Here is a 71,272-nt window from a genome sequence, read left to right on the forward strand (position 1 = left end):
AACACCAGGAAGCCTGCCGCTGCTTAATCAGACACTGCACAGACATCCCTGCAGACACTGCGCAGCTCTGAGGTTAAGTAGAGACAGGCAGCACCTGTATAGAAATCCTTAAAGACTTGATATTGTGCAGCTCTGAAGCTAAGATGAAACCTGAAGCATCTGCGCAGAAATACCTGCAGACACTGCGTGTTTCTGGGGCTAAGCTTAAACCTGAAGCATCTGCCCAGAAATACCTGAAGACACTGAGCATTTCTGGGGCTAAGCTTAAACCTGAAGCATCTGCGCAGAAATACCTGCAGACACTGCGTTTTTCTGGGGCTAAGCTTAAACCTGAAGCATCTGCCCAGAAATACCTGAAGACACTGCGCATTTCTGGGGCTAAGCTTAAACCTGAAGCATCTGCGCAGAAATACATGCAGACACTGCGCATTTCTGGGGCTAAGCTTAAACCTGAAGCATCTGCACTGAAATCCCTTATTCCCAATTAATCTACCATCAAGTTAACTGACAAGACAGTGTGGCCCGTTCATCATTAATCTTCTGTCCAGCTAACTGACTTTAATCTTTCAAAATTAAAGAATATAGAAATAAGAATAACACCCTAATTTAGAGCACGGCATTAACCTTATGATACGCCAGGATCATGGAGCAGAGCTGTTAGCACACGGCAGCCTGTGACCAGCACCTTTCCTCAGACAAATGCACCCTTTTCCTGCCATGAGTCGCTCAGGGCTGAAGCTGGTACCGCCTCACTGACGATGCACCCAGAATGTCCCTGACCTGCAGCGCCTTGTATCTGAAAGCTCTGGAGGACTTTTGACAGAAGACTAGATCAGGGCTGCGCAGTGTCTCCCCGCTGACTGTGAACGCTGACCTCTTCCCCGAGATTAGAGGCTCCCTCAGCATTAATCCTTCACCAGAGCAGAGCAGGCCTGGGTTTTAATTGGACCCTCATGTTCCACCCACGGGACGCCCCTGTAACGGTTCCTGTCTAGTCACCTTCATCTTCACTGCTCCAATTATGTTGCTTTCCAGATTTTCAGAAACAAAACCCTGTGCTGTCCAGCTTGTCAGGTTTTCAGATGTCAGTGCCGTGAAGGTCTTTGGTCTATGACTTTCGAACACATCTGAACAGGAGTGCCCTGGGTCACCGGTGTTGATCAAACTGATATAAACGAATTGCTTCCTTTGGGCCTTGGAAAATCACTGCAGATAAATCTGTGTTTCCAGATGGAGGCCAGAGATGATGACACCGCATTTCTGTACATTACAATATGTTATTATCATCAAAGTAACAGCATAGCAGTATCACTATGGTAAAACCATTGTAATATCGCCACCTATATACCATGGTAAACTACACTGTATTACAATGTATCTTCAATTAATATACAGTGGTAATCCGTTAAGCTTTGTTTTATTTTTCCGTTGTTATTTTATTAGTTTTCAGTTATTTTTCTGTTATTATTTTTCCGTATTGTACCATAGTAATAACATCTTTTTAAATATGCTATCCTATGGTAATATAAGCTTATTTTTAATAGTATCTTACGTAACGTTTAGCGTAGTATTGTAATGATACAGCACGGAAATTAGACACCGTAATTATATTAAATGTACCATGAATGAAATGTATCTGTTTTGGCTTAGTGAAGAAAACAGTTTAACAGTTTAATAGCCGCATCCATCAAACCAAAACTGAAGGAAACATTTTTACCAAAGAACTGTTCACATTTTAAATTGTGTCATTTGAAATGGCAAAAACAAAATGCAATATAATAATTATTTATTTCTGCGAGCTGCTTTGGTGAAATTCTCAGATTCCATCACGAAAACCAGTACAACTGAAATGATCGCAGTCCAGTGTTTACGGTGCAGTTACTTTTAAGTCAGGGATCGGTATTATATGTCCTTCTTGTCAATGCCATGAGTACTAAATACTGTAGTACCAATACAGGTTGGAAATAAGTTCCATGGGATGCAACAAAATACTATAGTATCAGAACAAGGTACAGTACCATAGTATAAAATTAAAAAAGTTCAAAAACTAGGAAAATAGGCTCTATCATCATACCATAAATGTACTATGCAGAAAATGGACGAACACAAAGTACAATCTGGTACAACCATGCCAACATGACAGTAACTATCGTTACGTGCTGGCAGCAAAGTTCTCCTGATCACTGACTGCTCTAGCATGTCACTTTGAGAAATCTGCCGTTTTTCATGAATGTCAACCACTGTTAAAATCCTGTATATCCTGCTATCCATTTGCAATGTATTTAAAAACAGCGTGAACTGCATCTATTCATCTTGAATAAAGTTTGAATTTATATTGCTGATACATTCCAAAGAACTTGACTTTGATGTATAAAAGTGCAGATCCTGTCAGAAAAGCCATCAACATCGACAGGGATCAAATCAGCCTCTGAATCAAAGGAACAGGATGCACTTTGGTGGAGAGCTCTGGAATCGGCTCTTCGAGCATAGACACAATGTGGGTGCTGTTCGGTGCGGTCTTCTGTGGTCTCCTGCGGTCTCCTGCGGTCTTCTGCGGTCTCCTGCGGTCTCCTGCGGTCTTCTGTGGTCTCCTGCGGTCTTCTGCGGTCTCCTGCAGTCTCCTGTGGTCCCGTGGTGCTCAGGTGTTACCTGCTGTGGTCACATTCATCATTTATCAAAAAATTCATGAAGCACCTTTTGAAGGTGTCTCACAGAAAAGCATATTGTGGATGTAAACAAAGCCTGTTATTCAGCCCAAAGTGTTTTATTTCACCACGCAGGACTTTACTGCGCTTACTGCACTGGCTTGTGTGGGCGCCCGCATTCATGCACTCGTCTTGAGCATCACCACCGTGCATTTACTGTGGCAGAAGCCTTGATGGACACACTTCCCCTGTACCAAATTATCATGTGTTCAGTCTCAGAGTGTTTCACCTGCTCTCTCCTTTTCAGAAGCAGCAAACACTTGACCCAGCTGTCGCTATAGAAACAACCCAGGCTGCTAGGCCCACGGACTCATGGACTTTTAAATAATGGTCACAATGAGCCCTGTTATGACCGGCAGTATAAGGGGCAGGGATGTCCTCTGCGTCATTAAATACGAAAATAAAAATGGTGAACTGTGATTTCAGAAGACTGCAAAGTTTTTAACATGTGATTTTGTTACCCTTTTACCAGAATAAACAATGCATTTATATGAGCCCTTTTTCTTGGTATGCATGCATCAGGGATCTCTCAAAATGACGTCTTAATTGCTAAAACATGTCTGGGGCCTGATTCCTGACCCTGACTGCAGCCAAGCCCCAGCTGTTTGCTTGTGCATCAGCTCCTTCACTGCGGATGGTGTCTGCGTTTCCTGCTAGCAGTAGCGTTGCTGTCATGCTCTTATACCTTCTGTTCACAAGCACAATGTGCAAAAAGGCACATTACATTTTACCCAGATAGTAATGTGCTACATCTTCCAGGGAATGTTGTAGCACTAACTGATCCATCTTATTTATAAAGCACTGGCACTTCAAAGCATATTTTTTGTTGAAAAAAATTACCATTGAGTATCATTAAAATGTTTTAAACCTTATGAAACTACATCAAAAGAAAGACTTATTTTTATATTGCATACAATTCAATTAATTAGTTCCTCATCTTACTTTCTATCAGGGAAATATCTTATCTGACCTCAGACATTCACATTGTTTGGTGGTAATTCACAGGTGTAGCTAGTCATTCTCAGGGGTAGGTGATCATTCACAGGGGTAGGGAGTCATTCACAGGGGTAGGTGGTCATTCACAGGGGTAGGGAGTCATTCACAGGGGTAGGTGATCATTCACAGGGGTAGGGAGTCATTCACAGGGGTAGGTGGTCATTCACAGGGGTAGGGGGCCATTCACAGGGATAGTTGGTCATTCACAGGAGTAGGTGCTCATTCACAGGGGTAGGTGATCATTCACAGGGGTAGGTGACCACTCACAGGGATGGTTGGTCATTCACAGGGGTAGGTGGCCATTCACAGATGTAAATGCTGGACAATGTGTGATCATCCACAGCCCCCAAATGGTTCAGCTGTAATGTGTGTCGCTGTAGAAGCTGGAGTTTTTCCTGAGCTTCATGGACCACGAATAGACAAGGAGCTCTGCTCTCCCTCACTAACCATAACCAATGACAGCTTCTTTTTTGAAGGCCACCATTCTCACGTTTCATTCTCATGCCGTTTAAATGGAAATGAGAGGGTGAATGAACTGTGTCCACGAATGATGACTCCTGATAATCAGATCTACATACCCAGGCAGGACACATTCGATGACTGCATTCTGAAACTGTGCTGAACATTGGAGATGAATCTCCTTCAGTGAGGCATACAGCTGGTCCTTTGTCTCCACAGAGATTAATCTTTATGTGTCATTTTCTAAAAACAAATGAAAGCTGGCACCAATTACCATGCAAAATATTAATGTAATGAAACATTTCACATGAGGTCTTGTGCTTCAATGTGTTCCTGGAAGAATGTAGTGTACGATTGTCATGAACTTCTGCAGAAGTTGCAAAGGATTCCATATTTGGTTGTATGCCGCTTCTTTCATTAAAAGTTACTGAAATGGTCTTTTAAGAAAAGCACTCAGGATCTGACCTTTGCATCCTGTATTAGTTATACGGATGTGTTCTTGTTTCCAGCACAATATATATGTCAGAAAGAGAGATCACTTAAAGATTTATTGTAATTATTCCCATTCACAGACCGTCTTTGGTTATCTTTTTTCTTAACAGGAACCAGAACACAAAGCTGTACATTGTCTGTTAATATCTCTCAGCAATATCAAGCAAACAATCCCCGAAGGACACGCCGGCCCTCCATACGTTTGGGCACCGTTCCCGGCTCCTCCCTTTCCTGGGAGGAGAACCCTTCTGCTCTAAATCTCTTCTTTCCTGTTTTATTTTTCAGCCTCATCAATATGTGCTGCTCAGGGAGGTCAATGGAGTCAGAACTATTGTGTATTTATAGGCAGAGAGTGTATAGTTTGCACATGCAAACAAAGGCGGCACAATGGGATTATCTCTCTGATGAATCCATAGGCTCATCTTTCCCCCAGCAAACGAAACAGCAGGTAAAGTGGAGTCCAAGACTGCAATGATCCACACACTCAATGCAACCCCATTCTTTGTTCTCCTATAATCTATTTTTTGACAGGAAAGTTGAAAAGAGACTTCAAGAGCCTTATTAATGAAACATTAATGAATTATTTCTGCGGTAGCAGAAAGGCCCTTTAATACATTTTAGCAGAAGTTCATAATATTTTAGGCAGTTTTTGTGCAGTGATGAATCACCATGGGTCAACGCTGCAGGATGAAGGGGTAGGAAGTGTATGGGAAAGAGAGCATGAGGAGCCCCGATACCCCCAGAGCGTGAGTAGCTGCCCCCTGTCGGTACTGATGGAGCCCTGATATCCCCAGAGCGTGAGTAGCTACCCCCTGTTGATACTGATGGAGCCCTGATACCCCCAGAGAGTGAGTAGCTGCCCCCTGTCGGTACTGATGGAGCCCTGATACCCCCAGAGCGTGAGTAGCTGCCCCCTGTCGGTACTGATGGAGCCCTGATACCCCCAGAGTGTGAGTAGCTGCCCCCTGTCGGTGTTTATAGAGGCTGTGTCTTTCTATGAAAGCTGACCTACCGTTTTACTCTCCAAGCTATTAAGTGTTTGGAAGCCAAAGGACATGAAGTTTTCTGGCATATCTGCCTCAAATGTACCTTAAATTGAATCCTCAGCATTTTATCCCAATTGGAAATATGTTGAAAAATAAGTTTTTTTTTTGTTTTTGAAAGGAATAAACACTGCACTCACAATCAAATCAATTATGAAGTTTCTGCCTTCCCGGCAGGATGACAGGTGAACATGGACATTTTCAGAAATCGTGCTCTGTAGAAATTCTACAGCAATTAATGTCAGATGTATTTAAACGTCACGTTAGGAAACAACCAGCTTATCATGCGATGGGATCAAAGGGAAGCATTTACGTCCATCCTTAATAATTGACAGCAGATAATATTTTCCTGCTGCTCATATTTGTTGACGTTATTCATTATAATTTGAAGTGTTTGCAGCTTGGAAAGGCATCTCCGCAGGCTGGTCCAGGCAGACACATGCGTGACCCATGGTTATAGGGATATGAAGCATTACTTAATGTGAATCTAGGTGATCAGCTCTGTAGGGGAAAGGCTCATAACTCCGTCCCTGAATGAGTCACTGCCTGGCTCTGTCCCCTGGCCCTTGGCTCTGAACACCTTCCTGCGTTCAGTTTCCTTCTGCTAGGTAGAGGAAAGGCTCATAACCCCGTCCCTGAATGAGTCACTGCCTGGCTCTGTCCCCTGGCCCTTGGCCCTGAACACCTTCCTCTGTTCAGTTTCCTTCTGCTAGGTAGAGGAAAGGCTCATAACCCCGTCCCTGAATGAGTCACTGCCTGGCTCTGCCCCCTGGCCCTTGGCTCTGAACACCTTCCTGCGTTCAGTTTCCTTCTGCTAGGTAGAGGAAAGGCTCATAACCCCGTCCCTGAATGAGTCACTGCCTGGCTCTGCCCCCTGGCCCTTGGCTCTGAACACCTTCCTCTGTTCAGTTTCCTTCTGCTAGGTAGAGGAAAGGCTCATAACTCCGTCCCTGAATGAGTCACTGCCTGGCTCTGCCCCCTGGCCCTTGGCTCTGAACACCTTCCTGCGTTCAGTTTCCTTCTGCTAGGTAGAGGAAAGGCTCATAACCCCGTCCCTGAATGAGTCACTGCCTGGCTCTGCCCCCTGGCCCTTGGCTCTGAACACCTTCCTGCGTTCAGTTTCCTTCTGCTAGGTAGAGGAAAGGCTCATAACCCCGTCCCTGAATGAGTCACTGCCTGGCTCTGCCCCCTGGCCCTTGGCTCTGAACACCTTCCTCTGTTCAGTTTCCTTCTGCTAGGTAGAGGAAAGGCTCATAACTCCGTCCCTGAATGAGTCACTGCCTGGCTCTGCCCCCTGGCCCTTGGCTCTGAACACCTTCCTGCGTTCAGTTTCCTTCTGCTAGGTAGAGGAAAGGCTCATAACCCCATCCCTGAATGAGTCACTGCCTGGCTCTGCCCCCTGGCCCTTGACCCCCAACACTTCCCACTGCTCATTTTCCATCTGCTTTACAGTAAAGGCTGCCTGTCCCTGCCGTTATTCTCGCCCTCATGTACTGCTGGTGACCCCGGGCCCATTGAGAGGCCCCCACATGGAGCCACAGTGTGACATCATGTCCTGCCATTGTTGCCGCCGGCAGGTTGGGACCATTTTTATTTTTCCTTCATTTTGTTTTCAAAAACAATAAAGGGCTCCAGAGTTTTGTCAATCTATTGACACCCATTCTCTGAAAGAGAAAAGGCCACTCGGCCCCCCAGGAGGCTGTTCTTTCACAGGCAGGCCTCACGTGTCATGCTCCCCCCGCTGCTGCCTGGGACACCCCCACAGTACGCCTCACCGCACCCTCTCCTGTGGCCACCTTTCGGCTTTTATGAAAGAGCAGCGAACTGTGGCAAGGCCAGCTAGACGTACAGCCCAGAGTGAGAGTGGCTGCAGGGGCCCAGGGACTCGAACCAGCAACCTACCACAGATATATCCATTAATATGTACAGTGTGTGTGTGAGAGACATGTAAAATACAGAACCAAACAATAACATTGAAGGTTAAGTTAATTAAACTAATGCATTATTTGCATCTGTGAAATGAGATGCATCATGGGAAAAAAATTTGGCTAAAAGATACAGACGGTGTGAAATATATCCATCCATCCATCCATCCATCCATCCACTGCCCACCCTGGAGGGGTCACACCCAGAGCAGCAGGTGTGCAGGATGGATTAAATTTTGCTGGCAGGATATCACACATACTCCATAGCCCTTTGCGGAAATGATGACCTTCAGTTCACAGGCAAGTTCGTTTCTTATCTCCATTTTCGTCACAGCAGAGTGTGATTTATGGAGGTGTCGGTATTTCACTGGACCCTGCAAACAGCTAGCAGATTTCGTCTTACTGACTGTAATATATTAGCAGACAACCTTTGCAAAAACGGAGGCCAGCGCACATGCGAGCTTGACCCCTGTGTGACATGCGCTTCTGTAATGCATCGTCTGCAAGGCTCTTATTATTACAGCACATCTGTACCAGTACCAGGGCATCCAATGACATCCATCCAATGACATCCATCCAATGACATCCATCCAATGAGCTTAAAGTGAAACGAACATGCGTGTAAGGTGCTGCTAAGGTATATTTTACAGCACCTTCACATGGGGGCGCTGTGGAGATGGAGCCTTCACCTGTGGATGTGAGTGACTGGACACAGATGGCAAAAAACCCTGACTGCTGATGTTGGTTATTAGTGAGCATGCTGGTTGCTGTGGCCATTTAGCATATAAGAGACATCATTTCCTGAAGAGGCTTCAACCTCTTCCACAGCTCATCTTCAGCTACCCTTCACCACCTCCATCAACTATGGCATGGTGGTCTGGATGAGGTCATTCAGAAGGCCGGGGCGGTGATGGGCTGTTCCTGGACACACTGGTGGTGGTAGCAGGCAAGACGCTGAGGGCTAAACACACCACTGACATAAACGAGGATTAACCAGGGACTGAGCGCAGCACAGAAACTCAGCGGCCGTCTGCGGAAGAAAGGCAAACAAAACTGAAATGGCTCACATGGAAGAACAGACTAGAAGAGACCATTTCATGCCTCTATTCAAGTGGGGAAGCAAAATTACACATAGTAAAATAGTAAAAACAGTAAATAAGTAAAAGTGCATCCAAAACCAGCAACTGATCTTTCAGACTAACCCCTTATAGAGGCTTCATGAAAGTGGCCTTTTGAAAGGGTCACAAAGTGAGTCTCATCTGAGGGACATGGACAGAAAGATGCGTGGGATGACTTCCATTGTGCGGATCCATGTTAAGATGGATTACATCTGTGATTGCAGCAAGCACCTAAATATATTGGCCATTCACCTCCATCTCTTGGCCGCAAAGTGGGAGTTTGTCTACAGACACGCCCCTAAAATACATCAAAATTGGCAGAGAAGCTGACGATGGACCACGGAAATCTCACTCTGGGATTTAGACCACGAAAGAAAACCAAACGGGAAGGTTTGGCAGGACTAGAAAGGATTATGTCACTCTGTCTCACTCTGTGAGATGCCCGGAAAGTGTGCTGCTGAAAAGGGAGGAACCCAACATGAAGAATAATAATTTATGATATCTTTTATTAAAGGGAAATGGTATTAGGATTTCTGCATTTTACAAAGACCTTGTTTGGAATATTTACATTATATCTTTTTAATCATTTTTGAAAGATCAGCTTTGAAATGAAGAGCAGTGATTTAAAAAATGACCAGAATTTCAGTGTTCAGTGCAGGATGTGGCTGGACAGAATATTTAAAGCTTTGAAAATGACTGAAAACTCTCAAGGCCTAGCAGAGGCAGGATGCCCTCAGGCCTCGTGCAAACCTGATGCTTGCAGTGCCAGCAGCAGCACAATATCTGGTGCCTAAGTGGGTTAGAATAGGATGAATGACGGGGCTGTGGGCCAGCAGAGCAGCCCAGACGTACATGGCACGAACACGCAGGACTAATCTTTAGTACAGGATATGTCTGAATAGATAAATACTGGGTGAATCCATCACAAGAGACACAACCTGCCAAATGCCCCCCTCACAAACATCCAAACAAAAACCAGACATCCTTTAAATAAAACCAACCAATGGCATTTAAGCACATCCCCACAAAACTGAACTGTCTCGTTCAAACACATCACCCTTCCCACACACCTGACTGTCCACATGACAAGGACGCCATCTTGACTTCAGAAGTTGAACTGATACTCACTAAACGTGTCTGTCATGAATAATGCTGTAAAGCAATGATTGAATGAACAGCATTCTCCGTCAACATAACAATTCCACAGCACCTCAAGGTTTCGTCCTTTTTCTTTACTGAGGACAGATTTTCTGCTGTGATTTCCACAGAAGATTAGGCTTAGCAGAAACTCTTTAGGATACCTTAGTTTAAGTGGATTTCTCTTTGTTTACCTGTATTTAACCAGACTTCCTCAAATCTGACAAGTAATCCAGTTAAGCAAGGTATCCTTGTTCGTGATTCTGGCCCCGGTTGATTTTCTGAGGTCTGATTGACAGATCTCTAAACCAATAGGAAGCTGAGAACCTCCTTCCTAGTTCCGGTTAAATGCTGCCATACTTGTAGAACCCAAGAGGCTTCACTGAGGGCTAAATGTCAGGATGGGCCAGTTGAGAAATAGGGCTTCTGCAAAGAAATGCTTATTCTCATAAACTTCAGTGAGCCAGTACTTTGAGACGTCTGCTTAAAGGTGTGTTTGAGGGCAGCCTCAGCATCACCAAAACCACATGGAAGGAAGTTATACATTTCACTGCTTTTACTGCAGCTAGGGGAGTAAATGGGAGCGACCTCATCACTTACTGGAAATGGGGGCTGTGGTCTGTTCCGGGAAACGTATAGAAAGCAAGAACCACAGCCTCACAAAACCTTGGGCAAAACAACCTTTCACCACTTTGTAAAATATTAAATACTTTTAATGAATATCAAGCGTGAAGTGCTTTATATTTATGCACAATGGGAAAATGTTAACAGAGTAAAATATGAATAACATAAAACATAATAAATGTTCTGCTCAGTGCAATCAATCAGCTTTTTATGAGAATGAAGAGTACAATGTCCACTTGCATGTGCTCACATGGTTAATGTTTATCAGTTTTACAGCTTCCTGCTGATAATGCAAGAACGCAGCTGGTGAACAGCAAGCTGACTGAGATTATTAAACCTGTAACTACCATAAAGAGACGGCCACCATCGTGAGCGGGCACTGCGCTCTTGGACGCAGCAGGACGGTACCGGGGAAGGGGGTAAGCAGCGCCGTCGCAAATGGCTTCGTGCTCTGATATTAGCTGTGAGGCATCTCCAGATAGTCCAGGTAGGAGGAGGACAGCCTCACCTGGCCCTTAATGCGAGACAGAATAGATGCAGTGAGGAGGAGGACAGCCTCACCTGGCCCTTAATGCGGGACAGAATAGACGCAGTGAGGAGGGGGCAGCCTCACCTGGCCCTTAATGCGGGACAGAATAGACGCAGTGAGGAGGGGGGCAGCCTCACCTGGCCCTTAACGCGGGACAGAATAGACGCAGTGAGGAGGGGGGCAGCCTCACCTGGCCCTTAATGCGGGACAGAATAGATGCAGTGAGGAGGGGGGCAGCCTCACCTGGCCCTTAATGCGGGACAGAATAGACGCAGTGAGGAGGGGGGCAGCCTCACCTGGCCCTTAATGCGGGACAGAATAGACGCAGTGAGGAGGGGGCAGCCTCACCTGGCCCTTAGTGTGGGACAGAATAGATGCAGTGAGGAGGAGGACAGTCTCACCTGGCCCTTAATGCGGGACAGAATAGACGCAGTGAGGAGGAGGACAGTCTCAGCTGGCCCTTAACGCGGGACAGAATAGATGCAGTGAGGAGGAGGACAGTCTCACCTGGCCCTTAATGCGGGACAGAATAGACACAGTGAGGAGGGGGGCAGCCTCACCTGGCCCTTAATGCGGGACAGAATAGACGCAGTGAGGAGGGGGGGCAGCTTCACCTGGCCCTTAACGCGGGACAGAATAGATGCAGTGAGGAGGAGGACAGTCTCACCTGGCCCTTAATGCGGGACAGAATAGACACAGTGAGGAGGGGGGCAGCCTCACCTGGCCCTTAATGCGAGACAGAATAGACGCAGTGAGGAGGAGGACAGTCTCACCTGGCCCTTAACGCGGGACAGAATAGACGCAGTGAGGAGGGGGGGCAGCCTCACCTGGCCCTTAACGCGGGACAGAATAGACACAGTGAGGAGGGGGGCAGCCTCACCTGGCCCTTAATGCGGGACAGAATAGACACAGTGAGGAGGGGGGCAGCCTCACCTGGCCCTTAATGCGGGACAGAATAGACGCAGTGAGGAGGGGGGCAGCCTCACCTGGCCCTTAATGCGGGACAGAATAGACGCAGTGAGGAGGGGGCAGCCTCACCTGGCCCTTAATGCGGGACAGAATAGACGCAGCGAGGAGGGGGGCAGCCTCACCTGGCCCTTAATGCGGGACAGAATAGATGCAGTGAGGAGGAGGACAGTCTCACCTGGCCCTTAATGCGAGACAGAATAGACGCAGTGAGGAGGGGGGCAGCCTCACCTGGCCCTTAATGCGAGACAGAATAGATGCAGTGAGGAGGAGGACAGTCTCACCTGGCCCTTAATGCGGGACAGAATAGACGCAGTGAGGAGGGGGGCAGCCTCACCTGGCCCTTAATGCGAGACAGAATAGATGCAGTGAGGAGGAGGACAGTCTCACCTGGCCCTTAATGCGGGACAGAATAGATGCAGTGAGGAGGAGGACAGCCTCACCTGGCCCTTAATGCGAGACAGAATAGACGCAGTGAGGAGGAGGACAGTCTCACCTGGCCCTTAATGCGAGACAGAATAGATGCAGTGAGGAGGAGGGCAGCCTCACCTGGCCCTTAATGCGGGACAGAATAGACGCAGTGAGGAGGGGGGCAGCCTCACCTGGCCCTTAATGCGGGACAGAATAGACGCAGCGAGGAGGGGGGCAGCCTCACCTGGCCCTTAATGCGGGACAGAATAGACGCAGTGAGGAGGGGGCAGCCTCACCTGGCCCTTAATGCGGGACAGAATAGACGCAGTGAGGAGGGGGGCAGCCTCACCTGGCCCTTAATGCGGGACAGAATAGACGCAGCAAGGAGGGGGGCAGCCTCACCTGGCCCTTAATGCGGGACAGAATAGACGCAGTGAGGAGGGGGCAGCCTCACCTGGCCCTTAATGCGGGACAGAATAGACGCAGTGAGGAGGGGGGCAGCCTCACCTGGCCCTTAGTGCGGGACAGAATAGACTCAGGGAGACCCTGGGAAGAGACTTTAACCTAGGACTCTCAAGGTTGAATAGCCAGGGGGGCACTGGGTGGGGGGGCTTTTCCCATTGCGACCACTGAAACTATTTTAAGGCTGAGATAGAATAAAATATAATGTAATGTCAACAAACCACTAAGCAGCAGGTGGGGTCAGTGGTGAAACATGGTTTCTTTTTCTTTGCGGAAGATGAATGATTGATGTGGGAGTCGGATTTAATTGTGGGCTGTATAAAACCATATCAGGAGCCAGTACTTTGAGACCTCTGCTTAATAGTGTGTTTCCAGCATGGAGACAAATTTAAGGCAAGATAATATTGATAAAGGAGGGAGACAAAGCCAGAACCTGCCAGAAGAATAATGAAGAAGCCTTAGGCAGTTATAAAAACACAGAGTAAGACAGGGGAAGACAGAGGAGGAACCAAGAGGAAGCTGGAGGCAGTGAGAGGAAACAGGAAGATAGGTGAAGACAAGGCAAGCCAGGGGCAGCTGGAGGAAGACAGGGGAAGACAGAGGAGGAACCAAGAGGAAGCTGGAGGCAGTGAGAGGGAAACAGGAAGATAGGTGAAGACAAGGCAAGCCAGGGGCAGCTGGAGGAAGACAGGGGAAGACAGAGGAGGAACCAAGAGGAAGCTGGAGGCAGTGAGAGGGAAACAGGAAGATAGGTGAAGACAAGGCAAGCCAGGGGCAGCTGGAGGAAGACAGGGGAAGACAGAGGAGGAACCAAGAGGAAGCTGGAGGCAGTGAGAGGGAAACAGGAAGATAGGTGAAGACAAGGCAAGCCAGGGGCAGCTGGAGGAAGACAGGGGAAGACAGAGGAGGAACCAAGAGGAAGCTGGAGGCAGTGAGAGGGAAACAGGAAGATAGGTGAAGACAAGGCAAGCCAGGGGCAGCTGGAGGAAGACAGGGGAAGACAGAGGAGGAACCAAGAGGAAGCTGGAGGCAGTGAGAGGGAAACAGGAAGATAGGTGAAGACAAGGCATGCCAGGGGCAGCTAGAGGAAGACAGGGGAGGAACCAAGAGGAAGCTGGAGGCAGTGAGAGGGAAACAGGAAGATAGGTGAAGACAAGGCAAGCCAGGGGCAGCTGGAGGAAGACAGGGGAAGACAGAGGAGGAACCAAGAGGAAGCTGGAGGCAGTGAGAGGGAAACAGGAAGATAGGTGAAGACAAGGCAAGCCAGGGGCAGCTGGAGGAAGACAGGGGAAGACAGAGGAGGAACCAAGAGGAAGCTGGAGGCAGTGAGAGGGAAACAGGAAGATAGGTGAAGACAAGGCAAGCCAGGGGCAGCTGGAGGAAGACAGGGGAAGACAGAGGAGGAACCAAGAGGAAGCTGGAGGCAGTGAGAGGGAAACAGGAAGATAGGTGAAGACAAGGCAAGCCAGGGGCAGCTGGAGGAAGACAGGGGAAGACAGAGGAGGAACCAAGAGGAAGCTGGAGGCAGTGAGAGGGAAACAGGAAGATAGGTGAAGACAAGGCATGCCAGGGGCAGCTAGAGGAAGACAGGGGAGGAACCAAGAGGAAGCTGGAGGCAGTGAGAGGGAAACAGGAAGATAGGTGAAGACAAGGCAAGCCAGGGGCAGCTGGAGGAAGACAGAGGAAGTGCACCTGTCATAGGTGACATTTTCTGGTCTCTAAGTGTGTCTGTGTGCCTGGCTTCTCAGGGGAAGCAGACGCAGATACAGTCTGCACTGCCTCTTCATAACTGAGATGATTTGCTTTGAAAAACAAATGCAGTCAAATCTTAATGGCCTGTGTAACACTCACATCCATGTAAGGATGTATACTGTGAGCTCACCACACACGGGAAGCTCTCACCGATCGTGACACTTTGTCTGCGTACAGATTTTAAGACCTCTGTTACCCGCGACTCGAGGCACTATGAGTCCCGGAGTGACATTTTGGTGTTTTGTGCAGAACTGTGCCAGACGTAAGAATGAGCTGCCCATCACCTTCCTCTGGGGCTGGTGGTACAGACCTGCGGCTCAACGTCCTGCTGCTGGGCGGCCCCCAGAGCGGGAAGAGTGCCACGGGGAACACGCTGCTGGGCAGCCACGACTTCTCCAGCCGGCTGTCCCCCGCCGCGGTCACCACTGATTGTAGGCTCCTGCGCCGGGTCATGCCCGCCTTCCTGCGCCGGCAGGGGGGTCAGGCGGCACTGCACCTCTCTGTGCTGGACACCCCCGCCTACCCCAACCTTTTGCTGAGCCCGGAGGAGGTGAAGCACACTGTGGCCCAAGCTGTGGAGCAGGGCTTCAACGGCAGCCCCCATGTCCTGCTGCTGGTCCTGCGGGCCGACACGCCCCCCTGTGACGCGACGGGCCAGCTGACACGCTTCGCTGAGGTGGGGGGATTTCCGACTCAGCAGAAATAAAATAGAAAGCAACTCCATGGCAGCTGTCTGGGGGGGCAGATTTCCATCAGCCTGCCCCATATGGGGGTGTAAAGTTCACAGACGCCTCAGGAGACACTTCCAGAAAGTCATTTGTCAGTTGGCTGCTGTGAGCATGAGGGGGTGGGTGCTCAGATCTGATTAGAGGTCAAGGAGAAGACACCAGGCAAGGGGGGGTACACAGCCAGTACCAAAGATCACAGGCAGAGGGGGGTGTGATTACACAGCCAGTACCAAAGATCACAGACAGAGGGGGGTGTGATTACACAGCCAGTGCCAAAGATCACAGACAGAGGAGGGTTTGAGTACATAGCCAGTACCAAAGATCACAGGCAGAGGGGGGTGTGATTACACAGCCAGTACCAAAGATCTCAGACAGTGGGGGGTGTGATTACACAGCCAGTACCAAAGATCACAGACAGTGGGGGGTGTGATTACACAGCCAGTACCAAAGATCACAGGCAGTGGGGGGTGTGATTACACAGCCAGTACCAAAGATCATAGGCAGAGGAGGGTTTGGGTACATAGCCAGTACCAAAGATCACAGGCAGTGGGGGGTGTGATTACACAGCCAGTACCTAAGATCACAGGCAGAGGGGGTGTGAGTAAAGTAGGGTCAGTCTGTCAGGTGCACGACCCTTTAACAAGAACCATTTTATATACCATAGTTCACACAAATAACCAGTATGGAAAATAGTACTTGTAACAAAAATGTGTAATGATGTAATTTTATTACATCTATTATTACATATTCCATCTTTTATAATTTCGGAGAGCTACAGCTACATTCATGCAGAGCTCTGTTGTGTATCATCGTACTGTGGCGCTTGAGCGATGTTTACGGACGCGACCAATGAAAGCCGTACCGAAGAGATGATCTCTCAGCACGGACGTGACTGACGCCTTCTCTGCCGTCAGTTCCTTCATAAACACCGCTGTCTCCTGGGCTCTTGCCTCACACTCTGACACTCAAGCCGTGTTTATTTTTGGCGGGCAGGACCTGTCCCCCGTCTCAGAGCGTGGCAGCGCCAGCTTCGCGGCTTGGCAGCTGGACCTGCGGACTTCCTGCAGCGAGTGAGAAAACTCTGGAAAGTCACCAGAAAGCTGGTCCTGAGTGTTAGAATCGGCTCTGATTTACTGCGTCTGACACTCTTGGAACAGAAATGCATTTTCCGTATTTTATTCATGGCTGATAATCCTTTGTGTACACGGCTGCCCCTCCCCCCTTCCACTCACGATGATCTGGGGTATATTCCATTACAGTATTATAGCTGACGTCAAGTCCGCTGAAAGCGGAGTCTCTCTCACACCTGGGGCACGGAGCAGCTGACGGCTGCTTGACAGACCCCCGCAGCCTCATCTCCCCACCTCTTTGTCCTTCAGGATCTCTTTGGCCCCGAGTGGAGAGGCCACACCCTGCTGGCGCTCAGCCACGGCGACCGTGTGGACCAGGCCCATCTCGGGTCCACCGAGTACCTCACGCAGGCTTCTGGCACCTTCCAGGCCCTGCTGGAAACTGTCGAACACCGACACCACTTTGTGGACAACGCAGCACTCTGGCTCAGTACAGAGGGACGCCCCCTGCTGGAAAAACTAGTGCTGCTCACCAGGAAAAACAAATACAGAGGACTTCAGCTAAAGAGCGTCTGAGTGCTGTGACTAAAAGACACTTCACTTAGGGAGCGATGTTACTGCCTTTAGTCAGGGAACATGGACACTGTACTAAGAGAACCCCAGAGTTGAGCAGAACTGCCTGTGTGTGAACAGGTGAATACTGCAAGGTCCTTTGACAGACAAGGTAAACTGATAATGCCCTCAGTGTCTCACATTCAAATTTAAAAATGTCCTCTTGATTTTAATTTTATTTAATTTACTTCACATGGTGATAACAGGGTGTGTCTAAGATGATGTATTTCTATGTTAATGCTGTTGTCCAAATTAAAGTTTCTGCTCACCAGTCACATTTTCATGGATGTATGTGTCTTAACCAGTTAACCACACATTTAACCAGCAGAAAGTGAATTCACAGTCAGACCAGCAGGGGGCAGCAGGTTTATTATGCAATTAAACAGTTCTGGTTGGTTGGGATTTTCTGATGTAATGAATGTAAAAAAAATGGCAAACTTCACATGACACATTAATACTATAATGTGTAAACGATACACCACGTACTGCACACTGCGTACTGCACACTGCATACTACACATGGCGCTGCTCTTCTACTTGATGGCACAGCTGCTCATGGTCTGTGCCCTGCACACGCCTCGGCCCCGGACCTCGAGGGCCCGCCCCCTATAGGTGGCCACACCCCTGTCATCCACGCGCAGCTCCGTCTGTGTCCGCTCCCACAGCCTCTTCTTGGGGTTTAGTTCCCGGTCCGGTTCACCTGCATGGGACAATCAGGAGGTGAAGGCTTAGAGATCAGGGCTGACAGGCTTTGGAGAGACAGCTGATGGTGGCTGCCTCAGTGCGACGAGTTTTGCAAATGCTCCCGATTCCAATTCAGGGTGAGCGAATGTCACTTATCAGAGGACGATTACCAGAGAAGCCAGGGATGGTCACCCTATCCCCCGGGACGGCTCCGGCGGGCGGCCCCAGAATCTCCAGCTTCTCCGGGGAAGCGGCGCACAGCAGCATTGCCTGAGACAGCACCCCCCGCATCCGAGAAGGTCGCAGGTTACACAGGAGGACTGCCATGCGGCCCTGCATCTGCACGGGAGACACAGCATGGAACATTCTGTCACAGAGCAGCACTGATCTTGTGAGACAGTGCTCAGTGTGGGACAGGGAGGTGTAAGATCCTCTGGGCAGACCAGAGGAAGAAGGAAGCCCCACACGCACCATACAGAAAGCAGCGTTTGGTAACACACGATCCCACTCAGAAACAGCTTGTGCTCCACATCTTTTATGTATATTATATAATTTCCAGGATAACCACACAATAACTAACGCAGCATGCCAAATACCGAATATCATGAAGAGCAAGAGCCAATTGGGCATGTGAGCCGGGTGTGAGCTGATTGGTGGTGTGAGCCGGGTGCGAGCCGATTGGTGGTGTGAGCCGGGTGCAAGCTGACTGGTGGTGTGAGATGGGTGTGAGCTGATTTGTGGTGTGAGCCGGGTGTGAGCCGATTGGTGGTGTGAGCCGGGTGTGAGCCGATTGGTGGTGTGAGCCGGGTGCAAGCTGACTGGTGGTGTGAGATGGGTGTGAGCTGATTGGTGGTGTGAGCCGATTGGTGGTGTGAGCCGAGTGTGAGCCGATTGGTGGTGTGAGCCAGGTGTGAGCTGATTGGTGGTGTGAGCCAGGTGTGAGCCGATTGGTGGTGTGAGCCAGGTGTGAGCTAATTGGTGGTGTGAGCCAGGTGCGAGCCGATTGGTGGTGTGAGCCGGGTGCGAGCCGATTGGTGGTGTGAGCCGAGTGCGAGCCGATTGGTGGTATGCGGGCTGAGTGCGGTGTGTGTCTGGGCTGCGTGCAGAGCCTAGCTGTAATAACGCCCGGCCACCGGACCCCGCACCTCCTCCAGGGGCACGTGCTTTGCCAGGCCGCTGACCAGAGTGCGAGGTGTCTCCTCGCCCACGTCCACCTCCCCCACATACAGGCTGTCAGCGCCCGGGTGCCGGGCAGCCATCAGGATACGGCCCACACGGACATCCAGCCGAGACACGTCCACCTCGATGTCCCCTGCCAAGCCCAGGGGCTCCGCCAGGCCTGTGGCCCCTGCCCTGCGCTCCTCTTTCACTCCTGTATCCAAAGGAATAGGGGCTTCATCCAGAGAAAGTACTGGAAGCCGTCCATCGCCCAGTCGCATATCTCGGGGCCTCACCTCGCCTGGCAGCTCGCCTCCTCCTGCCTTCGCCATCTTTCCGGGGTGGGGTGGCAGCGACACTGTGGGGTCCCTGGCTGGGGGTTCTCTCCACAGGAGCAGGTGCCTGTACAGCTGCAGAGTCAAACAAGGGGGCGTGACAGTGATCGCAGTGTTTCCCACTGCTCAGGCCGTGCATTTGTGCATGGGCCCTTGGGGTTTGGGCCCCCTGTTGTTCACTAACAGTTACTGCAGTGGGGGGGGGGCTTTTTTAGTGGCCCCCCCAGAAAGAACGAAGTTGCCCCTGGACATTGTCTGCCAGACAGCCTGATGACACTGTGATTGTACACAGAGGGGCTGACCTGCCAAACGGCTGCAGCAGCACATAGATCAATAACAAAGTAAAACAGAACCATAAACTATATTTATATTTATATACAAATACAGCTTACATCCCACCATCTGGAGATTAAAGCAGTAACCAGACCTGCTGTTTTATTTTCCTTCCTCTGAAAATGACATTTATTCTTTTAATACGAGTCATAAAAATGCAGAAACCTCTTTGTAGAAGCTCCAGTGTTGAAATAAAACAAACCATATAACGAACTTAAGCCTGACAGTGTCAAAGATCAGGCATCTGCAAACATCTTGGTTTAGCTTCAATCAGTGAAATGTGTACAGTATAAGCGTAACATGCTCCAATCACTCACCCCTGTACGATGTTAGGTCAGTCTTAGTCCCAGGACTGCCTCTGACTTACAGTATGAACATTATTTTTAACAAATACAGCACGTGTTTGTGTGTCTTGCACGGGATCTGGTGGCCTGGGGTGTGAGTGTCTCTGGCATTCTTCAGCAAACTGCTGCCGCTCACACTGAGCTGATAATGCCAGCATCATCTCTTCCATGTTCTCTAGATACAAGCATCTGGTCCAAACGGACAAATCAGAACTGATTTCCTTCATCACCACAGGGGAAGCTAATGCCTTCATGGGTTTGCCTTTGAAGCCTGCAGAAGGTGGGACTGGCAGGACACCGTCACTGCTGTACTGACCCAGCCGAGCTCTGCTAACAGCCCTCAGTCAGCCTGTGAACGCTGAACATCCAGACATCCCTCCAGCGTCAGCAGACCCCGCAAGGCCACGTCACAGGCGGGGCAGGTGGACATCGTCGAGCTTCGCAGTGACACATGCCTCCTCCCTACCTGCTCTGTTCTTCTGCTTCTCCAGCAGGAGCTTCTTCAGGTCCTCGATGTCGTTCTTCAGCTTGGCGTTTTCCACCAGGAGCCTCTTCTCCTCACGCACAGATGCCTGTAACACTTCAGGCACATATCCAGGGGATACAATAAGCAGACAGGCTGTGATCTGCTGCCAATAATCAATAAGACTAAACGAAGCCAACAGACACTAAGCATGCAGTCATATGCAAGTGCAAATAGAAACTATGGATGTGTGGGTGGATAGATGGATGCTCTTTCAGAAACATGAAATGTAAGCAAATGCACATGCTTCAAAATAGGCTTATAGACTCAGCATGTAATGTTAGTGTTTGCATGCATGTATGCTGAATTCTCATCATCAGAAATGCTAAGTGGCATTTCAGCATTATACTATACAGGTGATGTCCTTTGTTATTGTCCTGTGCTGTATGGCTTTACGAATTTACACATGCATGAACCTTCCCAGTCTGTGTGAGAGTTTGTGTTGCACTTTGATTACTGACTCAATCAGGCCGCGTAATAACAGTGTGTTTTCTAGGATGAGGTGCAGCAGCATGCCGGTGTATCCAAGCTCTGCATCCCCCTACAAGCTATCTCCTTAAGTGGCAGCATGCCCTGTGTCCAAGCTCTGCATTCCCCTACAAGCATTCTCCTTAAGTGGCAGCATGCGCTGTGTCCAAGCTCTGCATTCCCTTACAAGCTTTCTCCTTAAGCAGCAGCACTTGCTGCTTGAAGTACTCCATGATTTGATCGGCATCATTGGTCTTCTGCTCCATCTTCCTGGGAGAGTAAAGGAAAGCGTGAAGTTGCATCCTCCAATACACACAGATACACACATACACACACACACACACACACACACAGACACACGCACACACACACACACACACACACACACAGACACACACAGACACACACACACAGACACACACATACACACACACACACACAGACACACACACACAGACACACACACACACACAGACACACACACAGCACGTTGTCTCTAATGTGACTTTGTAAGCCCAGCTGTCTGCACTGGCAGCCACAATATTCATACATATTTTCTTAAAGGAAGAATCTGGGACAGTGAGAAGTAAGGCAGAGGGTTTGCTACAGGTGAGCACTGGGGCTGGGACGCTGCCTGATCACGCTGCCTGAGCACGCTGGGATGCTGCCTGAGCACGCTGCCTGAGCACGCTGGGATGCTGCCTGAGCATGCTGGCTGAGCACACTGGGACGCTGCCTGAGCACGCTGCCTGAGCACGCTGGGACGCTGCCTGAGCATGCTGCCTGAGCACGCTGGGATGCTGCCTGAGCACGCTGCCTGAGCACGCTGGGATGCTGCCTGAGCACGCTGCCTGAGCACGCTGGGATGCTGCCTGAGCACGCTGCCTGAGCACGCTGGGATGCTGCCTGAGCACGCTGCCTGAGCACGCTGCCTGAGCACGCTGGGACGCTGCCTGAGCACGCTGGGACGCTGCCTGAGCATGCTGCCTGAGCACGCTGGGATGCTGCCTGAGCACGCTGCCTGAGCACGCTGGGATGCTGCCTAAGCACGCTGCCTGAGCACGCTGCCTGAGCACGCTGGGATGCTGCCTGAGCACGCTGCCTGAGCACGCTGCCTGAGCACGCTGGGATGCTGCCTAAGCACGCTGCCTGAGCACGCTGGGATGCTGCCTAAGCACGCTGCCTGAGCACGCTGGGACGCTGCCTAGGTCAGACACTCAAATCCGACTCCCACGTGGTACCAGGTTTCCTTTTCCACACCGCTAACCACTAAGAGGTACTAGCCAGCTCAGGGCTGAACACCATTCTCCTGCACCTGTGGCTTCAAAACAGAAACTGCAATAGATTATCTCCAAATGCCCCCCCCCCCACCCCCTCCCCCGGGAACACTTATCATGGTGAACTGAGCAAAGGTCGCTGGAGAGCAGCACACGCGTCACCTCACACATGTCAGGAAATAAAGCTGGTATGGAAAGACTGGGAAAAAGTGAGACGGGGGCTGAGCTGGTCAGATTAGACACGTCACAAATGCGGAGCTCGATACAGTAAGAGTGGTCAAAGAAGACTGTCAACATTGGGGCTCCAATCAGTCTGCAAAACGGGCTTGGAATGCAGCAACAGACACAGGAAGGGAGTGCAGCTTGAGTCACACAAGAGACACTGAGACACAGACAGTGTGTTAAGAGATTTCCCCAAAGACTGTGTTTAGAGTGTTACACATAGACACAGAGACCGTGTTCAGGGAGTTCCCTGTTTAGAGAGTCACACACAGACCATGTTTAGAGAGTCACACAGAGACACACAAACTGTGTTTAGGGAGTTCCCTGTTTAGAGAGTCACACACAGACCATGTTTAGAGAGTCACACAGAGACACACAGACCGTGTTTAGAGAGTTCCCTGTTTAGAGAGTCACACAGAGACACACAGACCGTGTTTAGAGAGTTCCCTGTTTAGAGAGTCACACAGAGACACACAGACCGTGTTTAGGGAGTTCCCTGTTTAGAGAGTCACACAGAGACACACAGACCGTGTTTAGGGAGTTCCCTGTTTAGAGAGTCACACAGAGACACACAGACCGTGTTTAGGGAGTTCCCTGTTTAGAGAGTCACACAGAGACCCCGTTTAGAGAGTTCCCTGTTTAGAGAGTCACACAGAGACACACAGACCGTGTTTAGAGAGTTCCCTGTTTAGAGAGTCACACACAGACCATGTTTAGAGAGTTCCCTGTTTAGAGAGTCACACAGAGACACACAGACCGTGTTTAGAGAGTTCCCTGTTTAGAGAGTCACACAGAGACACACAGACCGTGTTTAGAGAGTTCCCTGTTTAGAGAGTCACACACAGACCATGTTTAGAGAGTTCCCCGAAGATTGTGTTACACAGACAGCCACACAGAGACTGTGCTTAGAGAGTCACACACCAGCTTTGTTTAAAGAGTCACAGAAAAGCTGACACAGATACTGTATTAATGGTGCTTTTCCGCTGCCACCAAGAACGTAGCCATACCTGACCCAGAATCGGTGCTTTTCCAATGCAAAGTACGCAAACCGTACTGGAGCTGTACCCGGACTGATATGGTCCTGCTTAGTAGCAGGGCCCAAAGCGTGACCAAACCCAGCTGGATGCATCACCATTTGACTGGTTGAAATGCACACAGCTCATGAAATGCATGAGATACAGGTGTGGTGCATGGATCACCTGCAGGAAATGCGTGCAATCTACATATTTTTCATAATTACTGTATTAGTATCGCACTTGGTAATGCATTTCCGAAAACTAGGATCCTGAAAATTTCCAACCTCCTACTTGAAAATGTACTATAGAACAGAATGGATTTGTAATGCAAATTTATGCAAGCATATGCTAATTCCGTTAGTGTCTGAGGATAACAAGACAGTGATTGTCACAGTTCTGCAAGCGGAAATTAGCACAGTAAAAATATATAATAATAATAATAATAATAATAATAATAATAATTGCACATAGCCAATCATGATGTACCACATGTGAACAGTAAATAATCATCTCTTCGGTTTTACATCACTGTCCCTCTCCAAACTTGACAACGCGTTTACCGACCCAAACCTTCTGCAGTGGAAAACCGCAGCAAGCTGGAACCGAACTGAAACTAGTGTCTCTTAGCAGTACAGCTCGGTTCCTGCATGACAGTGGAAAAGCGTTATTAGAGTTTCACAGGGGTTATGTTTTTGGAGAATTGTAAAGAGACTGTATTTACAGCAGAGCATAGAGGAAATCATTGTCAAAGCGCTACGTTGACGAGGAGAATATGGAAAACGTCAGCACAGCCCTGAGCAATTCAGTGTAGATGCCCAGAGCTGGTATGCACAGATCAACTGTTGAATAATAGCAAATTGGTTTTTAGTGATATTATCACGTACAGTACACAGTACAGTTTTCAGAATGGGCACAGTACGGAGCATGTTTCCGTAAACAGCGTGTTATTTTACAGCAGCAAACCGGACGGTCGGCTGGCCGCTGTCACCCTGCATTTCCCAGGGCTGCCAGCTTCGGTCAGCAGGCTGGAGTGAGTTTTTCAGTTCGAGACAGTCTGCACACGCATGCACACGCATTTGCTTGTATGTAACGGTTCTGTTAAAACCTTGTAAATAGTCTGTAGGGTTGATGCAGCTAATATTAGGTTTACAATAAATAATAATATAGATTTCTTGCGTGAGTCTGAAAGCGTGAATGTCACCCCAGATTGGCAGCCCTTGCTCTGACAGCTTCAATGTGAATGTAAAGCGTTTAAAGAAGCAGAGAAGCAGCGAAGTCACCTTTGCTGGGAGGGATCGGCGCGGCTACAGCTTGAGAGCCGGAGGAGCGTCGCAGACTGCCTCGGAGCCACACGGCGCCCTGTACGGTCACCCCCAGCCCCGCGACATGTGCAGGGACTCGCTCACATTCCAGCCGGGGGAATCGATACGTGGGAAACGGAGCCTGGGAATGTCAGGCTGCTCCGAGCAGCTAAGTGGGGGCACAGCAACGGCTAAAATTAGCGGAGTCAGGCTGCTGGACAGCTGTTCTGCAGAATTCCAACATTACTGTACCACAGTGTAAAAAAGTACTCGGAACCATAGATAGGTGACATTGTGGATCTTTTTTATCTTACACTTGAAAATAACATTAAATAAGTAGAGTTAACCCGGTGTTTCCCAGACTTTTCTGCCCCGACACTCTTTCCATAAGTCCATTATCCCTGGACACGCCATTAACACATATTACTAAGTGGCTCATGCCAATAACACGTATCACACTGCTCTTAACCGAATGGTTCAGGACCAGGTACGTTTCTGAAATGTTCCCTTTCAAAGGAACAGACACAACATAACAACAGGGACACCATTTTACTACAGGGTTATGTGTGTGCGAAGTTTGGTGGCTCTGCATTGTATTTCTGTCGTTCAAACCACGTTAACCAGTTTTTATGTTAACCATATTGATCAATAAGGTACATTATTGGCTTAGTCCGGATGAACTTGTGGTGCGGTCCGCATGCGGACTGTAAATGGCGAGATGGGATGCAGAGATTTGTTTTTATAAACTCGTTTGCTTTTTAACTTCGATGAATGGATCACAGTGTTAAAGATATTGAACATTAAACCAACTGTTATCATTTCACTCTTGCATATTCATAACACTAGAACAGTATGGCGGCCCGTTAGTAACAACTACGATAAACATAACGCGATGATAAATATACAGTATAGGCCTACAGAAACTTCTCATTTTGGCACTTAAACTCAATTCAGGGTCTAATTACAAAGCTAAAATGTATTAACAGAAGTGTGGGTTACATATATTAAAGGAAAGAAGTACATTTTATATTAAGAGATTAGCAGTGTATTGATTATGCAGATTCTGTAAATATTGCCTAAATATTTTTATGTAATATTTTTTCATTAACATACGTGTCGTAGGAAAAGGTCAAAAGCAGGAGAGATTAATTGCGGTGTTGACGGTGCCCGCCCCCAGCACCACTTATCCCACCCCCCAGGCTCAAGCAGCAAAAGCAGTAAATAGAAAATAAAATGTGGATCTCAATACTGCCATCTTTTGGTGAAAAGTAATCACTGCATTTCCTGCATTGCTCGTAAGCAGCGACAGTGTTTGCCAGGTCACAGTGAGCAAGGTGCTGACCCCACCCTGTGACTAAGGCCAGAAATACATAGATGTACAGTGAAGGTGCCAGAGGGGTAGGGGCACATCTAAAGCTGTACCACCCCCCCCCCCCAAGTAAATACATGGTCATCCTAGTTGTCACCCCTCATCAAAAAATAAAAATGAAATCTAGAGAATTTAATTCTGTAAACCAGAACAGCCCAACCAATTGATCAGTTGATGGTGAGATGATTAAAAGATGTACTGTAAAGTTCCCCATTATGAAAACGAGGAGGCAAGTGGCAGTTGACTGTTGTGGGCCGTACACACTTTTATGTCCCAAAAAGCAGTCGTAGAACAGTCCTGACACTGCACCCCTTTTCCCCGGATCGTTCACTTCCCCTTCCTGCCAACCTCCCTCTCTCCTGCACTCCTATCGCTCCTCCCACACCGTCTCACCCGGATGGGTGCATGCCCATCAGAAAATATCCCCCACCAGCAACATCTGTAACACAGTTCCTAAGCACGCTACACCACCCCCCTCTTACTTAAGTCCTCGACCCAAGGACAAAGTCCCTGAACCTGGCAGGGGGGCCTTCTCCCTCTCCTTGGACGTCCTATAGGAGGCATGCCCCCTTGAGGGACACCGGGTGTCACAGGAGCAGGCTGGTCACCTCTGGTTGCTTGGTCCAAACCGACTGGCATGCTAAGCCCCTGTGGCAGGGGACAGGGGGCTTCTGCCCTGTTCCCCTGTAAGGCGCCAGCCAGTCACGATGGAGCACAACTTTGCATCCCCGGGAAGGCAGCTGCACCCTATACACAACTTCCCCCACCCTCTCCAGGACCAGACATGGCCCCACCCAGGGGGTGTTCGGTTTAGGGCTTCCTGGTCGGGCGGTAGACCCAGACCAGCTCCCCCACTGTGAAGTCACGCCTCTGGGCATGGACGTAGTAATTCTGTTTTTGTCGCAGCCCAGCACTCAGCAGCTGTCCCCTGGCGTACTGGTGAGCTGTATCTAAGTGATCCTGGAGCCGTCTGGCATACTCAGGTCCAGCAGGGGCAGATGCAGTGTTTGGGGGCCGTCCAAAAACCAGCTCCACAGGGGTCCTGATCTCTCAGCCTAGCATTAGGAGGGCTGGTGTACAGGAGGTTGAGCTCTGGACCACAGAGCGGCAAGCCATCAGGACCAGGGGTAAATATGCGTCCCAGTCCTGCTGATGGGAGGATGTTAAGATAGACAACTGCTCCGCTAAGGTTCGGTTAAACCGCTCCACCACTCACTTTCGGGGTGGAGCAGTGTGGTTTGGGTCTTTGTGATCCCCAGCCATGTGCACATGATGGAAAATAGCTGGGACTTAAAATTCCGCACTTGATCGGTATGGATGGGATCCCAAACCTGCTGAACATCCCCTCAACCAGGGCATTGGCCACAGTCTCAGCCTCCTGGTCCGGCAAAGCATAAGCCTCCGGCCATTTGGTAAAGCAGTCCATGGCTGTCAGTATAAAGTGGTTCCCCTGTGCAGAGCCATGCAGAGCCTTCAGCGCCTCCTCCTGCATCCCTTCAGGCATCACGACCTTCCATCTCTTCTCCCCTGTTGCTGGCTCCACACAGGCCTGCTGCAGGACCCCATCCAGCTGGCATAGTGTGTTCAACTTTGCCCATAGCCCTTTGATGACCAGGGAAAGGACTGGCACCTCTTCCCATGATGGCCGCCGCTGCATGGCCACCCATAGCAAAACAAGCTGCAGGGCTGGGTCACATCACTGCTTCTCAGCTCACTCAGCAACCTTCACTCCCTGCAGTTCTCCATATGCCTACGTGGCCACCCCATGCCCCATCTCATCTGTCTCCGAGCTAAGCTCACCTTCTCTAGCGTCCCTCCGCTCGCAGTACTCCGCTCGCCGAGAGTTGCCATGTTTGTCCCCTGTACTGTGGACCACTGTGAACTCGTAACTCTGTATTTCCTCCAGCCAAGGAGCCACCTGCCCTTCTGACTCTTTGAAGGACATCAGCCACTGCAGTGAGGCATGGTCAGAGCGCAGGGTGAAGTGCCGACCACTCAGGTAATACCTGAAATGCCTGATGGCAGAGACTGCAACCAACAGTTCCCAGTGGGTGACACAATACCTCCACTCTGTAGTAGGAAGCTAAGCCTAAAAAACTTTTCAGCCCTCTCAACAGGTGTGGGCCACTTGCGTATGGCACGCACCTTGTCCTCTACAGTGCCCACTCCTTCACAGTCTATCCTGTGACACAGGAAGGTCAGTTTCCTGTTCAGGAGCTTGCGCTTGTCAGGGTGTATCTTCAGCCCTGCTGCCCTGATCCTCTCCAGCACCTGCCGCTATGTTCCCATGCACCAGTATGTCATCCAGGAAGACAAACTGCCACCATTGCTTACTATGTACTTTTATAATGTTTCTGCAAACTTTCTAAACTTCATTTTGCAATGTCTGTAGTTTGATGTCAAATTACAAACTTCACATAAATCTGACATATTTACAATGTATACAAAGATCACGATGAGTTTAATGCCAAAACAAATAAATAAGAAATAATTTATTTGCCATGAATTAAGTTTATGATATTGAATGGAATGTGTGATCATGCCCCAGTCAGTAAAAGCGTGTTCCCTACCCCTAGACCCCAGAGGGTTCAGCCCCATATTATCCCCGTGATCTCCTCCACCCAGGAAGGCTTCTGCACCACCCCTTCGCACTCCCCGACTGCCCTCACTGCAGGTGGCGAGTCAGTACCCTACAATGCTGTATCTAAACAAAGGGTGAACTGGAGAGCTTTCTGTTCCAGTGACCAGCTGCTGTGAGGCTCCCTGTGTATCCTGGTGGGGAAAGCAGACAGGACGTTTTGTTTTTATGTGGATTACCAGCGTGTAAATGCAGTATCTAAACCTGACAGCTTCCCGTTACCCAGGCTAGATGATTTCATTGACCGTGTGGGATCTGCCATTTTTGTCAGCAAGTCCGACCTCTTGAAATGTTATTGGCAAATCACTGGAAGATCACTGTGTTTGTCACACCAGATCACCTTTGGAATTATAGCGTAATGGCTTTCGGATTGCGTAATGCTCCTGCAACCTTTCGTATTGAATAATATGGTGCCGGCAGGCATGTCTGCCTGCGAGGCTTATTTGGACGATGTTGTTCTTTGCAGCACTTAGCCAGAACATGTCTACCATCAATCTGGAAAAATGCAAGTTTAGGAAAGCAAGCGTTAGGTAAAGTTGTGGGGGAGGACAGCTGTGTCCTACAGTATAGACACGAAAGTTTCTGTTATATGTAACTTCCGCACCCCTGCTGATCAGTGTCAGCTGCGTAGATTTCTGGGTATGGTGGGATACTACCACAGGTTTTGCAGGAATGTTCTCCACCCTGTTTGCTACTTATCAAAGAAGTTTAACCAGCAGCAACGGTGGTATTCAACAATAGAGAAGGAGACACTGGCCCTTGTACTTGCTGTACAACATTTTGAAGTTTATTTAGGCACTTCTGGTGAAACTGTTGTGTTCAGTGACCACAGTCCTTTACAGTTTTTAAGCCACATGTGATACACTAACAAGCTTTTAATGTAATGGAGCTTGATTTTGCAGCCATTTAATATTAAGATCAAACATGTTAGAGGTGCTGTCTTAATGGTTAGGGAAGCACACTTGTAATTGAAAGATTGCAGGTTCAAATCCCCGACCAGCAAAGCACCACTGAGGTACCTGGAGCAAGGTACCGCCCCCAAGCACTGCTCCCCGGGCGCTGAATTAGCTGCCCCCCTACTATGTCACGATGTCACATATGGGTTAAATCAGAGAACACATTTCATAGTTGTGTGCTGTGGTGTATCAACAATGACAATTAATCACTAAATTTGGAACGTGTGAACAGATTTTTGCCACCAGATGGAGCCATTCCTGCAATGTTCTTATAAGCAAGTTTCTGGTCTGTGTTTGCTGTATTGAATATCAAAGAGCTCCAGAATGTTCTAGGACAGCAGACCCTTAAAATGCTGCCCGTTTTTAGTGTGCCTTTGCTATATTGTACACAGTGGAGCTCTAGAACGTTCTAGGATGGCAAACCTTTAAATAGGTGCAGGTTTCTGCTGCGTGTCAGCTATGTCTAACCCTAAAGAGCTCCAGAATGTTCCAGGACAGCGCGCCTTTAGAATGACACAGGTTTCTAGTTTGTCTAAGCAGCATCGATCACATTGGTGATCCGGAATTTTCCAAGACAGCAGTCAGCTGTATCAAACACCGTGGAGATCTGGAACGTTCCAGGACAGCAGGTCTTTTGTGTGCAAATCAGGCTCTTTGCTACATCAGCTTTTCTGAAGCTTTATTGCTACTGCAATGGACGCCATGGTGGTCTGCTATTTGAACTCAATCAGTGTGACACTCGCACCTGTGCTAATGAGAGAATCATTGAAATGATGTCTGCAGGTCCATTTGTGGCAGAGCTAAAATGGAGTGGAAATGAGAGTGGAAAAGTTTATTTTCATGGCAAAGAGGGACTTCACAATTTATTGCAATTCATTTGATCATTGGATATTATCAAGAAGAGTTGCAGCACAGGACTTGGTGGCAACTCCAGTTTGTACCGGGAACTGAGAAGGACGGCTGTGAGGCTCTGAGGGCAGATAAGGGGGCGTTTGTTAGACGAATCTGTGAGCAGGTGATGCACCATCTGTGGTCTGGTGACCCACGTCCTGCTTACAGAGGGATTGAAGCATTACACCCGTCTGAATCTGTTCCTTACGGATGACAGTGCAGTTGTGACCCGCTACAATCTTTGCTTCCATTTGGGAGTCAGGCATCATCTCAACTTACTGGAAAACGGGACTTGCAGTCCCGATCTGGAAAGTGAAGGGTGATCACCTGGATTGCAGCAACTACAGGGAGATAACACTGCATTCAGTGCCGGGGAAGGTCCTTAAAGGGTCGTCCTAAACAGGATCCGTGATCACTTGCTTGCCTGTCAGTGACCGTGCGAATATCGGCAGAGGTTCTTTGCAGCCTTTGTCAGTTTTTGTAAAGCATTCAACTCAGTTGATGAAGTTGCTCTGTGGGACATCCTGATCCCCCTGAAGTTCCTGGACATCATGGCCAACCTATACACTGAAACTGTGAGTGCTGTGCAAAGTGGAGGGAGATTCTGGGGTTCGCCAGGGATGTGTTCTTGCTCCTACTCTGTTCAATGCTTATATGGACTGGGTGTTGGGCAGGGTTTTCGGGTCCAGCAGCTGTAGGGTGTCTGTTGGTGAAGAAAGATTTACTGAACTTAACTTTGCCAATGATGCGGAGTCAATAAAGGCTCTGATCGGGGCTCCCGAGAGCCTGAGTGTCTGAGATTGCGGGTGTCCTGGATAAATTTTGATTTGATTTGATTTGATTCAAACCCTTTATTGCTGTTGCAATATACCATGTCACTAGTCACAAGTACCAGCGAAAAACAGGCCATCGCCCGACCTTACATATACAACATCACAGTAGGGGGTAGACCGGCCGGGAGACAGGGGAGGAGAGAAGAGAAGAAAAGAAACAGAGTAACATGAGGAGAGAGGAGGAGAATAAAAAAGCAGCCCCCAGACTGTACTCCAGTGGGGAGGACATTGTGGGAACCGAAAAAAAACACCTCAGCAACATAAGCACATGGTCACACCTTACAACATAAAAATGACACGACTTGCAACGGGTGAGGGAAAAGGGGTGGTGGAGGTAGTCCAGCAGAGACAGACAGCCATCCGGTCCTGCAGCCATGTAGGCGCTGGTCAACAGACCCGCCTGTTCACGCTGGGGGTATGAAGCGGCGAAGGCGTTGGATGGGGGGGAGGGAGCGGTAAGTCCTTGGGATCGGGGGAGAGGAATGCAAGAGAGTCTCACTGCCTTGTCCTTCAGGGGGAGTTGTTAGTTCAGCAGCGGCCTTGGCCGAGGCCAGTGCTGATTGGGGGGAGCCAAAACCTGATAGAATAGGGTTGTTTGGGTTTTTGTACGAGAAGCTGTAATTTCCAGCTCCACTAATGTCCACGCTGGTCTCTGCCATCCAATAAGTTTTGCAAAGCTGTGAGCTTCTCCATGATGTTATCCAGTTTGCGATCCATAGTCACTGTGATGTTATCCAGTTTCCGATCAATTGTCACAGTCTGAGTGCTAACAGCTCTGCCCACTCCATCAATCATTCCGGCCAGCCTAGTGGGGCTTTGAGCAGCTGTCACCGTCTTCTTCAATCTTTCATAAACCAGGGCAATGCCTAATCCAATCAGCATAATACCTGTAATCATGGTTCCGAATAGGTAGATGTCTTCAATGTCCTCCACGGAAAGAGCTGCCAGGCACACGACCCTCCACCGCTCCCATCCGTCCATCGTGTAGCCAGCAGCATACGTTCCCGCCGGACAGTCAGGTTCCCCCGAACCTAGGCTTCTCGTCGAGAAGATGGTGTCAATTGCGTTGAGAGACCAGCTGATCAAATCCATCGTTTTTCGTAGTTTGGAGAGCAGGGCTGAGAGAGTCTCTCAAGTATAAGACAGTAGACTAGACGAGACGAGAGGAGCGAAGCAGGGAAGATAAGGGGATAAAGACCAAGATCCAGGCATTTCATGACTTCTTAGGCACGGCCATTAGTAGTGTGTCTGTCTGCAGGGAGAATGTCGACCTTGTTGGGAGATTTACCTTCCTCAGCAGCGACATTCATGTCTATGAAGTCAGTATATGGACTGGAAGAGCATGGGGGGTCATGACGTCACTGTAAAGGGGTGTGTGGTGCCTGATATATTTGCAAGAGGACGAAGGTACATGTCTCTATAGTCCTGTTGTTCCCTGTATGGCTGTGAGACATGGACGCTATCCAGTGAGCTGAAACGAAGACTGGACTCCTTCGGTACTATGTCTCTTTGGATAATCCTTGGGTACTGCTGGTTTGACTTTGTGTCAAACGAGCAGTTGCTAGAGGAGTCCTCAATGAGGCACATTACCTGCACTGAGAGGGAGCGTCAGTTACAGCACTACGGCCATGTGGCGCGTTTCCCTGAGGGTGATCCGGCCTGCAGGATCCTCATTGCTGAGGACCCCAGCGGCTGGACCAGACCAAGGTCACGCCTAAGTAACACCTGGCTACGGCAGAGGGATGGCCATTTCCGGAGGGTGGGACTGGACCCTGTGTATGCCTGGGGGGTTGCTGGCTTGGAACAGGAGCTGTTTCACTGTGTGATGGGTGTGGCAACGTGCTGCATCAGTTCATGCTCCCTAACCTGACCTGAACTCACCTGATTTGATCACTCTTCATGACATTCTGGAGTATATGTGAATTGCCATTATAAAAACTATGGGAGCAGACTTTGTGAAAATCAATATTTGTGTCCTTCTCAAAACCTTTGGCCCCGACTGATCTATGAGGAAGCCACAGAGGATCCAGAGCACCCGCCAGCTGCAGCATTCTTATCCGTATCCTTTATTATTCAGAAGTTCAGATCCGGTTTTGTGATCTTCTTTCAAACACATTGTGTTTCTTGCTCGAAACATTTCGGGTCTAATAGGCCCTCAGTTTGCAGGCAGAGTTCATCACTTTCCCTCTGCCCTTTTGGCAGACAGCCCAGAACCAACAACCATCAAGCCAGAAGGTTCTGGAACAGCTTCTACCCTCAAGCTATTAAGCCACTCAGCAGCTGCTAATTACACACTATAATAAAGCACATTTTTCACTGTCTGTGGTGTGATTCTTTGTGATTCATGGCCGGGGGTTAGTTTCCTTATTTATCTGCATTACTTGCTCCTCCCTGTTGTACTTTTTTCAGGCACTCAGTGGGATTCCTGCCAGGAAGCATCTCCTTGTCTGAAGTGGCTGGAAACTACATCAGTGCTGCCATCAAGACATGGAGCCAGTGGACCTGCCTCCTTAGGAAGAGTTCTGCTGACCTTCAGCCGTTCACCTGGTGTTCCCTTTGAGTAGGATGACCCCCCCTGACCTGCAGTAAACCACAAGTGAGGAACAGGATATGCTCACACTCAGTGCTATACGAATCTGTAAACAAGCCCAAATAGGCTCCCTGAAAAGCTGTAGTATGGCAAAATTTTACAAGTGTGAATGGAGAAAACTCATGGAAGTCTGTGTATCAGCATATTAAAGCTGTTATGTAACTGCTGACTAAATGTAGCCTGTATAAAAGCATGGTCTGTGAAGGTTATTTACCTCTCTGCAGCATTTCTGTAGTCAACCTGACTATGAGAGTGATGGACGGGCAGTTACTGGCTGCCCCCATTCTGCTCATGTCCATTTATCACAAGGAGATGGTCAGTCCTCAGTGCCAAAGAATCCTTCAGCAGATAAAGGATGAACAGCAGTTCCATCGCAGGAAGGGATGTGAAAAGTAAGGGGTGTGACAAGGAAAGGGTATAAAAAGGAGGTGGTGTGAGCCGAATGCGGTGTGAACAGAAAGGAGCATGAGCAGGAATGGATGTGAAAAGGGTCAGATGTGAACAGGAAGGGATGTGAAAAGCAAGGGGTGTGACAAGCAAGGGGTATAAAAAGGAAAGGGTGTGAGCAGAATGCGGTGTGAACAGAAAGGAGCATGAGCAGGAATGGATGTGAAAAGGGACAGATGTGAACAGGAAGGGATGTAAACAGAATGGGGTACAGGGCTCCAGATGGTGACTAAAATGGTCACCAGTGCGTCTAGATTCTTAATTTTGCAAGTAGCTTTTTCGTTCCAGTCGCCAATGGCGACTGTCTCTCACATCAGTCTCTCTGTAGCTGTTTTTCCTGAGAGCTCAGTGTGTTTAATTAACTGTAATGTGTGGAATTATTTATGTATTTATTTATTTATTTATTTTATTATTTTATTTATTAAGTTTGTATCGCTGCTACCTTGGCCAGGTCTTTCTTATAAAAGAGATTTTTAATCTCATTGGGGCTGCCGCGTAAAATAAAGGTAAATAAAATAAATAAACAATACAAGAGAAAACCGAATAAAAACTAAAAAGTAAAGTAGCGACTCTTAATTACGTGCAATCTAAAGCCGCGTCTGCCTTTCCAGCTAAATCTGATTATAATAAGTGGCTTAGCCCCCACTTTGCCACATGCTGCCCCCCAAGTGTTATTCACCTCATAGTAACTCACCTGCTATTCACTTGATAGCCGTTATTCTGCTTAGTATAAGACTTAAGAATTAACACATATCAACTATTGCAACAACCCAGAGAATATCAACATTTTCTCAGATTTTAGACTTCAGAGCCCGTTTTGCTTCAATGACCCATTACAGACTCTCGGTATTTTTTCAACCGCCTTCCAGATGTAGCCACCTTGAATGCTTCACCAACAGCTCTGAATGAGTGTTGGCCACGTGCTGGTTATGTTTCTCTTTAATCCAGCTTATCCCAAACCAGCTCTATAAGGATTAGGTTGGGGGATTGTGGGGACCAGGTCATCTGTCACAGCGCTCAATCTCTTTGCTTATTTTGGTCCTTATCTTGCTGGAAAACAAATTATTTTCAGTAGACACGGTATGAGGATTTATGACATCAGTTCCAAGTGTGCAACTGTTCAGAGAATAAGCTGGCCTTTAATTTCCAGCAGGCCTCAAGGTGAACCACAGCATGGCTACAGCGCCCCCTGGTGATGTATCATGGTAGAGTTAATGCAACTGGGGCAGCATCAATGAGCCCTTATGTTTGAGGGAGTCCCAGGCTTATTGGGTCTGAACCGCAGAAGAGATCAGCTTAACCGGGCCACTGAGGATCCATTTCACAGCCTCACCAGCATCAGCCCAACCTTTAATGAGCGTTTCATAAATGAAGGGTCAGTGACGTGAAGTTGGTAACTGAAATCCATAAGCAGTGGTATGCAAATGCGTGCATCTTGTTTGTGACCTGACAGGATTTTGACCGGATTTAGGTGTAAAAACAGGTTATTACGCAAGACTTTTAGCTTCACTGCAGTTCTGTTCACAAGCCTCTTCCTGCACTAACCTCCAAGTCCTCAAAATGTAGGAATGCCTGGCCTTTGCTGACCTGTCCGCTTCAGTGCTCGATTTAATCTGGGGAATGTGCCTAAGGTTTCCGTATTTAAAGCTGCTTTGTCAAATCACGTTTTGGACATTCGAGACAAGGATCAAGGTGACTACGTGCGTTTCCAGTGTTCCCATGCACTGTGTTCCGTGTTCATGGACCACTGCAGCAGTGAAATGCTCCCCAACTCCATGAAAGGTGAGCTTGGCTTATGGAATATGCTACATTATTTAATAGTAGATCTGTTTGATTAAGATCCTCAATTTCCATTTGAGCAGAATGAGAAGATGAGGAACGGTTCCTGTTAATATCAAAGCAGAGATTTGGGGGAGGCAGTAAATGTTTTACTGCGGGAAGAAGCTGAGCACGGAGCTGATGACCTTCGGGACTCGCACCTGATGTCTGTAATTTGAGGTGAGGGAGGCGTGAATGTCAGGCATGATTAATAGCTGAAGCAGGAGCGGCCGGAGCCCACAGAGCAGATCGGAGGCAGAAACGGCATCGGGGTCAGACCCACCCAACCCTGCCCTTTGTGTCTCCTCCCCGTTTGGCCAGCAGGGGTCGCCAGAGCCCACAGAGCGAATCGGAGGCAGAAACGGCGTCAGGGTCAGCGCCCACCCAACTCTGTCCTTTGTGTCTCCTCCCCGTTTGGCCAGCAGGGGTCGCCAGAGCTCACAGAGCAGATTGGAGGCAGAAACGGCATCAGGGTCAGCGCCCACCCAACCCTGCCCTTTGTGTCTCCTCCCCGTTTGGCCAGCAGGGGTCGCCAGAGCCCACAGAGCAGATCGGAGGCAGAAACGGCATCAGGGTCAGCGCCCACCCAACCCTGTCCTTTGTGTCGCCTCCCCGTTTGGCCAGCAGGGGTCGCCAGAGCCCACAGAGCAGATCGGAGGCAGAAACGGCGTCAGGGTCAGCGCCCACCCAACCCTGTCCTTTGTGTCGCCTCCCCGTTTGGCCAGCAGGGGCCGCCAGAGCCCACAGAGCAGATCGGAGGCAGAAACGGCGTCAGGGTCAGCGCCCACCCAACCCTGCCCTTTGTGTCTCCTCCCCGTTTGGCCAGCAGGGGTCGCCAGAGCTCACAGAGCAGATCGGAGGCAGAAACGGCATCAGGGTCAGCGCCCACCCAACCCTGCCCTTTGTGTCTCCTCCCCGTTTGGCCAGCAGGGGCCGCCAGAGCCCACAGAGCAGATCGGAGGCAGAAACAGCATCAGGGTCAGCGCCCACCCAACCCTGTCCTTTGTGTCGCCTCCCCGTTTGGCCAGCAGGGGCCGCCAGAGCCCACAGAGCAGATCGGAGGCAGAAACGGCGTCAGGGTCAGCGCCCACCCAACCCTGTCCTTTGTGTCGCCTCCCAGTTTGTGCTGTCCTTGTGTATTGGAAGTGCTGTCCCCTTGCCTGTTCTTAGCCCTTTGGCTTTGTCAGTGTGATCCATTACCTATTTGCAGGTTCTGAAATGCAGGCAGTGAAATCATCACATGTCACTATCTGTCTGGGTGGTGGTATATGAACACTGCATCAAAAATGCCTGGCAATGTTTGGGGTTCCTACTCTATCACTCGGGAATTGCCCTGGAGATCACAGATGACTGCAGGGGAAATTGTGCCAGAGGTCTGAAGAGCGCGGTGAGCTGATCAAATTGTCCGAGGAGAAGCTTTACTGGTCAACTGGTCAGTCCTATAAACAGGGCATGAGATAGGAGGAAGGCACAGGAGGAAGGTCAGAGGGGATTGGGATTGGAGAGGCACAGGAGGAAGGTCAGAGGGGATTGGGATCGGAGAGGCACAGGAGGAAGGTCAGAGGGGATTGGGATCGGAGAGGCACAGGAGGAAGGTCAGAGGGGATTGGGATCGGAGAGGCACAGGAGGAAGGTCAGAGGGGATTGGGATCGGAGAGGCACAGGAATTGGGCAGGCAGGGAGGTCCAGGGCTAGACAGGAGATACTCAGTAAGCTGCATTCGGATCAGCAGTACCTTACACTGAACACTCGCACACCGGGGAATTAAGGGAGCAGAACCGGTGGCTCCGCTCTCCATCGATGAGCTGGCATTCCCTCAAGGAGAGAGTGAGACAATAATGCCCCTTTTTCCCATTTTGTAGGTGAAGTCAGCAGGGAGCTCGCAGGCATTCTACCACTCTATGCATTGCCGTGTGCTCTGCCATATGTGCTGACTATATATGACTTTGACTTTGAGGTGACCTCTTATCTAACAATTTGGGGCTCTGAATGCTTCCTTCTGGAATTTTCTTTGATAGCTTCAAGCAAAGGAATATCACTCTGATAAGCTGTGGCCCCTTATCCGCACGTGCTCTGGGCTCCAGGCGGCCTTTCCTTGCCTTTGGGCATGGAGTTCTGATCCTGCTCTGGAAGGAGCCGGCTACATTGGAGGTCCTCACTGTTTCCTGTTTGATCCCAGCACACGCCAGATGGACACTGACGACAGCTGGCCGCTGCATGGAAAATCATTAAGACAAGAATGAGACACTTTAGGGAGGTGCTTCTGAGGGCAGACTTTCTTTGGTCTTTCTTCTTCAGATAAAATTGGATATTTATGTTAAAAACAGGGTAGCTGTTATAGCGATGAAGGGTAGTTCTGGGGTCTTGGAAATCACTTGGATCTTTGCTATCATCAACAATATTTTGAGATTGTTTAAGGTTGACACATGAAAGGCAGCACCATTAAGCTTACATACTATTGGACTAGAACTTGGAATATTCTTCTGGGTCAGCTGCAGAGTTACAAAGTAACAGAAAGTCTATGTCAATTAAAATTGTGATTTGACCAAGCGACTCTGTTGATTAGAGATACTGTGATGATGATGTGCCTTCAGAGTCAGTTTGAATGGCAGGCACTGACTGGTCATTAGCATCAAGTTGCCCATAATGCTTGCAGTGTATTTTCAGGTTTGATAATTTACTTTATTGACATGAGCTCCTGAAGTTTTGTAGCTCTATGGCTCCACTGTTGAGAATTAAGAATTGACTTAACCGTCGCTAAGACCTGAAGCTCATTCAGTCTGTCGCATAGGCGCAGCACACACAGAAAAAGCTGAGAAGATAATATTCATGCAACCTTTCCAATCCTGCAGTCAGCAAACGTCACTGGCTCTTCTTGGGTCTCTCACTGCTGCTGCAAAATCTGATGTGAAATGCATGCCCCATTACAGAATAATACAGACTCAGAGGACACTGAAGAGGAGGGAGCCCTGTGGCCTGCAGGGACCAGACAGAGGAGCAGGTGGTGGAATCGGGCACAAGGTTTGTCTCAAAGCCACTGAGGACACAGTAGCCTCTGCAAATTGCTGCTTTTCCATTATGACATTATCCTGGGCTGTGGACATAGGGGTAAGCAGCGGCCTTAACTAACAGCCTGGATGTTCCTGAATCTCAGTAGTCTCAGTATCACTGACCTCTCAAACATGCAGGGCTCTAATGGGAGGCTTTGCACAGTGTGAGACTGGGTTATTTATGCGATTGTCAGGGAGGGGATGGGCGAAGTGAGCCGGGAGGTGTGGGGGCTAATTAATAAGCCAACGTGACGGTGAGATGGGGAGCTACATCATTCAGCGGTAGGATGGAAGGGGTGTCTGCAGGAGGTGTGTGTGGGAGGTGTTAGCAGGAGGTGTGCGGTGGCAGGTTTGTGTGTGTGTGGGAGGTTTTAGCGAAAAGTGTGTGGGAGGTGTTTGTGGTAGGTACTTGTGGAAGGTGTGTGACGGGAGGTTTGTGTGTGTGTGGGAAGTGTTAGCGGAAGGTGTTTGTGGGAGGTGTTAGTGGAAGGTGTTTGTGGGAGGTGTGTGCGGGAGGTGTTAGCGGAAGGTATTTGTGGGAGGTGTTAGCGGAAGGTGTGTGCGGGGGGTGTTAGCGGAAGGTGTGTGCGGGAGGTGTTAGCGGAAGGTGTGTGCGGGAGGTGTTAGCGGAAGGTGTTTGTGGGAGGTGTTAGCAGAAGGTGTGTGCGGGAGGTGTTAGCGGAAGGTCTGCGGGAGGTGTTAGCGGAAGGTGTGTGCGGGAGGTGTTAGCGGAAGGTGTGCGGGAGGTGTTAGCGGAAGGTGTGCGGGAGGTGTTAGCGGAAGGTGTGTGCGGGAGGTGTTAGCAGAAGGTGTGCGGGAGGTGTTAGCGGAAGGTGTGCGGGAGGTGTTAGCGGAAGGTGTGCGGGAGGTGTTAGCGGAAGGTGTGCGGGAGGTGTTAGCGGAAGGTGTTTGTGGGAGGTGTTAGCGGAAGGTGTGTGCGGGAGGTGTTAGCGGAAGGTGTTTGTAGGAGGTGTTAGCAGAAGGTGTGTGCGGGAGGTGTTAGCAGAAGGTCTGCGGGAGGTGTTAGCGGAAGGTGTGCGGGAGGTGTTAGCGGAAGGTGTGTGCGGGAGGTGTTAGCAGAAGGTGTGCGGGAGGTGTTAGCGGAAGGTGTGCGGGAGGTGTGCGGTGGCAGCATTCAGGATGCAGACCCAGAGATGATAGTCCACTATTTTGATATTATAAAGAGTATCAATATATATGACAGACATGCTTTGAATGGTCGCTTGTAAATTCTAAAGGAAATTTGAGAAACAGGATCTCTGCAGCAGGCATATGGGGGTTGGGGGGGTGGGGGGGGGTGTGTTTACTGCCGTCAGGGCTGCAGGGGGGCACATGGACTCCATCTGCTGCAGCAGGTCAGGGTGCAGCTCTGGCTGAGAAGAGAGAGCCAGAAGGACCCAGAAGTATGCAGCCGAGGTGGGAGGGGAGGGCGTGCAGTGCGAGCCCCCGGCAGCTCTGTGCCGAGAAGAAGGAGCCAGAAGGACCCAGAAGTATGCAGCCGAGGTGGGAGGGGAGGGCGTGCAGTGCGAGCCCCCGGCAGCTCTGTGCCGAGAAGAGAGAGCCAGAAGGACCCAGAAGTATGCAGCTGAGGTGGGAGGGGAGGGCGTGCAGTGCGAGCCCCCGGCAGCTCTGTGCTGAGAAGAAGGAGCCAGAAGGACCCAGAAGTATGCAGCTGAGGTGGGAGGGGAGGGCGTGCAGTGCGAGCCCCCGGCAGCTCTGTGCCGAGAAGAAGGAGCCAGAAGGACCCAGAAGTATGCAGCCGAGGTGGGAGGGGAGGGCGTGCAGTGCGAGCCCCCGGCAGCTCTGTGCTGGTCAGGGGTTTAACAAACCCAGGTCTGCAGCAGCAGTTTGCAGCCAGCAGGTCAGAGCAGGAGGGGGAGCCACAGTCATTCATTACAGTGTGAGGGGCCAAGAGCGGGCCCCAAACGCCTGGGGCCACACGTTAGCGTGGGTAATCACTCTGGGGGGTGGCTGCATTTATGGTGGTGGATACAGTGGCTGTAGGTGGGTGTCACATATTACCAAAAAAACGACACAGTGATACAGGAAGAAAGTCCCAATATGAACAACACGTACTTTCAATCTTTCTGCATCGCGACGTGCATCTGCATCTGATCATTACGCTTTTGGTATATTGAGGGACCGGCATGAGAAATGAAATGGGGGTTTTTAGGAGTTTTCGAAAGCCGCAGACAACATACAAAAACTTTAGTAACTCATAAATGCAGAAATTATAGATACAGCAGTGGTTTGGAGGATGCCAAGTCTGTTTAGGCAGCCTCTCACGTGATATTGCAGTGACATTGCAGTGATCTCACGGTGATCTTTGTATCTCACATTTCTTGTATCTTTTTGTTTCGGCTCACTTGCCTGCTCACCAAATACTTTCACATGTTTTTTCCAGATCATAGGGGGCTGTGCCCCTAACCTCCGAGATGTGGAAGGGTGGACTATATAACTGTTTTGGATAAGGGGAAGTGCAGGAAACGAGACAAATATGATATAGCAATTTAATGTAAAAAAATGAAAAATATTACTGAATAGAGAGCAAATAAGAAGTCTTATCAGCAGACTAACTGACCACTGTATCCAGTATGACAGGAGCAATCATGAGGCTTCTGATTAAAATGCAGCATAGAGAAGTTTACTGTTATGGCTTCGTTACAGACAGCCCTGGAGATGCATGTGTGTTCCACGTCAGCTCCCTGACAGGAGATCAGGAAGCCTCCTTATTCTGTACACCCATTACTGGCTACCTGCTAGTGAATATTGTAGGTAATATTCATATTGCCCCAGAAGATTTCTGCCACCTCAATGGCTTGGGATGCAAGCATACTGACCTGTAGGGGCTTTTAGAGGTGTTTGTTACATGCCTGACTGGATTTGATTTATCCAAAGGTGCAGTAAGTTAAAGAGAATCGCAGTACAGAAGGTATGATATGCAGAGGACATCAACCCCCAGCATCAGCGAGCCATACCCCACAGGGAGTGGCAGTCTGGTCACCCCGGTGATCCTTTTCAGGAATGATCACACACACAAAGACACACCCAGATACATACACACACACAAAAAGACACACATAGACTCACACGTACACATGCACACATACAGACAGACAGACACACACACACACACGCACACACAAAACGACAAACACACAGACACACACATTCACACACACATGAAAAGGGACACACACACATACAGGGACACACACACGAAAAGGGACACACACACATACAGGGACACACACACGAAAAGGGACACACACACATGCAGGGACACACACACATACAGGGACACACACACATGCAGGGACACACACACATACAGGGACACACACACATACAGGGACACACACAGACGGAGGCTAATGAAGCCACCTGAAGGTGATCTGATGACGCACTCGGGTGAAAATGCACGTGTCAGTCACAGCAGTCTAAATAACAACAATTTGAAGGTCTGACTCTTTCTAAGCAGCAGATAAGGCTGGGATGTCTATGTGGAGAGAGTCTGAGCACTAGTTATTTGTCCAAATGTCAGATGGGGGGGCTCACCCCAGTGAAGTACAAGGGTACCATCATGAGGGCACCACCATGAAACGCAGTCGGCGGCATGTCACCGGCACGGGGGCGGCGCCATGAAACGCAGTCGGCGGCATGTCACCGGCACGGGGGCGGCGCCATGAAACGCAGTCGGCGGCATGTCACCGGCACGAGGGCACCGCCATGAAACGCAGTCGGCGGCATGTCACCGGCACGAGGGCACCGCCATGAAACGCAGTCGGCGGCATGTCACCGGCACGAGGGCGGCGCCACGAAACGCAGTCGGCGGCATGTCACCGGCACGAGGGCGGCGCCACGAAACGCAGTCGGCGGCATGTCACCGGCACGAGCGCACCGCCATGAAACGCGGTCGGCGGCATGTCACCGGCACGAGGGCGGCGCCACGAAACGCGGTCGGCGGCATGTCACCGGCACGAGGGCACCGCCATGAAACGCGGTCGGCGGCATGTCACCGGCACGAGGGCGGCGCCACGAAACGCGGTCGGCGGCATGTCACCGGCACGAGGGCGGCGCCACGAAACGCGGTCGGCGGCATGTCACCGGCACGAGGGCGGCGCCACGAAACGCTGTCGGCGGCATGTCACCGGCACGAGGGCGGCGCCACGAAACGCAGTCGGCGGCATGTCACCGGCACGAGGGCGGCGCCACGAAACGCAGTCGGCGGCATGTCACCGGCACGAGGGCGGCGCCACGAAACGCAGTCGGCGGCATGTCACCGGCACGAGGGCGGCGCCACGAAACGCAGTCGGCGGCATGTCACCGGCAGGAGGGCACCGCCACGAAACGCAGTCGGCGGCATGTCACCGGCACGAGGGCGGCGCCACGAAACGCAGTCGGCGGCATGTCACCGGCACGAGGGCGGCGCCACGAAACGCGGTCGGCGGCATGTCACCGGCACGAGGGCACCGCCATGAAACGCGGTCGGCGGCATGTCACCGGCACGAGGGCGGCGCCACGAAACGCGGTCGGCGGCATGTCACCGGCACGAGGGCGGCGCCACGAAACGCGGTCGGCGGCATGTCACCGGCACGAGGGCGGCGCCACGAAACGCTGTCGGCGGCATGTCACCGGCACGAGGGCGGCGCCACGAAACGCAGTCGGCGGCATGTCACCGGCACGAGGGCGGCGCCACGAAACGCAGTCGGCGGCATGTCACCGGCACGAGGGCGGCGCCACGAAACGCAGTCGGCGGCATGTCACCGGCAGGAGGGCACCGCCACGAAACGCAGTCGGCGGCATGTCACCGGCACGAGGGCGGCGCCACGAAACGCGGTCGGCGGCATGTCACCGGCACGAGGGCGGCGCCACGAAACGCGGTCGGCGGCATGTCACCGGCACGAGGGCACCGCCACGAAACGCGGTTGGCGGCATGTCACCGGCACGAGGGCGGCGCCACGAAACGCGGTCGGCGGCATGTCACCGGCACGAGGGCGGCGCCACGAAACGCGGTCGGCGGCATGTCACCGGCACGAGGGCGGCGCCACGAAACGCGGTCGGCGGCATGTCACCGGCACGAGGGCGGCGCCACGAAACGCGGTCGGCGGCATGTCACCGGCACGAGGTCACCGCCACGAAACGCAGTCGGCGGCATGTCACCGGCACGAGGGCGGCGCCACGAAACGCAGTCGGCGGCATGTCACCGGCACGAGGGCGGCGCCACGAAACGGAGTCGGCGGCATGTCACCGGCACGAGGTCACCGCCACGAAACGCAGTCGGCGGCATGTCACCGGCACGAGGGCGGCGCCACGAAACGCAGTCGGCGGCATGTCACCGGCACGAGGGCGGCGCCACGAAACGGAGTCGGCGGCATGTCACCGGCAGGAGGGCACCGCCATGAAACGCGGTCGGCGGCATGTCACCGGCACGAGGGCGGCGCCACGAAACGCGGTCGGCGGCATGTCACCGGCACGAGGGCGGCGCCACGAAACGCGGTCGGCGGCATGTCACCGGCACGAGGGCGGCGCCACGAAACGCGGTCGGCGGCATGTCACCGGCACGAGGTCACCGCCACGAAACGCGGTCGGCGGCATGTCACCGGCACGAGGGCGGCGCCACGAAACGCAGTCGGCGGCATGTCACCGGCACGAGGGCGGCGCCACGAAACGGAGTCGGCGGCATGTCACCGGCAGGAGGGCACCGCCATGAAACGCAGTCGGCGGCATGTCACCGGCACGAGGGCGGCGCCACGAAACGCGGTCGGCGGCATGTCACCGGCACGAGGGCGGCGCCACGAAACGCGGTCGGCGGCATGTCACCGGCACGAGGGCGGCGCCACGAAACGCGGTCGGCGGCATGTCACCGGCACGAGGGCGGCGCCACGAAACGCGGTCGGCGGCATGTCACCGGCACGAGGGCGGCGCCACGAAACGCGGTCGGCGGCATGTCACCGGCACGAGGGCAGCAGCAGGAAATGCACACTGTTTGTGGGGCTTACAGTGACACACACATTAACTCGGACAGTTCAAGCCGGTCCTTTAATATGTTAATTATGTAGATCGGCTACAGTCTCCAGGTACAGTTATAATACTGCATAGAGCAGTTTCATTTAGATTACATTTTCATAAAAACAGAGGATCATGTACTGGAATCGCTTTGTAGAATCTCTACAAGAGTCCTTAAAAAATAAAAAATGATTTTTAAAAACTGAGAGTTAAATGTAAAATCCACAGCTGTGATGCTGTTTGGTCGTGTGATCTGCTCCGATGGTTCCACCTGTTGTGGAACTCGTCAGTTCAGGTGTGTTTGGGATTAAATTTGGGCTAGTTATGGTTCATTCGTCATAGAACGGCTGCAGAGCCTGTCATGGTACCAGGCAGCAGATCCGCGTGTCATCAGTGATGCTGGTGACATCACTGAGCATCACTGATCTTCACTGCCATCTGCACGTCCCACGGGCTCAAGCCACAAACATCTGTGGGCGTCCTTTTCCCACTCCGTCGTGGTGCATTCTGTCTTTGAAGAGTGTGGCTTCTCTGTCATGCATGGGGACACATGCACACTAGGGGGCACTGAACCTTCACACACTTACTGCTTCTCCATTTTGAGAAACGTTCCAGTTTATTCCATCCTGTGTCCGTTCGGTGCACCGCTCTTTGGGCTGGTGGAGCTGGACTGCCTCCCCAGAGCACAACCCCGCCCCCCACGGAAGTTAAGGCCTCTGTGGCCGGCGCTCCTCAGCGCAGGGGCCGGTCCTTAGGCTGATGTCGTCGACGGCAATCTCCCCGCTCTGGCCGTGCCGGCGCTCGCCCTTCAGTGTCACCTGTGAAGGACACAAAGTGATGAAGAGTGGCCGTGAATACTGCCGTGGCCCACCACCCTCAAACCATTCAGCCCCGCCCCCCATAGTGTGAATTGTGTGTCTCCATCCCCGCCCCAAGCCCTTGAGCCCCACGCCCAAACCTTTCAGCCCCACCTCCCATAGTGTGACCTGCGTGCTCCTCCATCTCCGCCATGTAGCCCTTGAGCCCCACCCCCAATCCCTTGAGCCCCGCCCCCACACTCACACTCTTGAAGCCGCCGCCCCACAATGTGACCTGTGTGCTCCTCCAGCCCTGGCCCCCAGTACGGCTCCACAGGGCCCGGCCTGTCTGCTCGCCCATTCCGGTGAAGAGCTGTAGCCCACCGACCCGATGTCCCGTCAGCTTGTGCCGGAAGGAGAGGCAGGAGTCACCTGCGTTCCACGGAGTGGCCAGCAGGAGTAGCAGCCGAGCCTCCCGGCCAGTCCGCTTGGATGCCGTCGCTGAGATGGTCAAAAAGGTGCCACCTTAAACAGCAGCACGGTATGATCAGTGGCTGGTCACCGACAACCTCTTGTCTGCATAAGAACCTTAATCACACAGTACCGTGTTGCACTGGCTGTTAATTATAAAAAGCCACTAGAGAGCGATGCTTGCTGTCTGCTCGCCAGTTTCCTGTGGCATTATGGGAAGGCCGGCACCCCGGACGCTGCGTCTGTCCCTGTGCAGCACAGCGCCCTCTAATGCCATTGACATGAGCCCCTAAGCTGATACAGCATACTGACAGCAGAAAGTAGGGCGGCTGTTCTTGTCTGGGGACACTTTGGGCTGTAACCATGACGCAGTCAAGCCGGAAGCTGACAGTACCTGCGGGGTCTCCCGCTGTTTCCCAACGTGTCTCTCCTTCCCCGTCTCTAATCCAGTGACACGGGCCGTTATCAAAGCTGCAGCTTAGGAGTCCTGCATCTTCAAGAGGATCTGCCACAGGATCAGAGTGGCTTGTGAGCCAGCATTCCTGCACACAGGGCTGTGAGGGCAGTGAGGCCCCACGGTCATTTACAGGGGCCCCAGAAGAGTCACTTTAAGGAGATATTCAGCAGGCTCATAATTCACATCCCTGACTGAAAACCTGAAAGAGACCATGAATCTTGAATGACCGGCCCTACAAAAAGCGAGGAAAAGTCTGGAGCACATTTGGTTGAGTCTAAAATCATCTGATCACATACTAGCACGCTGCTGCAGAATGTTCCGTGGGTGTATCTCATGCCGGGTCAGCATTCGTGAGGCAGTGTCTGACCTGCACGCTTTAGGCGAAGGGCTCTCACGTCCTAAAAAACACACTGAAGGGTGCTGTTTAGCTTCATAACCAGCCTGACAAAACTGCTCATCTTTCCAGTATTTATCATTTGGTGAGACTGTGGTGGAGCCGCAGCGCCCCGGAGACTCGTCTGCATAACAGTCATTTGTTTTCCCCCCGTTTTCATTCAGATCTCTCCACAGGGCCGTACAATGCGGTACTTGTTTCATAAACAGGACCCCGTAGGAAGCTGTTTACCTGAGTCTGCGTGCAGATCCTCTGCAGTGTTTCCCAGCTCAACGTCAAAATCTGAGATGCTCTCCTGCCCATGACTGCGTGGAACTAAAGAAGAACAAAGAGAAGCACTGAAATGTCACTTTTTGCATGCTAACATGCTAATTCCTACGATGCTAGTTTTTGTTAGCTTGTTAATACTTAAATCCTATTCCATTTAAGAGTAGACAATTGCTCCTGTGTGGATACACTTGGTGCTTCTCGTTATGGTTTGTAATTCTTGTGTCTTTTGTGACACTGATTTAACTGATTTAAGAATAAACTGATTTTCGGGTTTTTGGGATACCAAAAACAACATCACTGCCTGGGAAGCAACTGTGCTGTGGGTGGTTCTCTTTAATAAAGGCCAGGGTTAAACTGATGATCTTCCTTTGACAAGATGTGCCATTTAATATTCAGCAAACTGTGAGATCTGTGGTTATACCGCATGAACAAATGGACAGAAAAAGAATGAGGCGAAGTCAAGAGCAGCACCATCCACCCCCGAGGTGAGAGACTCTGTCCTGCTTCCGAACCAGAGGACTTCAGGGCTCCAAATGCCCATTTTTTATTAAAGTTTAGTCAGAATTTTCCTAAAGCAGGGCTAACACCTCCAAGTAAATGACCTGCTACACTCCTGAAGCATATAAAAATTATATAAATCCTAGCAGATACCCTTTAAATCTGTTTTTCTCCTCAAAGAAAAATACCAAGTGCTAGAATTTCCAAACAAGAACTGTGCTAACTAGCAACTGCAAAGGAAGTGAATGTACTGAATGACTCTCTGCATATTATTCACTTAATTATCTAGTGCTTTCAAGTCGCCATTGCCTCCGGGTGCCACTACAGGCTTATGGTGACACACACATTAACTCGGAGTGTTCAGACCAGTCCTTTAATATGCTTACAGTCAGTCACCATGTAGATCGGCTACAGTCTCCAGGTACAGTTATAATATTCCATACAGCAGTTTCATTTAGAAAACATTTCCATAAAAACCGAGAGGATATTGAATTTGAATCGCTTTGTAGAATCTTTACAAATAGTCCCTAAAAGATAATAAAAAAAATCTGACAGTTAAATTATCTTAAGTCATTCACCTCCTTCAGATCCTGTCGTTTTCCTCATCAAATGAGAAACTGCCTGTCCCCCCTCCCACACTGGGCTGTGAGTGTGTTGCGCTGCCCACCAAGAGAAGCACTTTACTGATTATTGGAATCTGACTGACTATCTGATTCTCTCCACGTTAGGAATCTGCAGACATCTCTCTTTATCATCTGCCTCAGTGTTACTTAGCTGCCGGTACAGTAACAGCAGAGGGAGCATAACAGGGTAACACCACCCCCCATTTAGGGGATAAAAGCCAGGTTCTCTCAAACCAGGGATGTGTTATTGTTAGTGATGTGTTATTGTCAGGGATGTGTTATTGACAGGGATGTCTTATTGACAGGGATGTGTTATTTTCAGTGATGTGTTATTGACAGGGATGTGTTATTGTCAGGGATGTGTTATTGTCAGTGATGAGTTATTGACAGGGATGTGTTATTGTCAGTGATGTGTTATTGACAGGGATGTGTTATTGTCAGTGATGTGTTATTGACAGGGATGTGTTATTGTCAGTGATGTGTTATTGACAGGGATGTGTCAGTGATGTGTTATTGACAGGGATGTGTTATTGTCAGGGATGTGTTATTGTCAGTGATGTGTTATTGACAGGGGTGTGTTATTGTCAGGGATGTGTTATTGTCAGGGATGTGTTATTGACAGGGATGTGTTATTGTCAGGGATGTGTTATTGACAGGGATGTGTTATTGTCAGGAATGTGTTATTGTCAGTGATGTGTTATTGACAGGGGTGTGTTATTGTCAGGGATGTGTTATTGTCAGTGATGTGTTATTGACAGGGATGTGTTATTGTCAGTGATGTGTTATTGACAGGGATGTGTTATTGTCAGGGATGTGTTATTGTCAGTGATGTGTTATTGACAGGGATGTGTTATTGTCAGGAATGTGTTATTGTCAGGTGTGTGAGGAAATGTCTTCATGTCCACAGTGACAAACTCTAATCAGAAGGAAATTAGCAGTTACTTGAAACCAGGAACAGGACATAAAAACCCTGTTATTTGTTAACATTGATCATCAATCCATCGCTTGATTACAGAAGAAACATGGAAATGCTTACTGTGCACATCACCCCTCTGCTTCTGAAGGATCTCCTTCTGAACGATCACTTTCTGAGGGATCTCCTTCTCAGTGATCTCCCCCTTTGGGATCTCTTTCTGGGTGACCTCCTTTTCAGGGATCTCTTTCTGATGGGTCTCCTCAGTGATCTCCTCCTGCAGGATCTCCTTCTGGGTGATCTCATTCTGAGGGATCTTATTCTGGGGGACTTCCTGCTGAGGCATCTGCTGAGGATTGTCTTCCAGAATCTCATTCTCTAAGGTGGAGGCCTCTGGTTTAGGGGCTGGGAGATGCTGATGGAGCACTGAGGAGAGACCCGTAGGAGTGTGGGGCGGAGCCGTAGGATGGGGAGTCGAGACTGAGGAGGGGTGGAGGGGAACCGGGACACGTCCTCCGGGTGGCACTGTTGCCATGGTAGCAGATGTTCTTTTCGTTGGCATGATGATCACCTTTGGAGTAGCTGAGATGACACAGTAAAGCTGACAGACATGCAGCACAGCATGTAATGTGGCATGTGAGTGTGTGACACCACTACAGGTGTAAACAGACTCCCTCTCAGGGATGGCATCAGTGTTGTCGGTAAAGCAACACACCCTCTTACATACAGGCCTGCACGGCTCCGAGGCTAATGCAGCTAAGTCGTCACACACTAACACCCTTCTCTCGCTATATCTGCCGCATGTGTCAGGCCATGATATGCTCTCTGTAGTGTGTAATCTGCCTCATGTGTCAGGCCATGATATGCTCTCTGTAGTGCGTAATCTGCATCATGTGTCAGGCCATGATATGCTCTCTGTAGTGTGTAATCTGCCTCATGTGTCAGGCCATGATATGCTCTCTGTAGTGCGTAATCTGCATCATGTGTCAGGCCATGATATGCTCTCTGTAGTGTGTAATCTGCCGCATGTGTCAGGCCATGATATGCTCTCTGTAGTGTGTAATCTGCCGCATGTGTCAGGCCATGATATGCTCTCTGTAGTGTGTAATCTGCCGCATGTGTCAGGCCATGATATGCTCTCTGTAGTGTGTAATCTGCCGCATGTGTCAGGCCATGATATGCTCTCTGTAGTGAGTAATCTGCATCATGTGTCAGGCCATGATATGCTCTCTGTAGTGTGTAATCTGCCGCATGAGTCAGGCCATGATATGCTCTCTGTAGTGAGTAATCTGCATCATGTGTCAGGCCATGATATGCTCTCTGTAGTGCGTAATCTGCATCATGTGTCAGGCCATGATATGCTGTGCACTGCTGCTGTTAGTTATGCCCGGTCAGTGTCACTTAGTGTCATTCTGTTAATGTCAATCTGTCAGTATTAGCAGCAGCAGTGTCACTCTGATAGTGCTACTGTAAGTGTCACTGTCAGTGTTAATGTTAGTGTCTCCTGTTATTGTCACTCTGGTACCCGCCGTGCATCACCAACCCTCCACTATCAGGAGGCCCAGTTCAGCCGGCTTATCCAGAGTCGGTTCTGAAAGCCTGCTGCATGATCTGAGTTTTGCTCTAACAGCCCTGAAAATGAGCTAAACGTGGAGGGAGCTGTTTGCTGTCTTCTAGCTGCCGCTTCAGTTCGTCATTCTTAATTTTTCATTAACATCAAACATAAGGATTGTCCATTTCTGCGGCTTTCCAGAGAGCTGTTAATGTCTCTAGGGCTGGGGGGGGAAGGGGGCAGAGGAAAGGTTTAGCTCCTTAACAACATAGGTGGAGTTCCAACCCCTAAGCCCCCAGTGGCAGCTCTGCTTAGTAATACGCCTGAGCTATGTGGGACCAAAGAGGCGATACTCATTGGCCCAGGATCCCGGCTGGAATTCGGCACTGGCCAATCATGGCAGAGCTGGTTACCGATGCACTGGAACTTCCCGCTGACGTAGTGCAGCTCCAGGCCGACATGGCACTTGCAAAGGAAGCTCCCGAAGGTGTTGACGCACCGGCGCAGCTTGGGGCAGACAGCAGGCCGCATTGAGCACTCATCCACATCTGAAATGGAGCCAACGTTACTCTCACATCTGCGCGCTGATGGTCTGCCAAAATAGCGGCTCCCCCGCTGGCCAGGAATGAATAATGCATGCCCTGCAAGCTTTAATTTAGCTCTTCAAATAAGCTGGTGTACCCAGTGTGTTCTTCATGTGATGGTCTTTACAGGAAGCGTGGCCGTGTTCACTGGCTGCCCTAATAGAAGCCTGAGTGAGCAGGGGGTCCGCACCCCCTCATACCTCCCTCACTATCTGCTTATTTCCTGTTTCCTCTCAGACCTGAACGCTACTCCCATGTTTGTCTGTGATGTTCACTCTGTGCTACAGGAAAATAAATGGGATCCCTGGAGCTGATACAGTTGCTGGGTGCAATAACAGAGAGGGGCTGCAGTGCTGTGGCTTGGTCATCAGGAAGATACACAGAGGGGCCAATTACATTAAGCATGGAAGGACCCCTCTCCCTCCCCCACCTCCACCCCCCGCACAAATGCAGACTCCTTGCAAAAACACGACTCCAAGGCTGTTAATGAAATACCTGATACACATCTGTACGAGAAGCAAACAGAAAAGGAAATGACTCAACACTTATGCTCCATTCAATAATAATGAACTGGTCGTTCATCAAATCCTCTCACTTATTATCCCAAAGGAATCCATAAAGGTGCTCCAGCAGCTCTTCATGAGGAACATCTGCTCTGCGCTTTGCTGCAGCGTCTTTGCTGTCTGCTCTGTTCCTATCGGTCCATTCTACCTTCTGGTATTTTCTCTATGTCCGACCTGGACGGGTCCAGCCAGGCTCACACCCGGTAACGATAGCAGGAGTCCTGCTTCCCTATATCCACCCCAGTCATTAGGTACTTAGCTGGTACCACCAACCAGACCTGGTGCCCCTGTGCCTTCTGCTCTGCCTCTGCGGGACTCAGGTTCTCCCCCAGGGAGTCAGATGCCACGTGGATGCAGGACACAATCTGAACATCAGCGACTTGGCCATCAGGAAGACATCCATCCATCCATTCATCCATCCATCTGTCCATACATCCCTGTGATGGAGTCTCACTACATCAATTTTCTGAAACCACTTGTCCTATTCAGCATTTTCACACATATCCATACAGAGCAAATGAACCAAAGAAAAGCAGATGCTTAATAATGATGATACTCCATCCATCCATCTATCCATCCGTCCATCCATCCATTATCCATCCATCTGTCCATCCATCCATCCGTCCGTCCATCCATCCATCCATCTGTCAATCCATCCGTCCGTCCGTCCCTCCATCCATCCATCCGTCCGTCTGTCCATCCGTCCATCCATCCATCCATCCATCCATCCATTCATATGTATTGCAGCTCTCAGACCTCACAGCATGCAGGCTGCCATGTCAGGTGTTGAGGCCGGGCTCTACATACCCACGCAGGTCCTGCCATCAGGGCCTAGCCGTAACCCTGGCGATGGGCACTGGCAGTGTACCTCCCCCTTCAGCACCTCACAGCCATACTGGCAGTTGGCCATGGCGCAGCTCCCAGCATCTGGAGGGAGAGCCAGAGGTACAGCGGGGCAGAGATTGGGGCCGGCTGCTCAAGCCGAACCCTGACCCTACCCTCAGCAACTGCAGTGAAATAAACTCTGGGCTTTCCAATCACAAGACTTTACTGGAAGGGAGTACTCAGGGTTAGCCAATCATGTGAATTTACGGGAAAGGCAAGCTCTGACCCAGCCAATCACATGGCTCTATTGGAAGGAACAGGATGACTTACTTCGGCAGGTGCCGTCGGACATCATGACGTATCCATACGCACAGTAGCATTTGTAGCTGCCCATGGTATTCATGCACCGGTGTTTGCAGGGCCGAGGTTTCAGTCCGCATTCATTCAGGTCTGCAGGCACAGAGAAAGGTGGGAAGCAAAGGTCAGGGGTCAGTTCCAGCTAATTGGGGCCCATTTAGGACCCAGGAGGATGTGTGCGCTAGCCCACCTTGCCCCCACTGTGAGGTTCACATGGGGGTGAGGCAGGTGGAAGGGATGATACGAACAACGGCAGCACATCAGCATTCTATCTTTGTTTAGGCACGTGCCCCCCCAGAAAACTGCAGCATGGGTGCCAAGCTGTGAGAATATGCACCTATGGCCCATTAAAGCTGTCAGTATGCGCAGTCGTACCGCTAACATTCTGACAAACCACCCCTTTCCGACAGACCACCCCTCATTCCAACAAACTGTTCTCAGTTCCAACAGATTGTCCTGCTTTTCAACAGACTCCCATTCCAACAGACCGCTTCTCATTCCAACAGATCACCCCATTCCGCCAGATGGCCCTCATTCCAACAGATTACCCCATTCCGACAGATGGCCCCTCATTCCAACAGACCACCCCTCATTCCGACAGACGTCTCTTAATTGTGATGGATCGCCCCTCATTCTGACAGACTGTCCCCCATTCCAATAGACTGCTCCTCATTCCGACAGACCTCTTTTAATTCTGACGGATCGCCCCTCATTTTGACACACTGCCTCTCTTCCTGACAGGCCGTCCCTCATTCTGACAGACTGCCCCCCATTCTAACAGACTGCCCCTCATTCCGACTGATCTCCCCCCATTCTGACAGACTGCCCCCCATTCTAACAGACTGCCCCTCATTCCGACTGATCTCCCCCCATTCTGACAGACTGCCCCCCATTCTAACAGACTGCCCCTCATTCCGACTGATCTCCCCCCATTCTGACAGACTGCCCCCCATTCTAACAGACTGCCCCTCATTCCGACTGATCTCCCCCCATTCTGACAGACTGCCCCTCATTCTGACTGATCTCCCCCCATTCTTACAGACTGCCCCTCATTCTGACTGATCTCCCCCCATTCTGACAGACTGCCCCTCATTCTGACTGATCTCCCCCCATTCCGACAGACTCTGCTGCTGTTGCCTGCTTCATATCCACCAGCTGATCTATGCCTCCTGGCTCCTTCCTGCCAGACTACAGTAGCTGTCTCTTCTTCACTATGGCCCCAGACTGAATGCCCTCATTTGAGCAGCGCATTTGTCTAGATGATTATGCATCTGCTCATCCATCTTCACATAAAGATAATTGCTGAGTGTTTTCAGCAGCAGAGCTGAGCTCCATGTGAGGAGAGCCTTCAGTGTCACATCACTGTTTTATAAATCCTGCCTTTGTAACTGTGGCTACTGTAGTCTGGGGAGACTGACCAACCAAACACAGATCCAGAGGCAACTTACTGTCAACTGGGGAACCAAAGGCCTGCACCATCAACACACACCACCTGAGGCTAGAATGCTTGTGGGTTTGAGTTCCCTATATGCGTTGCTGGTGTTTCTGTAGCTGTTACTGTTCAGGGCTGGATATTCAAAGCAGGCCTTGACCCATCTCTTGGCTGTCTGTGTCCGGGTGCTCATGGCTGCTATACCTTCCCACCTGCGGAACACGCTGGACTCTGCCAGGGCCTTCATGCGGCCTGGCTGCCCTCTCCACTTCCCGAAAACATTAGCTGCTGCTGCTGCCATGAACAGCACTATACCGAGGCGTCAGGCTGACTCTTTACACAGAAGATGTTCACACAGACAGATGCAATTTGCTCTTCTTTAAAAGACAATCAAAAGCAGGAATCTTTCTGTTGGGGGGGGCGGGGTGGTGGGGGCTGAGACTGTCTCCCGCTACACACTTCAGTGTCACAACCAGATTGAACAAAGCTAGTGAAACACATGCTTTTAAGTGGCAATCAGTGTCCCCACATATACTCTCCACAATACACTCTCCATATACACTCTCTACAGATACTCGACACAATATTCTCCCCCTAATATACTCCCCATGCACATTCCCCACAATATACTCCCCCTAATATACTCCCCATGTACACTCCCCACAGTATACCCTCCCCTAATATACTCTCCACATATAATCCCCCTATTATACTCCCCACAATATACTCTCCACATACATTCTCTACATATACTCCCCACAATATTCTGCCCATATCTCTGAATGGATCAGGCTACACCTTCACCTCCAAATAATGGGCAGGCTGGAGCAGAAGATCAGAACACTGGGCGATAAGGACTTTTTGTGGTGGAAATAATCAGGCACTGTCAGTCAAAAGGGAGATAAGTTGTCCTAGGGCCTGAGGAATAGGGCCTGAGAGCTTCGTATAATGCATGGGCTGTGCCGTGTCCTCAGGCCGCTGGTGTAGACAGCAGGAGTCCGTACCCCAGCTCTCTGGGGTGTCATTAACAGCGGCACCGCTCTCTGCAGATCACCTACAGGGGCCACATCTCTCTGTACCAACTTACTCCAGCATTCATGAAGGTTTCAGGGGAGCAGCTTCTTGGGGGGTTCTATATGTGCGGCCTATCGGGGGTGTCATGGTGACAGTGCAATATCATTGGCTGACTTACCGGGCAGGTCTGTGACTTGCTTTTAACTAAGCACTGGTTTCTCAAAAACTGTAAAACTGCAGTAGACTGACATGCGAGTCCAGACCTGCTCCCTCTCTCCAGTCCCAGAGGACAGTCGTTAAGAGGAGCCGTGCTCACCTTGGTTGCAGACCTTCCCAGCGTACCCCGCATGGCACCTGCATTGGTCTGGTCCGACACATTCCCCATGCTTACAGCCATGCCGACAGAGGGCTGCTCGGGAGACAGCAACACGCAGAATGGGGGTAGTCAGGTGACAGAGTGTCTGTGAAAGAGGAATCCAGCTACACATGTTCATAAGACAGTTAACATCCATCAAAGCACCTTTAAAGGAAGTCACTCGTGTACACACTGAACTTATAGAGACTGCTGGATACGCTCGTGTGATTATAAAGATTTAGGTTTAGAGTTGACAGGCATGGTTAACACCAGGAACACTGCAGTCTGTCCTGTAATAGCAAAGCTTTCGGGGTGATTTCTCCTGTGAGGTGGAGGGTCTCAGGGTGATGTATGTCAGGAAGAACTCCTTCCTTCTTCCTGATGACAGAAGAGAGTGTGGTAAACAAAGTCAGACGTGACACTGAACATAATCCTGCCCATCATTTTGAAGTGCCTCTCGAGGGAGCCCAGGGAGCCCTAATGTGGCAGGCTGATTGTGTACAGGTAGAGCATCAGAGACCCATACATGACATCAGCCAGTCCCACAGGGCAGCAGCTGGAGATCAGCAGCTGGAGATCAGCAGCTGGAGATCAGCAGCTGGAGATCAGCAGCTGGAGATCAGCAGCTGGAGATCAGCTCACCATAGGCGTTGGCTTTGGAGAGAAGCTGACAAGTCAGTGCTTCAGTGTGCAGACTGAGTAGCAGCAGGGGAAAGACGCACAGAGCAGATATATGAGCCCTCACAGCACTAAGACCATAACCATGCTGCAGTGCATTGTGGGAGAGCACCATGGGACATTGGGATTGGGGGTGGGGGGATGGACATAAAACATCTTCAAAATAAAAAAGTATGAAGTTGAAATTCTGGGGGACGGAACATGTAGACCAGACAATACAAAAGGCCCACTCTGGGTCCCTTACCCCAAGGCTCCCTCCCTGGGGCACACACCCTGGGGCACACACCCTGGGACACCCACCCTGGGGCACACACCCTGGGACACCCACCCTGGGGCACACACCCTGGGACACCCACCCTGGGGCACGCACCCTGGGACCCCCTACTCCAGAGAACCCACCCTGGGGCACACACCCCGGGACACCCACCCTGGGGCACACACCCCGGGACACCCACCCTGGGGCACGCACCCTAGAGCACCCACCCTGGGGCACACACCCCGGGACACCCACCCTGGGGCACGCACCCTAGAGCACCCACCCTGGGGCACACACCCCGGGGCACCCATCCGTCCCAGGATGGTCCTGCTCACATGCAGCTGGCCACAGATGGCATATAGAGCCAATCTCCAGGGGGACGTGTTCTAGACGCCCTTGCCAGCATTCTCTTCCACTCACCAATCTGCATGGGACAATTGTCAAGGTCTCAGGACCCGATGATGTAAGTTATGTTGTAAGTAAACAATAAAATGAGGATTCAAAAAACACAAACAGGCAACAGTGATGGAGGATGTGTCTCTACATGGCGCATCTGGAGTGAAACTACGCTGGACTCACGGCATCTACAGAAGCACGCAGACATAGGGAGCAGAAGAGCCTGAACCTCAGCATCGTCAGCAGGAGCTGACAGAGGCCCTCAAAGCTCCACACTGATGGTCATATGTAGTCTTTGAAATAAGAACATCTTCCTGAAGCCCTGCAGGCAGATTTACAAATACAAGCCAGCCAAAATTCACACATGCACACACACACACACACACACACACACACACACTCACATGCACGGGGACAAAATAGTTCACTTAAAGATTGTTCACAGAGGCTAATAATGCCAGCACACAGGCTGGCTGCTGATGGCGGTATTTCACTTTGGTGGGGGTCCCAGCAATGCAGAGATGAAGCATGAAAATAGACTGAAGAGTAGCTGGTTATTTCACAAGAGCTTGAAAAGACAAGCTGTCAAATTCCAGCTAACGTTACCACCCTGTAAAATGTCATCAATATTTTAAGAGCATACAGGCTCAGAGACACTCGGTCGCTATCCCCTTTCTTTTTGGAATGACAGAAGCAGACGGAGGTTTCTGATCCAGAAGGGGGTGCTGAGGACAGCTCAGTGTGCCGTAACAGTGTGAGAGAGGATGGGGCCTCTGCACCAGTGTCACCAGTGATAAGCCAAAGAACTGAGGCTACTGCCCAGACTCAGGAAGTTATCAAGGGAAGCACAGACATACCTGCAGTGCTGAGTGGCTGAGAAAAACACCGTAAGAACTGAAAATGAAGGGAGTGACAGAAGTCTTCACTGTTCAGGTTCTCCTTCACACAAACTGTGCCCGTGTGTGAGAGCGAGGCAGGTGTCTCTGTCCCCAAACCCTCCGCTGTGTCACCAATCTGACAGGATAAAGAGTCACGCTCATCCATCATTAGAGGACAGTGACATCTACCCTGGAAGACAGTTGATACAGGAGAACTGAGGGGTCATCAGAGCTGCCAAAAACGAGCAGCACACTGCGTGAAGATGGGGAAGGGAGTGCCGACCTCCCCACAGCGAGGTACTCGACACAGATCCACCGCCTGGATGGACAGTGTGCAGGAGCACGCACTCCCTTCTGGAATCCATGTTTGAGCTGGCAGGCATCGGTACTCAGTACCCATGCTGACACTGGCCCAAGTCCAGCGTGCAGTGGTACTCAGTACTTAAGCTACCACTGGCCCAGGACCAATGGGCATTGACAGCAGTATTCAGTACTCACGTTGACACTGACCCAGACCTGGCAAACTCTGGTAGCAGTATTCAGTACTCATGTTGACACTGACCCAGACCTGGAAAACCCTGGCAGCAGTATTCAGTACTCACGTTGACACTGACCCAGACCTGGCAAACTCTGGTAGCAGTATTCAGTACTCACGTTGACACTGACCCAGACCTGGAAAACCCTGGCAGCAGTATTCAGTACTCACGCTGACACAGACCCAGACCTGGCAAACCCCAGCAGCAGTATTCAGTACTCACGCTGACACTGACCCAGACCCGGCAAACCCCGGCAGCAGTATTCAGTACTCACGTTGACACTGACCCAGACCTGGCAAACCCTGGCAGCAGTATTCAGTACTCACGTTGACACTGGCCCCAGGAGCGGCGTGTCCAGCCCCAGCAGCAGTCGATTCTGGCCCCGTAACGACAGAGACCCGTCGAGGAGACCATCGGCCTTGGCCACCTGTGAGAGATAGTCCTGGGTTACTGGGAATACAGATCTGGAAGAGTCGCTCCTGCATCGGCGGAGAGTCACTCAAGTCAAGGGAGATACTAAGCAATAAATCTAGGTTCATAACACACCAGGTAAGTTAGACGCAGAACATAAAATAAACCAGAAGGGCACTGAAAACGGTCCAGTAAGTGTGAGGCAGAGACATGCAAATATATGTAAAGATCGACATTTGGCTTCATAGGTAGCTGTGACTGGACCCTCTGGGTCACCCGGGTCATCCTCATCTCCTGCCGAATGCCGTCATAAGACATTCATTTAAAAAAAAATCCTGGCAGAAAACACCTTCAGACAGATGTTTCCTGCTGTCAGGCAGGACAAACAATGATCACAGACGCATGGTGCATATTAAAGGTGTTGGAATCGATTCATGGTCAAACAAGGAGCTTTTACAAAGGGGCGTGTCTGTGCTTCTACTCCAGCAAGGACAAGAGCCCTGCGGACGGACACAGACCTGCCTTCCCATGTAGGAGATTCCAGTTATGGAGCATTCACTAGATTAATGGCATAACAGAAAGCAGAAAATGTATTTACAGAAGCAGGGCTAACCAAATCCCCGCCTACAACGGCATGTAGGTGCACACTTTACATTTCACACTTTACATGTCACACTTCACATTTCACACTTTACATGTCACACTTTGCATGTCACACTTCACATTTCACACTTTACATTTCACACTTTACATTTCACACTTTACATTTCACACTTCACATTTCACACTTCACATTTCACACTTCACATTTCACATTTCACACTTCACATTTCACACTTCACACTTTATATATTACAGTACGTGCTATATGTTACACTTTACATTCAATGGTCTACATTTTACACTCTATATACATTATACACTTTACATTTTACACTTTACAATTTACACTCTGCATTTTACACTTAAAAGTCTTTTTTAGTATTACAGAACAGTGCTTTATATTCCCATTGATGGCTACATGCTTTCAGTCTGAAAGAACATTTATTAGCCTGCTGCGATTTTATGTTACAAACTGTAAACACCTCAGTCAAATGAAAGCAGCTCATGCAAATGAGGTAAGAGAAGATGTATGAGAAACAACAGGTGCCTGTAATGTTGGGAAAGACGGGAACCCGGGTCCGCATGGGGCACACTGCCTCAGTCCTAATGGTCACTGGCAGCCATGCTCAGTACTCATGCTCACAATGGCCAGTGGTGGCACACTGCAACTGCAAGCTCTGCCAGGGTAGACAGCGTGTTTGATGCAGCAGATCAACACTTAACACATCAGTTCTGTGTTTGCCTGTGTGAAGGTATGTCTGTATTTGTGTGTGTCTGTGTGTGTGTGGGGGGGAGGGTGTTCTGTATATATTATATTGTGGGGAGCAAGTGTCCCTGTAGTGCAATAAAAACCTGATATTTTGGTATTGCAAGGACCATTTTACAGGTCCCGACAAGGAGAAACATTTTTATAAATATCTGTGTCTAATAATAATGGGAAAAGTCTTGTATTTTGTTCAGTTACTTATGGTTAAGGTCAGGGCTGGGTGGGGGTTAAGTGAAACTAATATTTACACAAGATGTACAATGTCACACACAGACACATACTCATACATGCAGAGAGAGACACACACAGGTGTGAGAGTGTGTGCATGCACACACACACACACACACACACACACATTTGTATTCATATCTTTGTGGGGACTCTCCATTCATTTCTCTGAGCATAACTCCAATCCCAAATATGACAACCTTAACCCTTAGCCAGCCCTAACCTTAACCATAAATAACCAAACAAAATGCAATAATTTTTGCATTATTAGTTTTTGATTGTAGTAACAAATTTGTATAAAATTGAATTTCCTCTTGTGGTGAACGAAAAAATGGTCCCCACAACGTTAAAATATCAGGTCCCCACGATGTAATGCATATCCGACCCACCCACACACGCACGTACACACACACATACACAGACCCACATAAACTCACTGTCACGCAGACAGACATACACACAGAGTCATACGCTACTGGCAGTTTAGAGAGAAGAGTAAAACAGAGAGGAGAGTACGCACAATCCCTAATACCGGGGAGGCAGGTGTGAGCCAACACCTCTGCCTACTGATGCATACGGAGTTCATTTTTTTCCTTTAACTAATATGCATCTTAATTGTTTAACTGTCAAGTAGGTTGTTGCCGGTTCCAGCGACCTGATCAGACCGCCGGTCCAGAAAGTAGGTACAATCACCCACTATTCCGTTTATTTAAGGAATACGCGTTTTGAATAGAATCTGTATAATTATGTCATTCTATGCTGTTATATTCCCCTTATAAAAGACGGAGGCGATGCACAGTAATGATTTACCGCGAGTGAGGGCAGTGAGTGACAGAAAGCAAAAGCCTGCACACAAAAGATGACATGTCGGCAGAGCTTATTTATTTCATTATTATTTGTTAGCCCCTTCCCAAAGACCACTATCATTAATACGCTGCTTTACATTAATAATAAAGTTTGCGCATTTTCTAATAATGGTTGCTCAAAAAACAAAAGAAACGCTTAATTTTGGAAAATATCGGTAACAACTGTACCCAAAAGCATTTCCACATGTGTTTATTTACTAGTTCTTTCTAAAGTAAACCCTTTTTGTCAGTACATGTGTTATAAGTATACGTCGCACGGGTTTTCCAAATGTAATACAGTGATAGCGATGGCAAATCAGCTTGACATTTAAAGTAACGTTTCCTTTACCTGCCGCCAAAGTCCGCACTTGCTCCCAAACAACAACAGCTGTACAACAGCATCAACTTCATCCATATCTGCATGGCAAAACGCGCTTTCGAGCAGCGGACGCCCGGAAGATAACGTGAGCTTTGCTCCTGACACTCGACAGTAAATAAAGCGTGAGACGCACAGGCTTGTGGGCTGGAGAAGCCGATTTGCTGCCGTCCTTGGATCAGACGGTTCGCTGGGTGTCCGAGGTGGCGCCTCTGCGCTGCCCGGTGTGAGAGGAGCAAGTGGAGCCTCCCTCCTACCCAGGACCTCCTCGGGAAGCAGGGTTATGACGTGCTGTCACCTCTATTTCTCTGTCAAGTGTCTGCCCATGGAGCTCTGCTCGGCAAAGAGCTTCACACAAAGAGCCTGGGCAGTTTATCAGCCCGGCTCACTGTGGCTTTCCAGTCTCAGCAGCACAGAATACATGTCAGAAAATTGCTGCTTAAAGTATGTTAATGGTACCCTGAGGGACCAGAATTAACCTGAAGCTGGGATCATATGAGTGTGTTACATTTATAAAAGCACACCATAATGTGAAGTTGATCTTCTTCCTACATGTGTAAGGGGGGGGGGGGGTTACTGAAGGAGCTTTTTGGGAATGTAAGCAGCACAGAATATTAATGGCTGGCTGGATGGATGGACTAATCTACAGTAAGGTCTAAGCCAAACATGACTCTGACCAGCATAAACGGTTATAAGATGGATGGTCTATAGAAAAGACCAAACCCTCCTGTCTCTGACCAGAATAATATGTCAGAAGGTATGTTGTCTCCCATTGAAGTTCTGTGATGTCCAGGCGTGTCACCACGAGAACTTCGGGGGGTCTTCAAAGTGTGGGCTGGTCTCCCTGGGCTCATTGAAGCTGAGCAGGATGTACAGAAATATCATCTTCTCAAATCCTGAATCCCGAACAGCTAATCATACCGTAGCTTCAAAGAGGCACAGTTGTTCCTGTTTTTCTTAGAGTGTGATTAAAGGGTCAATTCTGTCACATGAAAATTAGTTTTTCAGATTCAAATCTGTCTCCCATTCAGACAGGATCACACTGTGATGAGTAAAGTGCAAATTCTCCCCGTCCTGCAAGGGCTGTCAGCAGTCAGTGCTGCTTTGCTCGCACTGTTTGTCTTGCTGTCCCCCTAAGCACCTGCCCCTTACCCCCTATATACAATTACACATTTCATTTATAATGCCTGCTGTTGTGTTCCTATATGGCAGCCAGTAAAATTTGATGTTTAATTACTTTAATTTCAAAAAATGTTTAATTTATCTGACAATGCTGGTGTCGAATCAATCCTGTATTGTGAAGATCAGTTGCTGAGATTTATAAAGATGTGTTCTTTTCAAAAACACTGTAGTATACTTACTTGCAGCGGGTTACAATAATGTGAGGTTTTCCACCATATAATATCAGTTTTTATCGCAGGTTATACTGTATATGGGTTCAGGATAAATGAAACGTCCTGCCTCAAACCCAAAGCTGAACCCGGAAATACATTCAACATGAGAACCATATAAGTGTACGAACACAAATAAGGATGGTATGGAATTTATTCATATGAAGTGTGTGTTCTCCCCGTGTTTATGTGGCTGTGAATCCCTCCCCAGCTCTGTGTGTGTGCAGTTTGCATGTTCTCCCCGTGTTCATGTGACTGTGAATCCCTCCCCAGCTCTGTGTGTGTGTGCAGTTTGCATGTTCTCCCCGTGTTTATGTGACTGTGAATCCCTCCCCAGCTCTCTGTGTGTGTGTGCAGTTTGCATGTTCTCCCCGTGTTTATGTGACTGTGAATCCCTCCCCAGTTCTGTGTGTGTGCAGTTTGCATGTTCTCCCCGTGTTTATGTGGCTGTGAATCCCTCCCCAGTTCTGTGTGTGTGCAGTTTGCATGTTCTCCCCGTGTTTATGTGACTGTGAATCCCTCCCCAGTTCTGTGTGTGTGCAGTTTGCATGTTCTCCCCGTGTTTATGTGGCTGTGAATCCCTCCCCAGCTCTGTGTGTGTGCAGTTTGCATGTTCTCCCCGTGTTCATGTGACTGTGAATCCCTCCCCAGTTCTGTGTGTGTGCAGTTTGCATGTTCTCCCCGTGTTCATGTGACTGTGAATCCCTCTCCAGTTCTGTGTGTGTGCAGTTTGCATGTTCTCCCCGTGTTCATGTGACTGTGAATCCCTCCCCAGTTCTGTGTGTGTGCAGTTTGCATGTTCTCCCCGTGTTCATGTGACTGTGAATCCCTCCCCAGCTCTGTGTGTGTGCAGTTTGCATGTTCTCCCCGTGTTTATGTGACTGTGAATCCCTCCCCAGCTCTGTGCGTGTGCAGTTTGCATGTTCTCCCCATGTTTATGTGACTGTGAGTCACTCCCCAGTTGTGCATTTGCATGTTCTCCTTGTGTTTAGTCTGCATCTTGGTTTGGAGAGAATACTGTTTGATTACAGTAGCCTTCGGTCCAGGTTCAATGGAAGTAGCCCATTAGCTTTTGATGGCTAGCTGCTGCCACTTCACTGCCACCCCAAATCCCCCCACCAGCATTTATTGTCCCTACAAGTTATTTTGAGACAGTCATCCAAAACCCAGTTCTCAAACTCAAACCTCTCTGACTTTAGCATATAAAATGCAGTATCTATAATCCACATCTTGCCAGCCACAAGTCACTGTGATTCAATCCTTCATAAGGCGCTGACATGACAGACTACTGTGTGAGTGCCTCTTCTCAGTAAAGGAACAGCACAACATCTCAAAGACAGTCTTGATGTTCCTCTGCTGTAGTTCTGTTTGACCTGTCAGAGACACTGAAAATGTAAAACTTAAGACTGCAGCCAGTGCAGATATGGGGAGTGAGCGTGTGCACAAACAGTACACACACACACTACACGCAATACACAGATTACATGCAACACACACAGTACACACATGCACTACACGCAATGCACACACTACATGCAATACACACAGTACACACAAGCACTACACGCAATGCACACACTACATGCAATACACACAGTACACACACGTACTACACACACTACATGCAATACACACAGTACAAACACGCACTACACGCAATGCACACACTACATGCAATACACACAGTACACACATGCACTACATGCAATGCACAGATTACATGCAATACACACAGTACACACATGCACTACACGCAATGCACACACTACATGCAATACACACAGTACACACAAGCACTACACGCAATGCACACACTACATGCAATACACACAATACACACACGTACTACACACACTACATGCAATACACACAGTACAAACACGCACTACACGCAATGCACAGATTACATGCAATACACACAGTACACATACGCACTACATGCAATACATACATTACCCTTACAGCTCATTGAAACAATGCTTAATTTCTCCTGAAAACTGATTCAATTAAAAGTGCCTTTAGTATGTGATATAGTAAACCAATAACATTGTGAAAAGAAATGATTTGCTAAAATAGAGTATTGCTAGAATAAAGTATGGACAGATTTGCTGGTGCCCCTAAAGAGACTATTTATCCTTGCATTATAGCCATGTTTCAAACTAAGTGTTTAACCTTAATTAGTATCACAGGTGCCGTCAAGCTTTTCATCAGCCATTCAGCCTATTTAAAAGGAAAGAAAATGCTACTGTGTTGTTTGGTATCATTGTGTCACCACACTGAACATGGACCAGAGAAAGCAGAGGAGAGAGCTGACTGAGGAGCTCAGAAAGGAGATTACAGATAACAGTGTTAAAGGTAAAGGCTATAAGACCATCTCCAAGCAGCTTCATGTTCCTGTGACCACAGCTGCCAATATTATTAAAAAGTATACAGGTTCATGGGACTGTAGGCAACCTCCCAAGACGTGAATGCAAGAGGAAATGCAACCTCAGGTTGATCAGAAGGATAGTGAGGATGGTAGGAAAAGAACCACGGAAACCATCCAAAACCATTCAAGCTGAGCTCCAAGGTCAAGGTACGTCACTGTCTGATCACACCATCCATCGCATTCTGAACAATAATGGGCTCCATGGAAGAGGAGCCAGGAGGTCTCCACTACTGACAGAAAAACATACAAAAGCCAGAGTGGAATTCGCCAAAATGTATGCTGACAAACCCCACAGTTTCCGGGAGATTGTCCTTTGGACTGATGAGACAAAACTGGAGCTTGTTGGCCAGACACATCAGCTGTATGTTTAGAGAAGGAAATGAAGCTTTAAAAGAAAATAATGCCAAACCTACAGTGATTCATGGGGGGGTCGGCTTTGTTTGGGGGCTGCTTTGCTACATCTGGCACGGAGAACCTTGAATCTGTGCAGGACACAATGAAGTATCAAGACTACCAAGGTGTCCTGGAGCCAAACACACTGCCCCGTGTCAGAAAGCTCAGCCTCAGTCGCAGGTCATGGGTCCTCCAGCAGGATAATGACCCAAAACGTGCAGCTAAAAGCACTCAAGAATGGCTGGAAAAAATCATTGGACTATTCTTAAATGGCCCTCCATGAGCCCGGATCTTAACATCTATGGAAAGATGTGAAAATTGCAGTGTGGAGACGCCACCCTTCAAACCGGAGACTGCTTAAGCTCAGGAAGGGTGGGTCAAACTGCCTGTTGGCAAATGCAGACGTCTCACTGTGAAGTGCAGTGATCGCTTGTTAGCAGTGACTGCTGCAAAAGGTGGTGCCACAAAGTATTAAATCTTTTTGTTAATTCCCATTTGTTTAATTGTATAAAATATTCAACTGAATCAATAATCAAAAGCAAAGCCTGATTTGTGTTTAAATATGGAATAAACAAAGGTTGCCATTAAACTTTTGTCAGTTATTGCAGAGATTGTTTTGTATTTTGTGGAAGGGTATCAACAAATTTGTCGCTCTCAATGTTCAAGACCAGCAAAATTTAGTATAACTGCTGTATATTTTTCATTTACATACTGTGCTTAAAACAGTTAACTTTTAATGAAAAAGATAACAGAATTTAAATCAATGTAGATGGAAATATGCTGCATGTTAACAGAAATTAAACTATACTTACACTTTAAGTAAGATAGATTATACCGACTATCAAAAGTTAACTCAGTTTTTTCAACTTGCAGCTTTCCTACCATCTACACTGTATATGGAAATGGTCATATTTGCACTGAAATGTGCAGATACTCTGTATGGACAGAAGTATCGGGACACCTGGCTATTACGTCCACAGGGACTGTTTTGACATCCCATCCTAAATCTATAGGCATCAATATGGGGCTATCCCCCCCTTGCAGCCAGCTGTTGCCGCTCTTCTGGGAGGGCTTTCCATATGATTTTGGATTGTGTTCATTGAAAATTCTGCCCATTTGTCGAGAAGAGTGTTTTGTGGGGTCAGGCACTGATGTTGAATTGTACAAAATGTCTTGGTATCCATATCAAGAGATTTTGGACAATTCTACTCTTCCAAATCTGTGGCTGCAGTTTGGTGAAGGCCTTTTGCTGTTCCAGCATGACTGTGCCCCAGTGCACAAACCAAGGTCCATAAAGACATGGTTGGGTGAGTTTGGTGTGGAAGAACTTGACTGGCCCCCACCGAGCCCTGACATCAACCCTATGAAACACCTTTGGGATGAACTAAAACAGAGATTGCTAGCCAGGCCTTCACATTGATTCATTAAGTTGTACCTTTGTACATTTTCAGCTACACCATCAGTAACACCTCTGGGAAAGTCAGGGTAATGAAATGGCCAAACTCCATGCAGCCTTCACCCAGGAAATCAATCATCCCGAAGACTGTAATTCCATGCTACCCTGCATGTGTGAAGACACTCTTCATACAATAAGCAGATGAGACATCTGCACTCAGGCCCATGTGCGAACATCTCAGGTCTCCTGAGCTTCATGCACTGCTCATCACTGGCTAGCATGCACGGGGTAAGCAGGACGGACGGATTAACATTCCCCATTCCAGTCAAAACAGCCTGCAGCTGGTGAGGCTCAGCGATCAGTCTAACGATGGTGAGCTTTCCCACACAGAAAAGCGCTTTCCCACACAGAACACTTGGCCGCAGTGCAGCACACAGGCTCAGAAGGCAGCTCCTAAACAGGTGCAATCCCAAAGCACCACGTCTGACATTCTTCTCTGGACGACCCCACGCCTTAAAACTCATTATGAAATATGTAAGCAGTGCTCAGCTGTGGCTTATAGCTGTGCCAAAACTACAACAGTGTGAGGATCCTTAGGTACAGGAACATTCCAGAAATTATACGAAGAGAAGTACTCATTGACTGGATGATGCCAGGATGCCCAAGGGATTTGTCTTCTGTAGGTTCCTTCAAGAAGGCCTAAGAGTGACAGCAGGACAGTGACTCCTTCTGGGCCATAGTGTGCAAACATTAGAAGCGCTTGGCTGAAGGAGGGACATGCTTCTGCCCCCTTAGAAATTCAGAGCTACTTCAGGGGAGGTGTTTAGACAGGGTGTCTTGCTCGGAGGAGTTTACCTTCTTCAGAAAAAATCTGAACCATTGATAATCATCTTGGAAAGATGGTGAAAATGTGCATGTTCTTGTGATCAGGACATGCACTGCATGTCTGCTGAAGTCAGCATGGCTTCCTACACTGCCCTGTGATGGTGTTCTGCCAGAGGAATCCCCCAGTTTGGCCGGCTAGCTGCTCCGGACCCTGGCTCTGCCTCCACAGAATGACCTGCGCTGCTCTGCTTCCACAGAATGACCTGCTCTGCTCTGCTCTGCCTCCATAGAATTATCTGTCCTGCCTCCACAAAATTACTTGCGCTGCTTTACTCTGCCTCCATAGAATTATCTGCTCTGCCCTGCCTCCACAAAATGACCTGCGCTGCTCTGCTCTGCCTCCATATAATTTTCTGCTCTGCTCTGCCTTCACAGAATGACCTGTGCTGCTCTGCCCTGCCTCCACAGAATGACCTGTGCTGCTCTGCCCTGCCTCCACAGAATGATCTGCTCTGCTCTGCTTCCATAGAATGACCTGCGCTGCTCTGCCCTGCCTCCACAGAATGATCTGCTCTGCTCTGCCTCCATAGAATGATCTGCTCTGCCCTGCCTCCACAGAATGATCTGCTCTGCCCTGCCTCCATAGAATGATCTGCTCTGCTCTGCCTCCATAGAATGATCTGCGCTGCTCTGCCTCCACAGAATGATCTGCTTTGCTCTGCCTCCACAGAATAACCTGCGCTGCTCTGCCCTGCCTCCACAGAATGACCTGCGCTGCCCTGCCTCCATAGAATGATCTGCTCTGCTCTGCTCTGCCTCCATAGAATGATCTGCTCTGCCCTGCCTTCACAGAATGACCTGCACTGCTCTGCCTCCACAGAATAACCTGCGCTGCTCTGCTCTGCCTCCACAGAATGACCTGTGCTGCTCTGCCCTGCCTCCACAGAATGACCTGCGCTGCTCTGCCCTGCCTCCACAGAATGACCTGCGCTGCTCTGCCTCCACAGAATAACCTGCACTGCTCTGCCCTGCCTCCACAGAATGACCTGCGCTGCTCTGCCCTGCCTCCACAGAATGACCTGCGCTGCTCTGCCTCCACATAATGATCTGCTCTGCTCTGACCATCGGGTGGCTGCTGTCCACAGAAGCATTAGTTCTTTACTGGATGTCTGACTCTATCAGTACTGCTGAATTGTATGCATATATTTAACATCTTAAAATCACAATATGAACAAAATTGAGGCAAAATAATAATGATGAAGGAGGTAGGGCAGAGGAGCACATGGAAGGACCATGGTGAAGCTGCATATGTAAGGATTAGAATAATTTATATACAGTATGATATCCTACGTAATATGCCGACTCAACACAAGCTTATACATGTCCTTAGCTGGAGAGCAAGGGCTTAGGCAAGGCTGGGTTAGGGTCAGGCTTAGGGTAGGGTTAGGGTTAGGGTTAGGGTTAGGGTCAGGCTTAGGGTAGGCTGGGTTAGGGTTAGGGTTAGAGTGGGTCTTTTACCTGCCTAGGCTATGTGATACTCTGCAGGTTTGGATGTTGCATCTGGACTTCAGGGATCTAGTCCCTAATATCTATAGCTCAAGGAGTCACGGTACAAGTGCCCCTCTAGGTATAAAACTGGTTAATAGATAGTCATAGACCATGCAATGTAAAACAACCTGTGCCTTTTGTAAAATTCCGCAGTTTGGGTGTTCCATGTCTCCTTACTGTAACTTTATCACATTCAGTCAAATTCGTTAAACATTCTACAAAATTAAAATTAATTGAATGATATCCTGCTTGAAATACCACCCTCCACCAGCAGGGGCTTGAAAAAAGAAGATATTTATGATTTTTTCATTCTAAATAATTTTAAAGTAAAGTATTTTTAAGAAAGTCCATTCTTTTTAGGTGGGGACCCCATATGTCATTACAGCCATATGGGTGCCGTAAGTTTAGTTCCACTCGCCTTCACTCGCTTTTCTCGGTTGAGTCGTCCAATCTATGTGTGTTTCTAGTCCCGATACCCTGAAATGCAGTGTCCCATGTTCCGTAAACTGTGTGATCAGGTGAGTACTCTTATTTTTGTCTGTGATAAAGATGCTGTTTAAGCCTAATTTCCAGTTTCTGTTGTCATTTGCCAGTGTATATTTTGATATAACGTATGCAAATAATAACCAAGCTGCTTGCTTGACATGAACTGCCAGATGGCAACATCCTTACCTGCACTGGATACCAGTGCCAGGGAGGGTGAGCTGCTACAGGCCTGGACGAGAATTTAGATCTGACTAAAGGCTCCTGTAGGTTTTTCTGTGTCTCTGCAGGCTGAAATTACCCTGTAATGTATAAGCTGTAGAAGGCGTCATTGTACCTATGTAACATTTCTGTTAATTATCTGATTTAACAGCATGATTGACTGACGAAAAGGCATGAATGATTCACATAAGTGGAAGGACTTGTGTGAAGTCTGGCT

At 49.5% G+C, this 71,272-nt stretch overlaps 3 protein-coding genes across 4 annotated transcripts; 1 reads left to right on the plus strand and 2 right to left on the minus strand.

The window, feature by feature from the left end:
* Positions 1-10,793: 10,793 nt before the first annotated feature.
* LOC125704749 (GTPase IMAP family member GIMD1-like) lies at positions 10,794-17,306 on the plus strand. The gene is made up of 3 exons (XM_048970752.1): positions 10,794-10,918; positions 14,869-15,295; positions 16,727-17,306. Exons 2-3 carry the CDS (start codon positions 14,888-14,890, stop codon positions 16,991-16,993), a joined length of 675 nt encoding a protein of 224 aa, XP_048826709.1. The 5' UTR covers positions 10,794-10,918; positions 14,869-14,887; the 3' UTR covers positions 16,994-17,306.
* Positions 17,307-17,381: 75 nt separating this feature from the next.
* On the minus strand, positions 17,382-24,833 carry LOC125705168 (aminoacyl tRNA synthase complex-interacting multifunctional protein 1-like). Of its 2 annotated transcripts, none has more exons than XM_048971591.1 (7): positions 24,670-24,833; positions 21,062-21,140; positions 20,350-20,463; positions 19,168-19,281; positions 18,859-19,085; positions 17,884-18,052; positions 17,382-17,729 (listed from the first exon to the last, which is right to left on the minus strand). In XM_048971591.1, the coding sequence occupies exons 2-7, from the start codon at positions 21,138-21,140 to the stop codon at positions 17,563-17,565; spliced, it is 870 nt and encodes a 289-aa protein (XP_048827548.1). In that variant the 5' UTR covers positions 24,670-24,833; the 3' UTR covers positions 17,382-17,562. The 2 variants fall into 2 exon arrangements, with proteins under 2 accessions (XP_048827548.1, XP_048827547.1); XM_048971590.1 differs by having other exon boundaries at positions 21,062-21,144; positions 24,670-24,832.
* A 20,476-nt stretch (positions 24,834-45,309) lies between these two features.
* Positions 45,310-62,680, minus strand: LOC125705155 (nephronectin-like). The gene is made up of 11 exons (XM_048971554.1): positions 62,343-62,680; positions 59,467-59,567; positions 56,358-56,450; positions 53,569-53,688; positions 53,221-53,340; positions 51,680-51,814; positions 49,838-50,296; positions 47,642-47,725; positions 46,954-47,064; positions 46,354-46,613; positions 45,310-46,109 (listed from the first exon to the last, which is right to left on the minus strand). The coding sequence occupies exons 1-11, from the start codon at positions 62,414-62,416 to the stop codon at positions 45,999-46,001; spliced, it is 1,668 nt and encodes a 555-aa protein (XP_048827511.1). The 5' UTR covers positions 62,417-62,680; the 3' UTR covers positions 45,310-45,998.
* Between the last annotated feature and the right edge of the window lie 8,592 nt (positions 62,681-71,272).

Source organism: Brienomyrus brachyistius, chromosome 12 (assembly GCF_023856365.1).
Source record: "Brienomyrus brachyistius isolate T26 chromosome 12, BBRACH_0.4, whole genome shotgun sequence".
NCBI classification, from domain to species: domain Eukaryota; kingdom Metazoa; phylum Chordata; class Actinopteri; order Osteoglossiformes; family Mormyridae; genus Brienomyrus; species Brienomyrus brachyistius.

Coding starts and splice junctions, on each gene's coding strand:
- LOC125704749 (XM_048970752.1), top strand. CDS start 14,888: ATGAGCTGCCCATCACCTTCCTCTGGGGCTGGTGGTACAGACCTGCGG. Junction 15,296..16,726: donor AGCTGACACGCTTCGCTGAG/GTGGGGGGATTT, acceptor TTTGTCCTTCAG/GATCTCTTTGGCCCCGAGTG.
- LOC125705168 (XM_048971591.1), bottom strand. CDS start 21,140: ATGGAGCAGAAGACCAATGATGCCGATCAAATCATGGAGTACTTCAAG. Junction 19,282..20,349: donor GAAGCAGAAGAACAGAGCAG/GTAGGGAGGAGG, acceptor TTGACTCTGCAG/CTGTACAGGCACCTGCTCCT. Junction 17,730..17,883: donor GACCATCCCTGGCTTCTCTG/GTAATCGTCCTC, acceptor TGTCCCATGCAG/GTGAACCGGACCGGGAACTA.
- LOC125705155 (XM_048971554.1), bottom strand. CDS start 62,416: ATGCAGATATGGATGAAGTTGATGCTGTTGTACAGCTGTTGTTGTTTG. Junction 51,815..53,220: donor TGATGGCAGGACCTGCGTGG/GTATGTAGAGCC, acceptor GCTCCATTTCAG/ATGTGGATGAGTGCTCAATG. Junction 46,110..46,353: donor GGGGCGGCGGCTTCAAGAGT/GTGAGTGTGGGG, acceptor TGTCCTTCACAG/GTGACACTGAAGGGCGAGCG.